The 72,089-nt window shown below is 39.0% G+C and overlaps 3 protein-coding genes across 3 annotated transcripts; 2 read left to right on the top strand and 1 right to left on the bottom strand.

Annotated features, from left to right (window-relative positions):
* Window positions 1-30,312: 30,312 nt before the first annotated feature.
* Window positions 30,313-31,597, bottom strand: LOC132788326 (odorant receptor 67d). The gene is made up of 3 exons (XM_060795659.1): window positions 30,837-31,597; window positions 30,591-30,780; window positions 30,313-30,532 (listed from the first exon to the last, which is right to left on the bottom strand). The coding sequence occupies exons 1-3, from the start codon at window positions 31,595-31,597 to the stop codon at window positions 30,320-30,322; spliced, it is 1,164 nt and encodes a 387-aa protein (XP_060651642.1). The 3' UTR covers window positions 30,313-30,319.
* A 6,032-nt stretch (window positions 31,598-37,629) lies between these two features.
* Window positions 37,630-47,927, top strand: LOC132791101 (uncharacterized). Its single transcript, XM_060799905.1, has 4 exons — window positions 37,630-37,874; window positions 37,932-38,936; window positions 39,162-39,213; window positions 39,283-47,927. Exons 2-4 carry the CDS (start codon window positions 38,465-38,467, stop codon window positions 47,417-47,419), a joined length of 8,661 nt encoding a protein of 2,886 aa, XP_060655888.1. The 5' UTR covers window positions 37,630-37,874; window positions 37,932-38,464; the 3' UTR covers window positions 47,420-47,927.
* Window positions 47,928-69,108: 21,181 nt separating this feature from the next.
* Window positions 69,109-71,858, top strand: LOC132788325 (odorant receptor 67c). The gene is made up of 4 exons (XM_060795658.1): window positions 69,109-69,908; window positions 71,338-71,536; window positions 71,590-71,745; window positions 71,799-71,858. Exons 1-4 carry the CDS (start codon window positions 69,109-69,111, stop codon window positions 71,856-71,858), a joined length of 1,215 nt encoding a protein of 404 aa, XP_060651641.1.
* Window positions 71,859-72,089: the final 231 nt, after the last annotated feature.

The raw sequence follows: 72,089 nt of genomic DNA, 5'->3' as shown, positions 1-72,089 counted from the left end.
ATGCTAAGCATTCTTTGAGTTGATTTCTGAGCATAAATCGAAAGGTCAAAGGCTTTTGGATTGCTCGCCGCAGCAGCCGCCGCTGCTCCCCTCGCCGCTCCCTTGGTCCCCTCGCTCTTTGATAACGCCTCAGTTAACACACATGCAACTCACACACGAAAAATCGGAATTCACAAATCAAATTCCTCACATGCCAAATGCAACAATCTAAATAATTATTTTTGCATACAAAATGTTAAGCAAACAACAAACATGCGAGCAATAGGAGCTCGGGTAAGCGGGTAAAGGATACGCTTGGCGCAAAGACAATTCAACAACAACAACGAGCAAAAAAAGAAGGTAAAGCAACAACTGAACACTGAAATCACATTTGAATAACAATCATGCCGCATGCAAGTTATTTCGATTACAGAGGGGAACGGAAGCATTGAAGAGATATTGAAAATATGAAAAGAAATACAAGAAAAATAATACAAAAAAATATATATATATATGTATGTGTGTACAGTATATGTATAAGCGAAATCACAAAGAATTCATAATAAGCGTCATTGTCATGCGAGAAATGAATAAAAATCAAACGACAACAACGAGCGGAGCTTGTTGAAAGTAAAAAAAAAGGAAAGGAAGAAAGAAAGAAAAGGTAAAAGGGGTAGGGAGAGAGCGAGAAGCTTCGCATAGGGAATGTTGAATTGAATGTGTCGCACAGGATGCGTGTCTGTGTATGTGTGTGTGAGTATTTCCAAGGATCGTCAACAAACATCATCTGCATATGCGAAAGGCGAAAGGAGCAAGGAGCAAGGAGCAAGCGTGGGCTGCATGAATTTTAAATGCCATGCCAACAAGGAGCAGCGAGAGCAGCTGAAGCTGATGCTGTGGCTATTGTGTGGCAGGCAGGAACGCGCCACTTGAGGCAACAGGATGTGAACTGCCATGCCCCATAGTATGTGCCACATGAACCCTAAAATCCAGTCAACCAATCGATGTTGCGCGCTTGACAAATTGTTGAACGTCGCTACGTCGCTTGTGCCATTTAATTTTCATCAGACGTTGTTGCTGTCATAATTGATTTCATTAAATATGCCCCAGAGAGAGAAGCAGCAAGCAAACGCGCGTCCTTGTGGCATCAACAAGTGGCAAGCCCGCAAAAACTTTCAGCTGAAAGTAAAAACAAATTAAGCTGCAAATAAATGAGCCGGCGACGAAGACGACGCGACGTCAACGTCGACAGCAGAAATAATTGAGGGAATTCCCACGAACGCGCCAGACAGCGTAAAAAGGACGAAGAAGGCGCAGAAGGACGAAGAAGGAGGCAAAGCTCCAGACACTTTGACATAATTTCCCAGCCAGCCAGCCAGCCAGACGACGAGGACGAAGACGAAGACGACGCCTTCACAAGGACACACGACCATAACCAGCCCCAACAAAGTTTTAATTAATTGCGCTCAACACACACACACACACAAACACATACACACCAACACTAAGACAGCGACAGCAACAGCAGCGAATGGCAAATGAAAATGAGCCAAAGCACAAAAAGTTAAGGGCAACATTTTCATTTTCATTTTCACGTACACAAAAGCACTGAAAATTCGCCTGTGCACAGCTTGCTTTGTGGGTGGGTGGAAAATGTGGGTGAGCTGAGGGGAGGAGGGGGGTTTTTCTCAGAGACACCCACAGAGTGAAGTTGAGACGAAGGCAGCTTAATTTCATTTGCTTGTTGTTTCTTGTTTTTCTTACTTCATTATACAGATCTGCCAAGGAGGAAGACGATGTGCGATATGCTGAATTCCGATTGCGATAACTGGAGAATTGGGTTAAAGCACTTGTGTTTAATTAAGTGAGCCATCAATGAAGTTAAGTAGATAAGCAATAAATTCATTATTTATTCCATTGTTGTTTGTTAATATTTAACGCTCTAATACCAAAAGGTTTCCTAAATATTATATTTGTCAGGTGGAAATAAATAAAATGAATATATGATAAAAACATTAATGTTTTTGAATTTTTTATAGGAAAGAATTGCAATCGAAAAATCCTAGCAACTTGTTTAAAAAACAAATTAAATTAAACAATTTATATTAAATATATGAAAGTCTCAGTCTTTCACTTATTATCATATCTTCTTGTAGAAAGAAATTGAGCAAATGAATGAATGAATTTGAAAATGAATTGAGTTAATACCAAAAGCTTTCCTAAATATTATATTTGTCAGATGAATATAAGATAAATATATGATAAAAACAAGAAAACATTTAATTAATGTTTTTGAATTTTTTATAGGAAAGAATTGCAATCGAAAAATCCTAACAACCTGTTTAAAATCAAATAAAATAAAACAATTTATTATATACATATAAATGTCTCAATTGTTCACTTAATATCAAAGCTTCTTGTAGAAAGAAATTGAGAAAATGAATGAATGAATTTGAAAATGAATTGATAGACAACTTAGTTATGTATTTTTACGTTAACAATTAAAATTATCATATTGCTTTCCTTTATTTATGCTGCACATTTTGTTAATTTCATATTCTTTTTGTTAACAATATGAAAATAGATTTATATGTTTCCAATATTTTTCAAATTTTAACTTTCATCTTGTAATTCTCATCTCATCATTAATAGTAACTTAAAGAAAGGATTTAACTGCAGTTATCATTACAAAAGACTTTCAATTTTAGTCCCCAAACTTTATTGTTTCAAAGCGCTTTTCGTTGGCAAAGTTATCACAAGTGAATAAAACAAAATAAAAGCAATTTCTTTGAAGCAATTTTGAAAATGTATTTGCCACAGTTCGATGGCAGCTCAAGCGGCATAAAGAAGCTGCATCAAATTATTAAAAATAAACCATGAAATCCTCAATCAAATTCATGATGCGTGAAGACAAAGACAACGCGTTGTTCAGGTAGCAAACAAAACACAAACAACAAAAAATATTAAGAGACGAAATGATATGAGTATGATAAGCATAGAAATAGGGGAATTTACATAGATAACTCAGAGGCAGAGATGAATTTTTCTCTTTCTCTTCTTCTGTGCACACATCAGCAATTTGAGCATGAAATCTACATGGAAACTTTATCGTGTTTTGTGTCTGTTTATGAAACTCTAATTAAGTAGAACCACAGACACTCTCAAATCGAGTTCGAGTTCAATGTTTGTGCGTAGCGAGCGATGGAAAGTCAGGTACTCCACACAATCCGCAATCCGCAATCCACATAATCATAACCCCTTACAATATCTATATCTGTGTACATTGTTGAACCCTCTCTTTCTTGCTTGACAGCAAAACCAACAAACACACAAAAGGATGCTCTCGAAACCCTTTTATTCCATCTATTGTCTGTTGTGCCATCCGAAGGCGATTTATTGCCGATTTGCGCCGAAAATCGAAAGTGGTTTGTGCGCATTTATCGATAGATATATGCTGGCTGAAGGGGGGGAAGGGGTGCGGTTGTGCAAGGCATTATTATAAATTTGCCTTTTAATTTACGTTACGCCGATTTTAAACAATGCCGAATCAAACTATGAATATTCATAAGGCCCCCTTCTGCTAAAAAACGAAACAAAAAATCTGACAATTTTTAATGGGCGAGCATATGTTAAGCTCTCGATGTTGTTGTAGGGGACAGGAACAGGAACAGGACTCGTAGTCCTTGCTATCTGCGATTGCTAAAATAAAAATTGGAAAATTGTTGATTTATGTGCGTTGCTTTGAATTTTATGCTGATTTCGCTTTATGTTCTGTGCGCATTTATCACAACATTTATATGCTGGCTTTTAGCTCGACTCTTTTTTCTTAATACTTTTTAAAGGGTTCAATGCAGATTAGCTGTAAAATATCGAGAGAGTATTGTATAAAGTGTGTTAATAGCTGGGTTTTAAGAGTTAAATGCAAAGCAACATTTTATGTGAACTCAACATAAATTTGAAGCATTTAATGCAACACTTTTGTGCACTTTTTGAAATGATATTAATGGAATGAGTTATTTTTATTATTGTAGAGACAAAGTAGAATATCGAGAGAACTGTATAAATTGTGGTAATATCTTAAACTTTAGAGATTCAAACATTCAACATACAAATTATCTTTTGCTTTTCTGTTCGATTTTATCTCAATTAGATGATAAAGGATTTAATCCAGATTAGCAGAATAATATAGAGAGTTTTCAATAAAGAGTGTTAATGGCGTGGTTTTAAGAGTTAAATGCAAAGAAACATTTTTGTGTGCTGAACTGAAACTTCTACTGCAAACATTTAAGTTAATGGCTTAGACTTAAATGATTTAATGCAAATCACCAAGTATTATAATGGTGTATTTCATAAAGGTGTGAAATCTAATGAAACACTTTTGTGAGCTCAACTTAAACTTAAAATTATTAACACTACATTTTGGTGCAAGTATTTTTTAATCGATTTTATATCTATGGATTTAGTTGTTTTGTAGGATTTAATTTAAAGACAATGTAACATAGAGAGAGTATTGAATAAATTGTTCAAATAAATATTTGCTTCAATACAACTGAAACTTTTGAAGTCTTATTTGCCTGAATAGCTTTAAAAATTTAACACAACATTTATCTGATGATAAAGGTTTTAATTCTGACTGGCAGAGAAATATAAAGTATGCATAAAGCGTGCTCTTAATATGTAAAAGGAATGAAAGCCAGAGAAATTTACTTGCCCATCACGAACTTAAGCTTTTGGAGTCTTAAGTCTTAATAGTTTTAAACACTTAACACAACACTTAATGCAAACTTCTTCTTTGATTTTATCTCGATGGGAAGATACAATTTTAATGCAGATTTAAAGCAGATAAGAAGAGGATATTATAAAGTGTGTTAATAGCGTGAAATATTTATTGCAAGGCATATCATTAACTTGCCCATCACGAAAGTAAACAATTGGAATCTTGAGTTTTAATAGCTTTAAAATAAAAGTGCTGAAGAAACGCCTGGTCATCAATCAAATGTCAGGGACTTAGTCAAACGCGCGGAAATTTGTCAGCTGATAAGCCGAAGGATGTCAGGAGAGCAACAACAACAACAATAACAACAACATCGCTTGTAGGCCTACGAGCAGAACCTCCTGGAAATTCGCTATGCTACGATTGATGTGGGCATTACGTGACCTGCCAGAAGGGTTTACCTTTTTGTATAGTGGCATAATTTATGCGCCTGCGTAAACGCCTCAAAAGGAAGCTGCGAATGAATGGCTTACCTGGTCAACCCCTTTTGCTTTTGCTGGCGATGAGCTCAGTTCGCAGCGGGTTTTAGCTGCATAAATTACAATTTATGACGATTTGCATGAGTGAAGCAGACATCGTTTCTGTTTCTACTCAACTCATTCCCAGCTCAGTTTGTGCGCGGAGTTTGGCGAGTCAAAGTCGTGTGTCGAGGTGCAAATAAATAAAAGCGAATCGCTAAATGCAATCGTAATGAAAATGTTAGCGAGGTCACGCATGCGTTAAGTTTACGGTCAAGTGCCACTGCAATTGGCACTTGGTCCCCTAAGAAGAAGTTCCCGTTGAAGTAACTTCGCCATAACTCTGTGGGCGGGCACTTGAAGAGCTGAATGAATCGTTGAATGGCGTCGTTTGGTTGTTCAGCCATCATATGTGAGGCAACACACTCAACACTCGACTTGAGTCGAGTCAAGTTAATAATATGAAAGAAATCACTTTGCCGCTCTTTGTGCATTGTTAAAAGTTTTTAAGCCGCGCCTCAAACAGACTCTGTGAGGCAGCATATGAGGAATAAAGCGAGGCAACTCGCATGAGGCAAACAAAGTTGTTTGTGCTAGCGCTTTTGTGGTGCCTCATCTTACTCCCTCCCTTTCCGCCTCACTCCCTCTGCTTCCCTCTATCGTCTGGTCACACACAAGGTAGTCAATACGCGGTAGTCGTCGGTCGTCGGTCGTTGGGCGCCAGCAAACTTTGCTGTTTGCAAAGTTTTTTTGCGCCATTTTTTTGTTGAGGAGCACAAGGATGAAGCTTCAAGCAGCAGCCGCTGCGTAAAACTTTTCACTTTGACTCCACTTTATTGTATTTCTAATACTTTTGCCTTTCAGCCAAGTTAGTAGCAGTCGCTGGCAGCATGTGAACAATGTAAGCGGCCAACACGTTGCCTTCTCTCTCTTAAAACTGAAAACTGAAAACTGTGTAAGCAGCTATGAAAATGTGTTGGCCATCCATGAAGTTCAACGCAACGCTGCAAAAACTCTGCACACAAATTGTAGACAATTGAAAATTTTTACATTTTATGACGCTGCGCAATTTGTGGCTGAGGTTGCAGCAGCAGCTTCCCTCTTTTAACCAACTTTTTTATTTTTTGTCCAAGGCATCCACAAATTGTGTGCTGAGCTCAGCTATTGTTGTCAGCCAGAGCGTGGCCAGGTAGTTGGACCATGATGGAGCAACTATGATAAGCAGCGGGGAAGCTGAAGTCCGAGTCTAGAGTAGATCAATTAAACTGATACCAAATCATTTGCCGACAGCTGGAACAATGTGAGTTCGAGATTGAGATGTGAGATATGTTGATTGTTGATGGTGTTAACTTGTCCGGCAAATTGTAAAGTGCTTTTTGCTTTTTAGCTTACGAAATTGAATTGTTGATTTCGTGCAACACACAAAATTAACTTCAATTAGAAAAGGAAAAACCATTAAAAACTGGCAACTCGAATTCGCATTCGCTTTTCTCGTTTGGGGTTTCGCGTCGAGTCAAATGAAATGTGATGAATTGTGTAATTTGGACTGAGAAATGGCATTTGCATGCGAGGCATCCCAAAGTGAGTGAAATTTGTTTGGTCTGCACTAAAAGGCAGAGTACAAAAAATACCAAAAAAAAAAAAAAGAAGAGAAAAAGAAGTGAGCCCAAAACGTGGCAACTGACAGTTTGGCGCTGGCAAAAAGCTGCGGCACTCACATCTCATTAATTTGTGATTGATACGCTTCGCTCTCTCACTCTCTATCTACCTCTCTCTCTCTCTGGTGACTGTCTGTGTGTTTGTGCGTAAAGCGTCACAAATGAAATTGAAGTGTGTTTGTGATCCCATTACAAATAAGCGAACGCACTGAGCCAAGTTCTTAGCCCAGGACTCACGACTCGCATTTGATGGATTTGAACGCGTTGTGACACAAGTCACTAAAATATCTTATTACACACTCACACACTCGCACATGTGGGTGCCTTGGCAGCCATTTTAATTTTAGCATACACGCGCAATAGGCCGGGCCGCATAAACAAACAGGACACGGCAGCCGAACCCCATGCAACATCCTCGCTTGTCTTCCATTTATTTTTCAACTTCGATTTTTGCTCGACATGTATTTCTCTTCTTTCTTCTTTTTTTTGCAAATTGACACCCTCACACACACTCGCACACACACACAGACTGAGCTTGTTAGTGTGTTGTTGTTGTGTCTATCGGGCTGTCAAGCTGCGGCCGGGACAAGCGGCAGCTTCATCAATGTTGCTCGCATGCCGGAAGCGTGAAAATCTACAGCGCAAAGGGAAAAAGTTCACAAATGGAAAATTACGGGTGCACACGTGCAATACACACACACACACACACCCCAACCCTTAGCGAATTTCCCACCCTCCTCCTCGCTGCTCGTTCGTTTGTCATTTCAGGTTGTTTTATTCAATTTCGAGGCAAGCGAAATTCGCAAAAAACTCTTTGAAAATACAACGCGCAAAATGTCATGTGATATGTCACACATGTAGCTGCCACGCCCCTGTCTCCCCTCCCTCTCTATACATGCCATGCCTTATCGGCTGCCATATTAATGTACTGGAAATTTGCCATTTTCTTTCGCAAAAAAAAACAGAAACGAGGAAAACAGCAACGAAAAAAAAGAAGCAGCCGCTTTCGCTCTTTAATCTCATTTGCAATAAAGAGCATGCCAAATAAAAGCCATTAGGCATAAATATCAACGGAAATGTACGCACAATATAAATGCGTATATACCAAATATATACCAAATATATACCATATATATATCTGATACTATATCATGACATATCTGCTGCCTTAAGCCATTCAATTTCAGTGATGCGTGTCGCTTGATTCTAATCACAAGCATTGGCAAAAATCAACCAGGCAGCAAAAGGCGAAATGAAACTGTGACATTTCCTTTGCCTTTCCTCAGCCTTTTCCTATCCCCAACTACAAAAAAAAGGTCAGTTCAGGTCCTGTCAATTGCTCTTTTTTGTTGCCTTTTTTGCATTTTTTTTGGCTGCTTGCTCTGCGAATTGAAGCAGATTTTCTTTTGAATCCAAACTGAAATGACTTTTCTTTTCGGGCTCAACAAAAGAGTTGACCGAGGATGAGCTTGATGCTGAAATCTGATGTTGGATAAGAGGCGTAGAGATGGAAAGTTGCAGAGTTTTGTGGTTGTTGTCCTTGTTGGCAATTGGCTTTTCATTTTTGCAAAGGGGAAACAGCATTGTGTCTAGTTTATTCAGTGTCAATTCTGGGTAAAGGATACTCAAGTATCCTCTGATTGCAATTGAGTTAGTTAAGTAATTAAGTTTGACAACAGTTTGCTCAGTTGAAGTCTGCATAAGATAAATAGTTTACCAAGCATTAAGTGAAGTTTTCAATAGAGTGAATTTATTCCAAGAGATGTTTGATCAGATTATGACAACAGATTGCTTTGTAATTAGTTGAATAAATGTGCTTGACAGCTTTTAAATTAAATTAAAATTTTCAAGTAATAAACATTCTTGGTTTTCATATATTTAAGAATCTTTTGAAAAATATCTTCTGTTGGTTTTCGATAGCGATTGAATTCTTTAAAATTGTTGTAAATTATTCTTTATTTATTTTGTGATCTTAATAAAATGTTTTACTCAACTGAAAGTATGAATTAAGAATTAAAACTGATTCAAAATATGTAGAACTATTATTTTTGATGAAAAATATTATTTTGTATTAAAGCAAACTATCTTTTTTATAATTTAGTTAGTATAAATGTATTTGAGAAAAGTTAAATTGAATAAGAATTAAACTAAATCAATTACTTTTTAATTTGCAGAGTCATAATATCATATATAGTATATCAAATATCAAATTCACTTGAGTTGTTCTGCTTGCATTGATTATTTCTTGAGGAATATACTATTTCAAATAAATCTGTGGGTTATATTCATTATCCAACATAGAGAAATGTTTCCAAAATCCTTTTCCAATGTGAACTTAAATTCGTCAGCCAGTTTTTGACAACTGATTTAAGTCTTTCAAAGCAATTTGTGTTAGCTACAGAAAAATCCCTCAAGTAGAGTTAGTTCTCTATATGCGCGAAGTCGAAATCTATTTCAATTTCCGCCTGTCCCTGGGGCTATTGACGAACGAAATGTGTATTGTAATATTTGTGAATGTGTGAATTGGAATACTTTGCATATGGCCACATTTGCACATTTACAATCAAACTCACATTCATGGATTCACACATGCTCAGCTTTAGTTTCCGGTTGGTGCAAAACACAGTTTCCACACCCTCAGTCCTCAGTCCACAATCCAAAATCCACACACAAGTTTACATTCCACACTCTGCTCCACACGCTTTGGCCATTAATTTATTTTGCCATTTTAATTTCGCTTTCGTTTTCATTTTTCGACTGCAAGGCCAAATGCAGGCAGTTGGTAACGAGATCCGTGTGGTGGAGTGGGAGGGGGGAGGTAGAGTGGGACGGGGTGCCAATGCCAAAATAAAAAAGAAAACTGTTGCATTAAAAACCGGGGCGCAACAGCTCGGCAACGTCATTGCCGCTGTTGTTGTTGCTGTGTGTGAAAATGAGCCAAGTTCGTAGTTAGTCAGTGGGAGCATCGGTCGACGTCGACTGCGACTGCGACTGAGGCGGAGGCGGAGGCCGAGGCAGCGCCTCGCTGCTGTTGATGCTGTGCTCCGCTTGTTTCATTTCATTTATTTCAGACTGTTGGCGCCCTCTCCCTCTCCCTCTCATCACCTGCTCTCTAGCTGCGTTATAATTTTGTTCGCCCATTAAAAATTTACTTTGCTGCCGGTCGCAGTCGGGTTGCGTTCTCTTTTCTGTTTCTCCTTCTCCATCTCCCGCTCCTTCGTCTCCGTCTCTGTCTCCTTCTTGTCCTCGTTAGTTTGTTTTGGCGCAAGCCACAAGAGAGCGCCACAGTTGCCGCCAAATGAATGGGAATGAATGAAACGAAAATGAATAAATGATAATGAGAGCATTCGCAGCTGATGACGGCGACTGCGCTGCCACAGCCACAGCCGAGGACTGAGGGTGGCTGCCTCTGTCTCTGGTTCTGCTTCTGCCTCTGCTTTGGCTTCGCTCATTTTCATTTTCGTTGATGAGATAATGGCTGTGTCTCTGTGTTTTTACTTTGCCGTTGCCTTCGCAGCCTCTGTTCGCTGCTGCTGCTGATGATGATGATGAGGATGGTAATGAAGTTGTTGGCTGCGCTAACGAGTGAATTATTTTAAATGTGGGTTTCAAGGTCAAGGTGATGCCAACGCCGTCGTTATTGTTTTGCATTCTGCTTTCATTAAGCGTGCGCCAGCAGCGACGTCGGCGTCTCATTGTAGACGCTTTTGTTGATTAAGCAGCGCAAAGGATAATGAAACAAGGTGAATAACCTCTGACCTGTTGCTGTTATGTGTGTGTGTGTGTGTGTGTGTGGCATGCGACGATTTCTAATTGATTTAAGCTACTACAAAAAGCGTTGCCTACTTCGGGGCGCATTCAATTGAGAGCTCTATGAAATTCGTAAAATGCGAAAAATTGCACTGAGCAAAGGCAGCCAAACAGATTCAATGTAAAACTGTCAGTCTGTCATTCAGTCATTCAGTCATTCACTCAGACAGTCATTCAGTCAGTCTGTCAGTTGCCTCGTCGAACGACAACGACGCACATCAAAATATGCAAATTGGAATTTCAAAAATACAGCAATATTGTTGAAGCGCTGCCTCCTCCCATCCCCATACCCCCTCAACCCTCCTCCCTCTTGCCTTGCCTTGCCTACTCCACAAGCATATACCCACACATACATACACACACACTCATACACATAGTTAACCCGATTTTGGGCGCATGCAAATTTCGTCTACTCGTCTCTGTCGCTGTCGCTGTCGCTGTCTCTGTCGACGCAGCGCCCGAGGCGGCTACAACGGGACCAACAGGCAACAGACCGAGCCACCATTATTCGCCTTTAGCGCTGCACACGCTGCTTCGTCAGGGGAAACAAGGCGGCGGCAACAGCGACGTCGACATCAACGTCGACGTCGACAGCGTCCAGTGCGCATGCGTTCTGCTGCTGTTGTTATATGCATGCTGCATCCCTCTCACACGCAGAGGGAAGTCAATGCGCTGCTCTCGCTCGCGCTACGCTGGCAAAATGCGAGTGTGAGAACAACCACCACCAAGAACAGCAGCTTCGTTCTGTACGTTCCATTCCGTTTCGTCTCTCGCATAATTGCTGTGGGGAATGCGCTGGCAAATGGCACGTGAAAATTAACACTACGCCCCGAACTCGCAGCCGAAGCGACCTGCAGCTCAGCACGTAATGAATGAAAATGAAAATGAGAAACAAAGACTACCGAAAATTACCCAAAATGAAGTTTTCCAGCAGCCAGCAGCCAACGGCAGAGACGGCAGCAGAGAACGTAGAGGCAGCGCAGGAAACAAAAATTTAATGACGTAACGTGGCGTCGACGTCGCTGTCGCTGTCAGCAATTAAGCAACAGTTAAATTAAACGGGTTTCTAGTTCAAGGACACCAGTCAACAACAACAATAACAACAACAACGACATCGACAACGTGCCGGCGCAGCTGAAGCCACAGCGATAGTCCTCTGCTATTGTGGGTGCTGACTGCTGGCTGCTGAGTTGTGGAATGGGTGGCAATGGATTATGGGACGTGGGACGTGGGACGTGGGGTATTGGTATTTTTGTTGTTGCTTATTTTAATTGCGAGTCTGAGCGAGAAAGCAACACATAGACAGACAGACAGATAGAGAGAACTTCAATGGCATCGAGATGAATGCGAATTGGGAATTTGGGATGGGAGAGAATCGAATTTATTTCAATGGACAAATATTGAAATCACAATTGTACATAAAATGCTTGTCATTCTAAAGCTGAAAATTGTAATATAATTATAATGAAGTACAAAAAACAAACTATTAAAACAAAGTTGTATTGGAATCAAATTAATAGTAAAAACAAAACTTAACATTGTGAAATAATAAATGTAGATAAGTATATTTTATCACCTCACTACTTTATTAGTCAAATATGTAAGAATTAAATAAATTTTAAGCTAGTCATTAATTAATTAATAATTTATTAATTTGAAAAATAAAAAAATAAAATGAATGAATGAATAATTAATTATTATGTACAGCTGTGAACTTTGAAATAGCAGTGCGACACAACAAAAAAATAAAATAAAATAACGGATTTTTAGCATATTCCTTTTTGTTAGTTGATCTTCGGCACATTATTTTTGTAAAATGGAACATATAGATAAGAAACTACCAAAAAACCCCGTTAGATTTGATCAGTTTTTCTGAAATTTTGATATTTTTAACCCATTTATTGTTTGTTACAAATTTCGTTAGAATTATTACATTATCTTAAATCTTCAAAAAAAGTGTAATATAAATCTCTTATTTATTAGATTTCAATAAAACTGAAGAAGAGAACGATTAGAAAAAGAAAGAAAAAGAAAACGAAAATATATTTATTAATATCAAAAAAATAATTCTTAGCACCCCTTTCAATATTGTTTTAATCGTTTCTGTGCCACCTTATTTACGCATTTACGTAATTCAGTTCGCATCCATCGCAATTAGTCGCGTCCAGTTACTCCCATCTCTAAACTCTCGCAATCTCAGTGTCTCTCTGCATATTTCATGTTCTCACTCTCTTCGCAGTGTTTTGCAAGCCGGCAACACGTGCTTTAGCGCTCATTTTCATTTGCGCGCTTTTCATTTTCATTCATTTCGCCCACTCGATGCCGCGCCTCCCTCGTCCTCCTCCTCGTCCTCGTTCCTGTTCTCGCTCTCTCGTCCTTGCGATGCTTACTAATGACGACAGCAAAGGCAAAAGCAAAAGCAACAGCTGATGACGTCGACGTTCATTCATTTTCTCTTTTAATTTTTGTGCGATTTGTTTTGCGCGCTTTCTTTATTTTTATTTTTATCGCCAGCTTCGTTTCGCCGTCGTCGTCAACACCAAACAGCTGTTCATTAAAGCAAACGCAAATTGAAAAAGAGTTGAGCAAGCGCCTTAAAGTAGGCTATAAAAAGCAGTTGATGTTAAGAGTTTGAGGTTAAGTCTGATTTAGGGCAGCTTGAAATCCTTACAATGTACATTGTGCTTAATTGTGCGCATAACAAAAATATCGATTGTGGCCCGAAAAACAAGAAAGCAGCTCCGAGGACACCCAAAGGACAACATAAAAGTATATATACATATATATATAGAGGAAGGAGTGTATGTAAAAGTATTTGCTTGGAAGGCCTAGTCGAGTACTGAGCTCTGAGCTCTAAGGATACTGTACTATACCTACATATATTTTTATGAGATAAAATAGAAAATTTTGTTATCAGGCGAAAGGATATAAAGCAGCACACATACACAGACACACGTGTATGCTTTGTATTCATATGTGTGTGTGTGTGTGCGGCACTTGAAATGGCAATGGCAGCTACCCTCAGCATGCTTGGAAGCTTCTTTCACCGCACTACAAACGACCTCTTCATCAGCCCCTTCTTGGCTGTTGGCTGGCGTTGCCACTGCCAACGGAAGATGTCTTCGGGTTGAGTGCTTTTCCGGAGAAAATGTAATTTTCTCATGGCAGCCCAGCTCGTTCCACGTTCCACGTTCAATGCTCTTGTTCTTGTTATACCCGCTACCCATGGGGTAGAAGGGTATTATAACTTTGTGCCGACAGGAAATGTATGTAACAGGTAGAAGGAGGCATCTCCGACCCTATAAAGTATATATATTCTTGATCAGCGTCAACAGCCGAGACGATCTAGACATGTCCGTCTGTCAGTCTGTCCGTCTGTCCGTATGAACACCTAGATCTCAGAGACTATCAGAGATAGAGCTATAATTTTTTTTCGACAGCATTTGTTATGTTTGCACGCAGATCAAGTATGTTTCAAATTTTTGCCACGCCCACTTCCGCCCCCGCAAATCAAAAAAAAATCGAATAACAAGCGCAATTTTAAAGCTAAAGTTGCGAATTTTGGTATATACTATATATTACTATAGTAGTTATGATTCCTGAAAATTTGGTTGCGATCAGATAAAAATTGTGGAAGTTATTAAAGAAATACTTTTGTATGGACAAAAACGCCAACTTACTAGGGGTCTGAGTTGCTTTGGCTGACAATCTGGTATATTGTGCCGTCTATGGTATATTTTGAATGCGGTACTTTAGAGATATACCAAATATACCATTTGGTATATTTTTAGTATTTTTGCAGTATTACCGCAAAATATATTTCTTTTATTCAAAATGGGTAGCGGGTATCTCACAGTCGAGTACACTCGACTGCAGCTTTCTTACTTGTTCTTGTTGTCGTTGTTGTCGTTGTTCTCGTCGAACGTCGCACGATTGAAGTGTCGGTCGGTTGCTTCAGCTTCAGCTTGGGTACCTAGGCGAAAAGGAAACTTAAAGGATGCTGCTTTGCTCCTTGTGCTTCGCTTCGCCTCACCTCAGCTGCGCATCGTCAGTTTCCTGTTGCCCTTTTTCACCAGCGCCTTGCAAATTGCTCACGCTTGTCTCGTCGAAGGATGTGTGCGAGTGTGTGTGTGTGTGTGTGTGTGTGTGTGTGTGTGCGGCATTGTCGTGGCTGGCGCTGTCTTTGTCATTATCCTTTTGGGGGTATTGCGACGTGTCAAAGCAACAACGCCACGCTTGGCTGCTGTCTCCTGGCTGCTGCTGTTGCCGTTGCCTTCGTCCTGGCTCAGTGTGCAGTAGCATCCATCAATTTGATGGATAAATATATGCAAATTGTGTATTAGCTGTCCTTGTTGTTGTTATCCTTTAGCAAACAGACACATACACACACAGATACATCAATAGTCGCCCACGATGGCTGGGAAATGAATTTGGCACACGTGTAGTTGAGCACTTCTTTTTTTGTTGTTGTGAGAAGGGGGAAGGGAAGCGGACAGCAGGTGAATCGAGTCCTGGATTCGCCTTCCACATTCAATAAATCATGTTAACAGCCAGTCAGAAATGGAATGCATAAACAGAAGGATAATCAAAGGAAGAAGTTCGTTTCCATTTCTTTCTTTTCACTTTTCCCCTAAGTCAAAGAGCATTAATTGAATTACCTTGCGCAGTTCACACGACTCAAGGTTTATTTCCAATTTGCCACCCTTTCACTTTTCACTTTTCACAGCCCTTCGCATGCAAATTCCTTAACATCGCGGGGTTGCAATCCTTCCAATCCTTGCAGCTGGGAGGCAAAGAAAATGCTAAATGATTTATATGCAAAACGCTGCGCAGAAGAAGAAAAAAAAGGTCACAGGACCTTCTGAGCGAGGATCGCAAAAAACGATCAAATGTCGCCGCTGTTCTTGTCATTGTTGCCTCATTTGCATTTGCATTTGAATGCCAGCGCAGGATATACGAGTATATGTAGAGAACAGGACATGTCACACTGTGAAAATTAATATTTTCGCTCGTTTTGGTTTTGCGCAAAATTTATGCAAATTTCTCATACAAAAGAAGTTGTAACAGTTTTTATTTCTATGCAAGGTGTGAAAGGGTTTTCTTTTGTTTAATTAGTGCACAAAAGAAGTAAGGGATGCTACACTGCGCGAAATCACAGCAACGATCTATAATTCGCAACTTCGGAAGGTAAATGCTACAAAACTATGCGAGCTATTAAAAGCTGACTGCTATAAATCATTGGCACATAAATTTCAATAGAACGACGACACGTCGATGGAGCATGCATTCAATTGAAATGAAAACTTGTTTGTCATATTAAACAAGCGCATTTAAATGTCGCCGTTTTAATAGTTCAAGTCTGTTTTCAATTATGCTTAATGCCTATTTGATGTGGGGGCGTCTAAGCTGCTGGCTATAAAATTTGCAACAACTATTAACACTTTAATTAAATGCAATGCATGAACAGTTTGTGCACATGCAACATTAATAAACTGACAGCCAATAATTCATCTACAATTCAATTTGCTACCATTTCAGTCAAGAACAAATTGTGAGCTGGCGCCATCTATGACACAACCTTGGAAACGTGAAGGACACGCACGCTGTGCAAGCAGTTCAAACGATGCTACAGCGAGCAAGCAGTGCACAACTGAGTTGTTTATTCAAAACATGCAAACATTAATATCGAATTTATTTGTCTTCTTTAATTGTTTCATTTATGAATGCAGCTGTTAAGGGAGATGAAATTGCAGCAATAAATAATTAACAAAAGTATGTAAAACTTGATAATGCAAAAATTAATTTCAATAATTTACGAACAAAATGCCAGCGCACAGAATGGTAAATGGAAAATGGTAAATGATAAATGTTAAATGGTACATGATGCATTATTGTAGATTGTAGATGGTAAATTGTTAAGCAGACTGAAATTATTAAAAAGCAATTAATAAACGGACGATGGGCAACAAGTTGCCCAAATGCCTATTCATAATTATGGGGCAGGCAACCAAGAGCAACTCGTTGAATGAATTATGTTGTAAATGCCGCGCATACTAAGCGACTTTTCAGTCTTGAGTCTCGAGTCTGTGGTCTGCAGTCTTCTGACTTGGTTGGTCAGCTGGCTGCTTGGTCGTTGTAATTTCAATGGTTAATGAGAATACCGCAAGTTGCAAGTTGCAAGTTGATGCCGTTGCACTGATGCAGCTGCTACCGCGTTTGAGCTGCGCATTAATTTCAAAATAAACGCTGTCAATGAGAACGGAGAATGAAGAGAGAGCGGAAGGGAATCGAGCGGCTTCGATTTGATGATTGCTCGTTAATTTGCGTTAACGATCGAACCACGAAAGGAAAGCAAAAACAACAACAACAACGAGGAGAAAACAAACAAGATGTGCTTAAGCCGTTAAGCAACGAAGCTCGCAGGATCGGTGTTCAATCGATCAGTTTTGGCCAGCAAATTATCTCCTCTTTTTATGGCTGTTCCGCAGTGCAACAAACACAAACTCATGGGGGGATAATCGCCTGTGTAAACATGCAGCACTTTGCGTGCCGATGCCACAAGACATGAAACCCTTCAATCAGCCAAGAGCCAAGAGAATAGGACTTGGTCAACTCTTCAGACTGTTCAGACTGTTGCCGGCCGGCGTTAGGATTCGCACTGTTAAGCAAACAAAGCGACTGCCTCTTGGCAGAGGTGCTTGCCTCATTTTGTGGCAGAAGGGATACACAGGCAATTCACAAAAATGCTGTTGGACGCATTCTGCAGCGCGCTTCACATTCATTCGCTTCAAATTAAATATAATTATTGCTGAACTTCGTCCAAAATGCAATACATCCATCAAGAGCAGCAAAGCCTTCGACTTCGGTTGCCCTAAAAAACACATGAGAACATCAAAGAGCCCATTACAGTTGTTCCAGGCTTCACCTTTTTGCTGTTGGCGCTTCATCTTCATTTGGGGCACTAAAAAGTAAAAGTTACCAGGTCACCAAACTGGTTATTTGCTCTGAATGTTTGCCCTGTTGAGATTCTAGTAACGGCAACAAATTTGGGAGCTGTATTTAGGTGCCGTTAACAAAGGGTCTCAAAGAAAGAAAGAAAAATAAAAGTATATCAGAGATGTAATAATAATACTTTGCAATATATGAACTAGTCTGATTTACATAATAGTATATCATTTTACATAAGAAAGCATCAAATACCAAGTATATTAACCCATTCATGACTACAGGGACAGTATGATTAATTATTTTGTGAACGACCTTTCAGAATAAGCAAGAACTTTTGGCACAATATTTTGGTATTTAAAATAAAAGTCGAAGCATTTATCTTAGATAAAAGTCTATTTTTTTCAAAAGAGAATTTAATGTATATCATGTATAAAATATACCAATAGGGTAGAAGGGTATAGTTAATTTATGCCTGTAGGAAATGCTTGGGAAATGCAGAAGGAGGAATTTTTGGCTTTGGCTGAGAATCTGGTATATTTAGTATTCCATGGTATATTTTCAATGTAGTACTTTATCAATATACCAAATATAGTCTTCGACTTAGTTTACAATTTTTGCGGTATTAATTTGGTATATTATATTGGGTGCCAATTTGGTATATTTGGTATTTTACGGTATATTTTGAATGTAGTACTTTATCAAAATACCAAATATAGTCTTCGACCTAGCTTAGTAGTTTTGCGGTATTAATTTGGTATATTATATTGGGTGACAATTTGGTATATTTTGTATTCCATGGTATATTTTCAATGTAGTACTTTATCAATATACCAAATTTAGCCTTTTACATAGCTTAGTATTTTTGCGGTATTAATTTGGTATGTTATATTAGTGTCAATTTGGTATATTTTGTATTTAATGGTATATTTTGAATGTAGTATAATATTAATATACCATATAAAGTATTCGGTATATTAATTTGGTATATTATCAGAATAATACCGCACTGCTTTGCCTTTTTTCAAAATGAGTGGCGGGTATCTCGCAGTCGAGCACACTCGACTGTAGCTCACTTACTTGTTCAATCTAATTTCCAGAATTTTAACATATTTATTACTTAAACTAAAAATACGTATTTCTAGCTTCAAAATTGAGAGTCCGGCTAACATACAAACTGGCAGACAGACAGCCAGACGGATAAAATATTCATATTTATATTCATACCAAGTAATTATCCCCTCAGCTTTTGCTAGACGCTTTCTTGTCTCGCTTTCCAGTTTAGCTGCATCGACACCTTCGCATATTGGCCAAGTTCGTTTGGAGTTTGGAGCCAACGAAGTTTCATGTCAAGAACAAATTACAAGAAGCGCCAAAAATTAACATGAAAAGCGCATAATTCAATTTTGCCATATACTTAATAGCCCCGCCATTGGTGTTGCGCATTCAAATTATAATGTTTTGGGGCTCGCTTACACGCAATCATGAAGCTCCAATGATGGAGCTGGGACTGAGACTGTCGAACTGGAGCCATTTGTGGACAAGCTTCATTGGCTGCCTGAGTCGTTATGTCTTCATAAAGATGGCAATCAGGCTAAAAGCTGCAACCGTCGCGTCGCGTTGCGTTGAGTCTTGTAAACTGGGCCAAAAACACAAGTCCCATTAACTACTAATAATAATAGGCTAGACACAGCTTGAAGCTGAAGAGAGTTTGTAATAATGCATGTTATTATAATTATTTTTAAATATATCGCACACTTTGTATGATTTTCTGCGCGAATGCTTGATTAAGTCTGCAGAGAAATGGGGAAATGGGAAAAGGGTCACAGGAGACGCATTTCAATGGCACTCGACACTCGAGAGTGCACAGACGACAACGATCTGTTAATAAACACCTTCCTACCTATGTGCTACTCTCTCTCTATCTCTCTTACTCGCTTGTTATCTGCGCGATGCTGCTGTCTTTGTCTGCTTGTGCAACAACGCATCCTGCAACCCCGACTCTCTGCCCACATACTTCACATGTGTATGAATTATTTTAATGACAGGGCCGCGCACGCTGCTTGTGACGCACGCCTCAGACATTAAGTACGACAACGAGGACAACAACGACACATCTCAGACTCCAACTCTGAGTCTGTCTCTGTCTCTGACTCCATCTCCTGCTTCTTTTCTGAGCATGCGAAGGACAACAAGACGAAAGGCAGTTCTGGGAACTGGGAACTTGGAACTGGGAACGGGAAAAGCGACGTTGTCGACGTCGCTGGGCACTTGTGTTAATTGCAAGGCGACATTCACCGCCAAAGTGGGATGGGTTGGATAACGGCAACCAACAACTTGCAACGTGCAACTGGCTACTTGCAACTCGTAAACAGCAACTGCAAAATTACAAATTGCGCTTACACAACACAACGACGCTGACACTTGCAACAGCAAGTTGCAAGTTGTGTCACTGATCGAAAGCTGCAACCGAAGTCTTAAGTCTTATTATGGGTCACTCGATCGACTGCGACTGAGAATGCCACGAAGAAAAAGTGGCAGGGGCATGCAAATTATAATGCCCAGCTTCTGCCCAGTTGCAGTTGTTTATTTTGCATTAATGAGTTTGTAGTTGAGCGTAATGATGGGGCAGAAACACGCATCAGTCGTTGGCCTATATAAGATATATGTACGTGAAGTCGCTGCTCCCAAATTATCGAAAGGTATTGCGAGTGAGAGGCGTTGCCTACAGTTTGACAGCCACTGACACTGCTGAAGACTGCCGCTCTCCGCCAGGCGGCGCTGCTGTGCCGCTTCAGCTATCGATTTGGGGGTTGCTCTCAGTTGATTGGGAGATGGAAGATCAATACAGTTATTGGAAATACGATGTTGGAGTGAGACAGAGCTGAGAGCGAATAAGAAGAGTGAAGGTAGAAGAAGAAAAAGAAATAGTGAATAATATAAATCAATGAGTGTGATCAGTGAGATTTAGTATATGACTTAAAACTAAGAATTATTAAATTATTACAAGTTCTTTACTGGAAAACAAAAAGTATTAAGTTTTCCATTTATAAGCTTATCAGATACTAAAAACTAAGTAATAAATGTTATTGGCTATATGAGATCAACATGAAATTGCAATTTGAATATTTTATACCTAGTTTATTTGATTGCTCTTTTTGTTGAAGCATAGACCAGTAGAGGTCGGTGGCTGTAGATTAAAACAAAATCAAAATTTAATAATCATAAGAACTTATAAAAGGGTGGCGAGGGAATAAGAGTATGATCAATAAAATATAGTTTCAGATTGTAATTATTAATTTTTGCACTAAATGCATAAAATGCATAAATGCATAAAAACACTTTAATTAAGAAGGCACAAAAACTTGCTATATATAAAAACAAGTAAGAAAGCTACAGTCGAGTGTACTCGACTGTGAGACACCCGATACCCATTTTGAATAAAAGCAATATATTTTGCGGTATTATTCTCAAAATACACCAAATATACAACAAAAATACTAAAAATATACCAAATGGTATATGCGGTATATCAATATAGTACCGCATTCAAAATATACCATAGCGGCACAATATACCAGATTGTCAGCCAAAGCAACTAAGACCCCTTGAAAGTAGGCGATTTTGCCCATACAAAAGTATTTCTATAATAACTTCCACAATTTTTATCTGATCGCAACCAAATTTTCAGGAATCATAACTCCCATAGTAAATATTGTATATTCCAAAATTCGCAACTCTAGCTTTAAAATTACGCTTGTTATTTTTTTGATTTGCGGGGGTGGAAGTGGGCGTGGCAAAAATTTGAAACAAACTTGATTTGCGTGCAAACATAACAAATGCTGTCGAAAAAAAAATTATTGCTCTAACTCTTATAGTCTCTGAGATCCAGTGTTTCATACGGACGGACGGACAGACGGACAGACTGGCTCGATCGTCTCGGCTGTTGACGCTGATCAAGAATATATATACTTTATAGGGTCGGAGATGCGTCGTTCTACCTGTTACATACATTTCCTGACGGCACAAAGTTATAATACCCTTCTACCCTATGGGTAGCGGGTATAAAAATCATTCGAAATTATAAGTGTGTGCTAAGCGAATAAGAGTAGAGATGGTTTCAAATGGAAGCTTATTAATTGTTATTTGTGTAATTATTAATCGTGTTATTTATTGCTGTTGCTGTCCTCGCAATCGATGCCAAATTTTCAATAAAGCAACACTAAATGATTAAAAAAACTTTAATATTCAAAATACAAAATGTTATATATCTTTGAAATAGTTTGTCATATGTATTGTATGTAATATTAATAAATACAAAAATATAAATAAATTTATCAAAAATGAAAATACATATTTAATATTAGATAAGTTGAGCAAACATTTCTGCTCTGTCAATTGACACAATTTGATGCATGTAAAATCAGCTCATAGTTTTTTGCTCTACCAGCCTCAATCTTCTCCAATTTCGTAAGCCATTAGACTGTGATTTCATCTCTATGTTGTGCGCTTCAATCTGCTTCAGGCTACGCGACGCGACGGCTTAAGCAAACAAATAAAACTTATCCCTCCACCTCTCTCTTTTGCCCTCTGTGTTGCCCTCTGACCCCGCTCGCGGCCAACAACCCTTTCTTTGCACAGTGCCCGTATCCGTATCCGTATTCGAATCGAGGCCATGGCAATCAGTTTATACTCCACTGTCAAATCGTCATGATTTAATGAAAAAATCAACAGAAAAAAACTTATTTGCATACGGATATAATTTAGCATTAAACGAGCCAGCGACAGGCGCATGAAAAAAAAGGATTTTATGGCCAGATTTCCTTTTTTTTTACAACACAGTATTGTCTGTCTGCCTGTGTGTGTGTGTGTGATTGTGTGATAGGAAATGGTTCGTTGATATCTGTTTGTTTGAGATTAATATGCCGTGCATCTGTCGGTTTGTGTCTGTCCCTCGGTCTTTTGGTCTGTGAGGATTGTTCCATAGTTTTTGCCTGTCAGTTGCTTTGCTTTGAATGATGGTTTGAAAATTAGCATGGATACGATTTCACTTTTTTTTCCATATAATGAGCGTGGATTTCTGTTCAATTTCGTGTGCGGTAACAGATACCTTAGATACCTTAGACAAAAGTTGTTCAAAGTACAGATAGCCAAAGTCCGCTTTAAGCTCTTCGCTCGAAAAGTTTTTGCATATCAATGCTAAATGCTTGGCAACTTAATCTTTGGCTCAAAGTATGTTCGAACAGAACACGCCCCCCATTGTTATGAAGTGTGCAGCACGCAAGTTAAGCTGCAACTGAAATATTTATTATAACTTAAATTACCTTCTAATTACAGCAAACGCCTTCGAATTAGCATTTGTAGCAGGTAACTCCCTTTTCATGCCCTTTCGAGAACGAAGACGAACACGAAGGAGAAAAAACAAAACATGCAACGTGCGGCATTTACATAAGAAATTAGCTTGTAAAATTAATCCGCAATAAGCTCGCCTCGAAACAGCCAAAATTACCGTATTAAAAAGCAATTAGCATTTAAATATCGAGGAGGCAGCCAAAAGACTGAGAAGAGCAGAGCTGAGCAAAGAAACAAGCAAGGAGCTCAAAGAGGCGTTGCAAAGAAATCAGCCAAGTCAAGAATTCGCAGCGTATGGACCACATTAAGTGGAACTTTCTCTCTCTCTGTCTCTCAGTCTGTCTCTCTCTCTCTCGTTCTCAGCCTGGTCTTAAACTGTACGTCAAAAGTTGCTTGGAAATTAAATTTCCGTTTAGTTGCCAAGGCGTCGAAGACGTCAGGCATTAAAATTAAATTTGCGCTCAGCGTTCGGCCAAATCAAATATGGCCAAATCAGCAAACGTTGCCGATAAACAAATGCGTTCGGAAGCCATTAAAAATTATCATTTGCGCATATTGATTAGAACTGAACTGCGACGCACTCTCAGGATGGAGAAAGGAGGAAGGAAGGGAGCAGAGTAAACATCAGGCAGGCCTGAGGCCCCAGAGAGAGAGAGAGTCGCATTAGATTAGGCCGTCGTCGTCTCTGGCTGGGTGGCAAATCCAGTTGCCTGTTATAGAAAACAAATATCGATTCCATCCCTTAAGTTTACACCCACGAAGCACCGTCAGCGTTACCCTCAATGGCTGCCAAACAAAGGAAATGAAGAGCAGCAACAAAAAAAAAGAACACAGAATAAAAAACGCATCACCCACCCACAGTTGTGCCACCCTGACAACGCCAGACGTCGACGTCGTCATCGAAAGCAAACTGTGAAGCGAGGAAGCGGATAGCGGGGGAAGGGGAGGGAAGGAAAGCGGGCAGTGGGAACTGAGAACTGGCACTCCGACTTTGTGCCTCTTCAGCGCCTGCTCAGCCGAGCAGCGAGCAACCATTAAAATTTCGAAAATCCATCATTGGAAAAATGGACGAGCAAAAAGTCGAAAAAAAAGAAACTTCCGTGGCCATGTTTTTTTTTTTGTGTAGTATTTTTGGCAAGTCTCTGACTTGAGGGTGTCAAGCAGAAGGGAAAGAGAAAGGGGAAAGGGTGTGGACTGGCGACTTTTTGCACAGCAAACATTTCTATTTAATTTTTCAATATTCATAAATTTTGTTGCATAAACGTTTCGTACCTCACTCAGTCAGTTGGGGCAACTGATTTGATTTTCTAATTTGCCGCAGCGACTACAAAATGCAAAACGAATTTGAATTTTTGGGGCTGTCTCGTGTGTGTGTGTGTGTGTGTGTGTGTGTGTGTGTGTGTCTGAGGGGCAGGCAACCATGTAAACACAAATCCAATCAAATAAACGAAATTAAGTGCACGTTGATTGGAGGCAAATCTGTTTTTCAAGCCTGAATGATGACAATCAGCTGCAAGATTTCAACTCCGATGACGACTCAAATCGAATCAGCATCAGACAGCAAAAAGTAAAAATTGCTGAAGAATTGATTTTTATTTTCTTCTCTTTTTTGGCGAACAATTTCGAATTATTTTTATTTAAATTTTTGTTTTTTTTTTCGGTTCCAAGGCAGGGCCACAAAAATCGTAATATGCCACACACACAAATTTGCATTAGGCGGAGGCACCTGTAATTTCAGGACTCGCCATCGCCATCGCCATCGCAATCGCAATTTCCAGGGCAACAGCGGCGCTTATCCTGCGGCCGAAGATTACGAAGGAGACGCTACAGCGAAGCGGCTGCCAAGGCACAGGCAACATTTTGATTGTTATTTGTGGGGACAGTAAAAGCCAAAGCGCTTGGCTTCCCCACAGGACACACGCAGGACAGTAGCCATGGCTGCGACTTCGACTTCGTCTCTGACTCTCTCTGGCAGTGGCTTTTTATTATAATGCGCGGCCATAACTTGCCGCAAAGGTAGCAACCGAGGAGGGAAAGCCGAAGCGAAAGATTGAAATGTGGAATATTTTTAAAAACCAATTTCGTTGAGCTGCCGCCCCCGCACAAAACACAAGGCCTGCCAAGTGGGCGGGGCTGCCATAAGAAGAAAAAATGGAAAGAAAATGCCCATAAAAGAAATTGTTTTGTGGTGAATTTTTATGAATTTCATTGAAGCTGAACGAGCAACAAACAACAAAAGTATCGAAAGACAATGTTATTGCATTTATGTTGCCAACCACAAACATCGTAAAAAGGCGACAAACAAAGTCAACACGAATCAAGTCAACTACAATCTTAGAGGGAGTTTACATTGTTTTCTAATTTAACACCTCAAACAAAGCGAAATCCCGATTCATAAGCTGTCATAATTAGCACAGAAAGAAAGAAAGGAAATTGGCACACTTTTCACTGAGTGCAACCCCAACGATATCCGAGGATAACAAAAGAAAGCGATTATGTGGTGAGAGTGAAAGTGAAATTGCGAAAATAGGCGCAAAGAGGCAACACAAAAGGAATTAGCAAACATGACAATGTAAATGACAACACAACACAACAAACAGAAAGTTAACAGGGGATTTGCGACCCTCGAAAATTGTGATTTCGATTTTGCGACTTAATTGATTTGACATTTGACACTGTCGATTTGGCAAATCGGCAAACAGAGAATCGATAAACGATTCGCCAATCGAGGGTTGTAAAGGGTGACAACAACAAAAAACACAACGATCAATGAGGATTACAGAATTTGCATTTTGCATTTTGCATTTTGGCAAATTGCAAAGGAGTTGTTTGCTTCGACCTGTTGAGCTCCATGGCTAATTAGCTAATACAAAGTTGATGATCTTTTTTTTTGCTTGCAACTCTATACGATATCTATTTAAAGACAGCTGCAAAAGGATCTGTGTCCTGAGAGTTTCTCACGCGTCTTTTCACTTGCATTATGCATGAGCCAATAAACCCCTTGGAAGCTGCTTTTGATCGTCACATCTTCTCACCTCTCGCTGACTTTGACTACGTGCCCTGACTCAGGTCTGCGTGACAGGAAGCGAATGTCCTGTTGTGTCACTCATATGCAAATTGGCAGCCAGGCTGGCTGGCTATAAGGCTGCTTATTAATTAGAATAATAATTAATAAAGCAACTTCTCAAGAACGTTGCACGTGCAACAGAACGCAGCAACCCTTTTTAGCGGCGTTTCGTGACGTCTCCGTATAAATTAGTTGCCTCATTGGCTGACACTGAGAAGGCAGAAGGCAGGACGCAGGATACCTGCTAAAAAGCCAAACCAATTAAATTACAACAAACAGCAAATGATGCGTACTTAAACACGTCGACGTGACGTGAAAGCGAAAGCGAAAGCATAAGCGGAGGCAAAAGATTGAAGTTGAGTGTAACCAAATATGATTTCTCAGCTCGGTTTAGGGTTAATCGAAAACTCAATTTGAATTTGCATATGATTTCTATTTAATTTACGAAAAATAGTAAAAAATGAGGGAAGTTTTTTTTTAGACTGGGCAGCTGTCGACAGACGTCTGACGGATGACTGGCAAAGTTTAGCGGCATTTTTGTAGCCATTTCTTTGACGTTGTTTTCACCGAATTTCTACAACCTTTCAATGTGCACACACTTCCTGCATAGACAACAACAACAACATCACAGCATCCGCATCCTGTTCAGCTGCTGTGTATGCAAATTTCGTCGTTTTGTCTGCAACCTTTTTTTACGCGTTTTTTAGGTTTTTTTTTTTTTGGTTGGTTGGTTGGTTGGTATTCAGCTTGTTTTCCCATTTGATGGAAAGTGAAGCATTTTGTTGTCTCGACAATATGTAACTGACACTTGAAGGGGTGTTAGAGCAACATTTGATGCTGATGTTATGATAACCGAATCCGGCTAAAAAAAAACATCATTCTCTGCGGCTGCTTCGGCTTCTGCTTCTACTTCTGCTTCTGGCTGGGCAATCTCTAATGTAAGGACTCCATTAGCAGCATTAGCAATAAACATCGAAACTCGGTCCCTAAAAGTTGTCGCGTGTTTGATGATTTACTGAAATATAAGCCTGATTTATGATGCCCAAAATTCACAGTCAGCCCGACCAACCGACCAACAACTTGCCCACAAATGTCCTCTACTAGTACATTAAAATCCGGCCGCACTCTTCACAACAAAATAAGCAAAAAAGTACCCAAAAAAACGGATGGAAAAGCAAAGGAAAGGACAGCTAAAGAAAGTAGAAGGAAACCCATCAGTAGCACGCGTCTGAGCCAAATTGATATGAGCCATTAGGGTGGCTGAATTTCTTATTTTGGCTGATTTCACTGCGGCTTAGCATTCGAGATACACGTGTGGCTCCTTGAATGCTGCAAGCAGAAAACTCAAGTGCCACGGCAACTTCGTTTGTGCGGCTTGCAACGACATTGCAATTAACTACAATCTACTAATAATCATTTTAGTATTCATTTCTTGAATATAACTCATTAAACAATTTAATTTTAGTTAGTAAACTCATTTGTAAATCGCGCAATTTGAATAAAAAGCTCTTTCTCTCTCTTTATTATCTTAAAAATTAATTTTTACAATATATAATTGTAAAACAAATTGTTGATAGATATGTCAATATGAATCTTATTATAAAGGTTTAAATATAATATAATAAAATAGATATGCATGTAATTTTTACTTTTGCATTTCAATTTATTATCCTTTTTATATTAATCTGACTTATTTTTCTCAATAAGAGTTAAGGGTTTCGTCTAAAAATTTGGTATTTTGTAGTACAATTTGAATATTTTTAAATAACAAAATAATTATATTTTTATATAACCTTTGGATTACAATCTTTATAAACTTTAGTATCCTTTTATATCTTTATGTCAATCAGATTTTTTTTTATAAATAAGAGTTAAGGGTTTCGTTCCAAGATTTGGTAATTTGTAATATAATTTAAATATTTTTAAATAACAAAATAATTATATTCTCAAGCAATTTTTACTTTTGGATCAAAATCTTTATATTTTTAATCTTCTATATACACAATTATGTTGTTAGTCGAACGTTTCATCACTATTATTGCACCTCACAATTTTGTTTGCACAGATTTTTTATTGAATATTCCATTAAACTTTGTAGAGGAATAATATATTTTCTTTAGCAAAATTTTTGTTTAAAGACAATCATTTTATCAGCCTTACGAAGTGGATATAATTTCAACATTTAGTTATTTTAATATTTCTTGAAGTTCTTTCTCAACATTTGCTTATTCTAAAGAAAGAGAATTCTTAAAGAAGGGGATTTGTGAATGGCAATGAGCAAGTTTCTGGCAAAATCGAAATTCCGAAAACTTTTTCGGCCACAAAATCAGCCACAGAAGGAACAAATATGGCGTCGTGTGGCGTATAGAGAGAGTGTAGAAAGTGTGGAGTGTCTATTGGACTGGGGTCGGGGGTCGGGGTTTCGTCTCATCCAGAGGCAATGATGAATAACGGTGCTTAGGCGCCGGACATTTGATTAATGATGCGTTTACCGCCACATCGCGGGGCATCTTCTGCGCGCGCACAATTTTCAACGCCATTTTTTGTAAATAGCAAAGCCAAAAGAAAAAAAAAAGTGAAAATAAAAAAAATATTCAGAGAGAAGAAAAACACATTGCACACTATTTCTCACAATTTTCAGTAGATTTTTTATGCCTGGGCATAACTTTATTTTATTAGCACTACGTGGCAATCTGCTGGATTTTCGTAGCATTAAAAGACAATTTTTACAACTTACCAGAGATGCTTTTTTTTGCTTGCTTTACTTTATTTTCATTCATTTTTTGCTGCATCTGGTTTTCGTTCATCTTGTCTTGTCATGTTTTTTTTACTATTTCTCATTTACCCCACCGCAAACGATGCGACGGTCATTTTTTTGTGGCCCATAAAGAGGGCAGCGCGATGTTTATTAAATTCTTGCGGGCAAGTTCATTAGACAAAAAGCTTAAATTAATCAGTGAAGCGGCAGGAGGAGCTGAGACTGAGACTGAGAACTTGGCATCGCACCCAACTTTTGGGGTCACTAATCGCGGTTTTTCATTAACAGCATTGGAGTACTGTTTTCTCTCAGCTCGACTGCGCTCGAAAATTGCTTACTCAAATGGTCGAAGATTAAACCGAGAGCAGTCTTGGTAATGTAAATAATTAATTAAGATTATGTTTTATCCCAATATTATTAATTTCTTCTTATACAGTTCAATAAAATATAATTTATATTGGCTTTTTAAACTACTAAACTCGATTAGTTATAATCTTTTTAATACAAATTATACTAAATGAAAAGTAAAATAAAAGAAAAATAAACAAGCTACAGTCGAGTGTACTCGACTGTGAGATACCCGCTACCCATTTTAAAAAAAGAAATATATTTTGCGGTATCATTTTCAAAATATACCGAATATACTACAAAAATACTAAAAATATACCAGATGGTATATTTGGTATATCGATATAGTACACCATTCAAAATGTACCATAGACGGCACAATGTACCAGATTGTCGGCCAAAGCAACTAAGAGCCCTAGTAAGTAGGCGTTTTTGCCCATACGAAAGTATTTCTTTAATAACTTCGACCATTTTTGTCTGATCGCAACCAAATTTTCAGGAATTATAACTACTATAGTAGTTATTATATATACCAAAATTCGCAAGTCTAGCTTTAAAATTACGCTTGTTAATTGCTTGTTTTTTTGATTTGCGTGCAAAGATAACAAATTCTGTCGAAAACAAATTATAGCTCTATCTCTTATAGTCTCTGAGATCCAGTGTTTCATACGGACGGACGGACAGACGGACAGACACACAGACGGACATGGCTATATCGTTTCGGCTGTTGACGTTGATCAAGAATATATATACTTTATAGGGTCGGAGATGCCTCGTTCTACCTGTTACATACATTTCCTGCCGGCACAAAGTTATAATACCCTTCTACTCTATGGGTAGCGGGTATAAAAATAGTGAAAATCTTGTATATTTTTCACTGTATGTTACATTTTGAATGTACTCAATATATCAAAAACATTTTCTTTGACATATTTCAGTATATATTTTGTATATTTTTGGTATATTTTAGGAATAATACCGTACTATTTTTCTTTTATTTAAACAAATGTTCTACAAATTCTAACTTTGATGAATATTTGTAATATTATTTAAAAATATATTTACTACAATAATATAATTTTTAATTGCTACTCAGAGTGCATTGTCTTCTATTAATATATAGTGCAATAATCAAGCTAATAATAAAACGTATTTTTCAATTTTTTGTGACTACTCCAAGTAAGTAATTAACAGCATGCTGAAGCTGTAGATGCCTTTGGTCAACCTGAGAGCTGTGTTCATCGAAAGGGGTAAAACAGAAGCTGCAGTTAAAGCCTTTTCATTTTGCGACTTGGCCAGCATTAAAATCAACAACTTTTGCTCCTTTACAGGCAATTCATACCACAAACAGTTCGTGTAGAGCTCAAAGGTAAAGTCCAGGTTCTAAAGGAAAATTACATTTAAATATAAAGAATAATACAATCTCAAAGCTTTGTCTAACCGAAGTCTCGACAATTGTGCCCAGACCACAAAAGGTGTAGAGTACGATGAAGGAGTAGATCAAGTAGACAGGAGCAGCGGGCCAAACTTTGATAAAAATGCACGAAATGGTGCAAAGAATTCCAACACAAGCCGACAAAAGTTGCACAAACATGACAATGTTGTAGATTTTTTCAGTGCTACGCAGAATACTAAGAAACAAATAATAATTCAGGTAGATTAATATTGGAATTTTCAATTTACTTACGACACGTAACGTTGATGCCATGAAATTAAATCCCAGAGCATGGAACGAATCTGTTTATGATCTGCGTTCTCTTGGACCACATCGTTGAATTCGTGTAGCTTCACCTTAAAAATGTCCTTCAACAGTGGCACATTTGTGATGAAGAGAAAGAGATACATGTCGCCACCAAAGTTGCCAAATGCACCGAAGCTCAAACAAGTAACATGAAGAGTGATCAACATCAAGTGTCCACTGTCGCTGTCTCTATCGATTCCAGGCACCAGAAACTGCATCACAAGCAGCTTTTCGTTGCGAAAAATGCGACTGTAGATGGGATAGCAAGTCAATCCGGCCACGAGAATAATGTAAATCCAAGCGAAGGCAATCATTAGATTCCAGAATAGATTGATGCGTCTATGCAGATACTTGGTGTACTCGCCTCCCTGCACCTCGTACTCCTGGTAGATGGACTCGTAGGTGCCTTGGATGTGACGCATTAATGGAGCTCTGTTCACAGTGCAGAGCAGCTTGGTCAGTCCCTGAACAGCTGAGCCAACCATGGCGAAAGCCTGCAGGATTACAGTGTAATCCTTCTCCAGGATAACACCCACATAAAGTGTGTAGACGGTGGAGGCGAAGAAGAAAAAGATTACAGCGATGACTGCATAGGTGAGAGCCCACATTCGATACTCGGGATCAGCGACATCTGTGCCACAGATTCCCACACAGAATCGAATCAGTTTGATAATCTTGCAGAACCGCGTTGCAGCTGAATCCTGCATGTTGATGAAGAAAACTTGGCGCGTTTGAAGTAGATCGAGTGAAAAAGGTTCCTTTTATAAACATCTATTGATTGCTTACATGTCAAAACATTAACAACTAAATTGCGTAATTACTTTTAATTGCCCAACAATTGCAATGCATCCTTAAAGAATCTCTAAACAACTGTCAATCGAAGGATCCTTGGGGCGTAGGTTAAAAGTCAAGGCAACAAGTATTAACAATTTAATTACAGGTAAGTTATAACAATTTAAAGGGTCAATTGGATTGTTTTTAATATAATTTTGAAGCACATTAAATACTTGGTTTTCCCGTTGCCATAATATGATTTATGCCAGTTGATGTGGCCAGTTTAAGGTGCCCAGCCCAGTCCCCAGTTTATGCATGAGCACATTCAACACCCCAACGAAAAGCTGCACGCAATTGATTTAATATACAATTTTTTAATAAAATCTTCTGTCGAAAATACAAAATAAAAAATGTAAACCAAAAGAAAACGACGGAAAAACAAGTGAGGGAAATGTGTAAAAATGAATGCGACGTGAAAATACACTTTCTGATGAAAATGCAGGGATTTCATTTTGATTTAAAAATATATGTTAAACGATAATTTGAACAATTTGTCGATTGCTACATTAACATATTATACATTTATTTTCCTCTTAAATCTATTATAAGTATTTTTGGAAATCTATATCAGAACTTTTGGTATGAAAGCTATTTCAAAACTAAAAGCTATTTCAATTACTTAAATGTAAGTTCAATATATAATTTAATATCAATATAGACGGAATTTAAGTTAACAATTTTCAATATAAATTTATTTTTATTAAAGTCGGTTTAAGGTAATAAAATACTATTGTGAAAGTGGGCAGTAAGTGTCTTATTTGAATGATCAAAATTGATGCCATAGGCTATATGCCCTGCGGCATTAACGGCTATTTGAACAACGCACGAGGCCACATCCACCGAAATCTCGCTTCCATTTTGTTTCGGGCCAAGTCGAAGCAGGAAGTGCAAAAGAAAATGTAATGCGCCTAAGCTTTGGCCCAACAACTAATAAAGGCTATCAACAACAGTTCAAACAGCACACAGCAACAACAACAACAACAAATCTAACGACGTGCAATGGACAATGAAAAACTGGCGAAGGAAAACAAACAACAACGATGAGCACAGCGATAACAACAACAACAACAACAGGATGATGATGCTGGCTCGATGGCTGCGCAGTTGAAAATGTTTCTTCATACGCACTCAAGTGTATATTTTCTCATTTTCTTGCATTTAACTTAAATTTGCTTTGAAGTTTTGACATTTCATAAAGCAGATTTCGTTTTGCCCACCCGACCTCGGACCAATGTGGATTTTTATTTATATACGAGTATACAACAGAATTTTTCTTCTCTTCACTTCTCTTTTTTTTGTGTTTCTATCGAAAATCCAAGCAAACAAAAGTAAAAGCAACGTCGACGGCGACGGCGGCGCATGCAGAAAATTTCAGTTTCAGTCACCCCTGAGGAAGGTGTGGCCTCGACAACAAAACAACAAAAAAAAACAGAGAGCGAAAAGAAAAAAAACGACCCTGCGAGCAAGTCGAAGTCGAAGTACAAATCCCACCCCTGGATTTGGTGGCTCACATGAGGCAAACGTTGCGTATACTTAATGTGAAAGACACGATGACGACGCAGGCTTAAAGTAGCCAAGGCAACGCACAAGAAGCTGCTGCTAATGCTCAAGCAGTAGCTGAGGCAGAAGCTGAAGCTGAAGTTCAGCGTAGGCCTTTGAGGCAGCATTAGCTGCCGCACAGCATTACTGCCTCGTTAGTTGCCAGGTAGCAAGCAGAGACGTTGACGGCGCAGTCAACGTCAGCTCCAGCTGTCTCGCTCTAACTGTGAATTGCCGACTCTCTCTCACACGCACCGTGCCGAGTGTGTGTGTGGTGTGTGTGCTGTGGGGTGGTTGAGGGGCACAGGGTGGTCTCAGGAGACGCTAATTTCCAGTCGCACAATTCCAGTGGAAAGTGCGTGCTGCCACAGTCGCTGTCGCCGCTGCCACTGGCCGACAGGCGGCGCCACCGTCGTCGTCTGAAGTGAACTGCGAAGCTCTGCTAATTGCCGCCGCTTGTTGCGGACTTGTTTCGACTTGTTACGTCTTGTTTATCTCTAATTATATTTTAATTTGCACAATCTTTGTTTATTTTCTTCGCATTTCTTTTTTCTCTTTTTTGCTCTTGCGTATTGCCCCAAAGTGTTTGCACTTCATGGGCGGCACATTTTAATTGCAATTATGGCAGCTCACTCAAGGTGTGTCCTTGCCGCAGGGCGTTGTGCTTGGCACGTAGCGGCATCAATGGGCCACTAATTATTCCGGCAGGACACAACAACTGCAAACTGTGATGCCCGACATCTTTCAGGGGGTAATTACTTTGTGGACTCTAAGGAAATTGAGCGAGTGCACAAATTTGGAATTTTAAGCAGTGGCTGACAATGGCTTAAAGTTGCCAAACACTTGCGAGGATAACTCGTTGCCATGAGGTCAGGCGCAATTTCTTAAGAAGTGTTTGTTGTAGCCGAAAAACTTTTGCGTAGCCAAACAATAAGACAAGCAAACATTTTCAAAGGCTTTTTGCTGAAACGAGTCACGTACGGGGCAAGCTCATTTCCTGGCCACGACTCACAAAGGTGTCAAACGGATGTAGATACGTGCCGCGTATGCTCAATGTCCTGTTCTGTGGATTGGGTTGGGTTTGGGTTCGAGGTGCCTCACAATCAGAAAGAAACCAAAATCAAGCCGCGCCCTAAATTCAAGCTTAAGCAAACTTTAAACGTTTCTTAATTGTTAAACTGCCGCTGGCTCCAAGAACTACGTTCAGGACGCACAGGACGAAGTGCCAGACAATTAAACAGGCAACAAGAAAACCGCCAAAAGACAAGAAAACACACAACTGAAGAAAACTCCGGCAGGGCTAAGGAAAAAGCTGCAGGCGAACGCGCGCCATGTTAATTAATTTGCCAGGACATCCGTGACGCGGCAAGCGAGAAGGACGAAGGAGAAGGAAGTGGACTGTAGCCGCGTGTTTATTTTATGCCGTCGCGCTTAAGTGGTAAGCCCCATTAACAACTGCCTGTCGTTTGGCAGCGAAATAATGGCGTTAGATCATCGTCGCCTTCTTGGTCAGGACAAAGGACGCAGGACGCAGGACACCCCAGCACAGTGCGTCATTTGAGCGCTGAAAGCTTTCAGCGTAAATTGTTGAAAATTAAGAAATGTTTTTAGCCCAGCCAAGCCACCCAACCACCCACAAAGCCAACAACTACACAACTGAGGTCCAAGCACAGTTTAACTGCCCCCTGTTCAGGTTCCATCATCGTCATATTTCATGGCAATTCCGGGTTCTGCTCTGTTGTTTTATGAGCGTCATTTCGAGTTGTTGTCGTTGTTGTTGTTGCTGTTGTTGTTGTTATGGTTCATGTTGTTGTGGTTGTAGTTGCCATTGTTAATGTCCTGGCAACCACAAATGGCGTCCAATCTGCGTCTGTGGCACCTTCCAACATTTGCTGCTGTCTTTTCCGTTTTCCTTCGATTCTCTCATTCCTCCTCCCTCCCCTCTCCCCCACAGCTCTGCTGCGATGTTGGGCATGTTTTTCTTTAATTTAGTCCCCGGGCAAGTGGCTTCCTTGTGGGCGCGCTTACAATAATTAGATGTAACGGATATTGTAATTGGTGTTAAATTGCGTCAGAGGCCGTGTTATTGTCTTGTTGTTGTTTCTGGTTTCTGCTTCGAATAATTGATATTAAATTATGAGTATGGCTTCATATTAGTGGACAGAATTCATTTCAATTCAATTTCAATCACATTTCACGCACTAGAACTTTACGCATTGGCATTAAGGAAACAACTAAATGCTCACATCCTGACTCGATTCCTACCTACTGATTGTTTGTCTCACATCTTCTCAGAGCTCGGCAATTAGCATGACAATGTCTGGGACACAAGTTGAAGTTGATGCGGAGGAACAAACAATGCCCAAAGGGTTTCTGAAAACAGGAAGGCTCGAGCATTTGATTGAGGATTGAGTGAGAAATTTGAATATGAAAGCCAGAGACGAAGACGAAGAGGCAGACGAAGCGGTGCTAGAAATTAAGGCACAACACAAAAGCGCAATGCGTGTGAAAGCGATTTAGAGAATTTGAGAATTCGAGAATTCTTAAATTCAATTTACAGCCTGCTTCATTGCTGTCTAGTTTCTCCCAAAGGAGCCAAAAACTTTTGCGGACATAAATCACAACGCACAACGAAATTTGCATAAGTTGGCAAAACGCAAAGCGCAAAACGCACAACGAACAAATTTTTATTATGCAGCAAAAGTTTTTGTTTCTAACACAAAGTCTCTAATCAAATTAGCCACAGTGCAAAAACCGGAAGTGCCAAAATCAACTACCACTTTCACCTTTGTGTTTGTCATGTTTATTTTGCACTACACTTTTTATTGTCCGTTATGTGTGTGCGGTGCATTTTATTTTGATTTGATTGTTCACAGATCAGCGGGTAGTCTCCGCCTCTCTCTCTTTGACTCCTGGATATCTCCGCCCAAAATCCACATCGGTTGCAAATTTTTTGTTTTGCAATTTGCATTCCGCATTTGGCATTTGACTTTGCATTTGCATTTGCATCTGAATGTGGCTCGCGTGCGATGCATGAATCATTCATTGTTACTCGCTTGTTGCTGCTGCTGCTGCTGCTGTTGCTGATGATGATGATGATGATTCAAGTATCGATTTGCATTGATTTGCATTTCAATTGCACTTTTTCGACACTTTACAATGGATTATTTTTTTTGCAGTTGCATCAACTCAATGAGATCCCATCCAGACCGATGCCCAACCCAATCTGAACCGATCCAAATCCAATGTGATGTGATTTATTTATGGTTGCATTACACTTTCAAGTGACTTGATTGTTTGTTGCATACTCGTATAATGAGGCTTTTTGTTAGTAATTGTTTGCATCTAATGATAGCCCTCGACATTTTGATATATGTAATGCGCACAGATATAAACAATATGATGTGTGTTTTAATTGAAACAACTTCAAGCTGTCCCATTGACAAATGCCGGTTGCCTCTTTTATTCATCTATCTGTCTCTCTGTCTGTATGCATATTTTTCCACATTTTCACATTTTTCTACTGGTGCAATAAATCATAGCGAAATCATAAAACAATATGCAGGCTCAGTCGCATTCAAAGTGCAGCGGCAATCATTTTTTGTTTGTGGGCTGCCAGCAATTCTCTTACACAAAAATAAATATATCTCCTTGGGCATAAAGTTTATGATGTTAATATATCACTACTTAAATAAAACTTAGTAGTTAACATTAATATATTGTCTATATTTCATAAATTGAATGAGGGTGTTTTTATAGTCGCTTTTTTCTCTATTCTAATGCATTTTTGTTGTGTGTTTTTTGCTGACAAATTCGGTCGCACATATTGCAACACGCTTTTGTCGGATAGATGGAAAAAACCACAGTAAATCCACGACAAGCTACAAAAAAATAATAAAACATAACCAAAGCCATGGGAAAGCAACGCAGCAACTCCGTTGAATATTGGGTATGCAAATTAATTTTTTTTACCTACGAAGCACGCTTCACCCTACACACTTCACCCCTGTTGTGGGGTTTTTTATATGTTTTTTTTTGTTACTCACGATCTGGGAAGAGATGTTACGGCATGGTGCCAGAATATGTAAAAATAATAATAATAAAAAGAAACATGAAAATATTCTTTGTTATAATGATAACTGCAACTGTTAGTCTAGGCATTGCAGCTGCAAAATATTCTGCTAGTTATACATTTTCTTTTTAAATCTAAAACCGAAAGTGAAAACATACCTCCGATAATATTTTTCTTTTCAAATATAAAACGATGACAGTTTAAAAAGAAGAAGAAATCGTTTTCATCAGTCATCAGTCATTAATGTAAAGTAAAACTGTAAATTGACATCGATTAATTCTTCCCATCTCTAACTTCAGTGACAGAAGTGAATTTCTTTGTTTTAATCAACATTCTTAAAATAATTTACTCGCGTTATTAAGTTAGTGATTTATTACGAACATATTTTAATGATGAGCTCGCCGTTTAATTTTGATGACCTCTTTCCACGTGAAGAAAACAAAACGCCGTCATTTGAAAATTTTCTGTGTGATGAACTTAAAACACCGACACATGAAAATTCCCAATGTGATGAACTTAAAACACCGACAAACGATAATGTAATTTTGTGTTTCTTAAATTGTTTTTCAAATAATTCTTAACTGTATTCACAACAGAATTGTCCGGCTTCAAATGTGCACGATGTTGAAACTCCAAAAAACTTCCCGGAAAAGAGCTTCTGAACTCTCCCAGACCGGGAAATATGGTAAACGTTCCAGACTTCCTGAAGATAAAAAATTGTCTAATGGATGGAACTTAAATTTGGAAGAAACAGCACCAGAATTTCCAGAAGAACCTTTGCAAATTAATGATGAACTTGATAAGGCAATAAATGATGCAATTAAAGATGTGACAGAACCAACCGAAGCATCTTCTGGATGGTGGGAGCAGTTCACCGAATATCTTTCGAAGATGGATTCTCCAAAGTCTCCCAAAGAATCTGAAGTGATTGACCAAAACATAGAAGAAACTAAAGGCAACTTTGAAGACAACAAGTTTGGTGAATCTCTGAAAGTAGATTTAAATAATGAATTTGAACAAATTTTAAAATCTACGTCTGAGCAAATGGATAACAAAAAAGGATGAATATTCTACGAAGAAGGATACGCCAAAGCCTTCGAAACACACCGATTCGATTGACCAGGATGTAATGAAAAGAAATGATCCATCATCAAAACAAGTGAAGAGTAGTAAGGATATTAATGAAAGCAACCCTGATGTATCGGTCAACTTAGATTCCATATTTGGATTACCAGATGCAAAACATAAAAGTGCGCAGAAACAGAAAACTATCTTCGAACGAAAGCCTAAAGATAAGGAGGTCCAAAAGCCCGTTATTGAAGATCAGCCATTTGAAGAAGATAACGAGCCAATGAAGGAATTTTTGGCAGCATTTACAAAATTTGCTCCTTTGCAACAAAGGGAAAGCCAAGTGCCAGATAATGCAGAGATTGGAGAGACAAACAGAGACGTAGACGCCGAAAGCAAGCTGGAAACAGGAAATTCGAAAAATTCATCGGACTCAGAAGATTTCTTGAAGAACATTGATAGCTCTGAGTCAGCGAAGGAATCATCGTGTTCTGGCTCGGAATCTGTAACCGATTCAAAATCAAAGAAAAAAGGTAATGCATTTCTTTCTTATTCCAAACTTTATTTTATTTCATTTTCGTAAGGATAAATATTAAATTGGATCAATTGAATTCCTCTTATTAAATTTAACTTCAATATTTCACAACAGTTTTTTATAGTGTTTATTGTATCTATATACATATACTACTACTTGTATATACTCTTTGTATGGAAACTCTTTTTTATATATTGGTGTTAATGTGTTCTTTTTATTATAGCTCGAAAACGGAATGCAACTTCACCATCTAGTTCTAGTCAAGGAGAGTCCAAGTTAGTCACCAATTAAAATTAAGTTTTCTCATATAGCTCTACTAACGAATAACTCTTTTTTTTAAATAGCGAATCCAAAAGTAAAGAGAATGCCCAAGATCCTTTTGCATTAGTCGAAGCATTGCGAGAAATGGAAAATAAAGAAAAAACTGGCGGCAAGCAAAAAAAATCAAAGAAAAAACGCAAAAGCAAAAGAAAGTGGAACAGCTCCTCAGATTCAAGTTCTAAAGGAAACAATAAACGCTCTAGAAAGCACAGCGACTCGGACAGCGATGATTTCCTTACGTCCCGCAAATACAAATCAAAACATAAGGCAAATGTTAGGAATGGCTTGGATTTCTATGAAGATGATAGTGTAAGTGAAGATGATAGATTTAGCTCTGATGGTTTCGGTTATAATGAAAAGCTCAACTCGGATTTTTCAAATGCAAATCAATTAAACGAGTATGAGGAGCTGTTCAATAAGATGTATCAGATTTTTGAACAGGTTCCCAGTCGCTACAAATACGAAATGAATACTGTGCTCTATCCCACTCTAGTTGTGGTTTATCTGCGCATGATTGCCAGCGGCAAGTTTCGACGAGGCAAAACCTTTGTGGAGTCCTCGATGCGTTCCTTAGATCACTCTCTAATGCCACGTATCGATAAACTAATGACGCTGCAATGCTCAGCCGATCTGCCAAAGAAGGCCAGAAGATTGCTCGCTGGCGAGCAACAAGCTCGGGTTAAAGTAGTTCTGTGTGAGCAGAGCTACGAACTGCTTATGTCCTTCAAGAAAAGCTGGGCATCCTCAAAGCAGTCTTTATTCGAACAGCATTTCGAACTGATTATCAAGGAGAACAATGGAGTACCGTATCAGCAAATTGGAATTGGTTGCGCCCCCTTAGATAAGGTTTATTGGGCCACAGGCGAAGCAGTCAAGGAGCCGCCACCGCAAAGTCCTCGAGCAGCGCGACGCAATCGCTTGAAGAAAACCAAACTGTCACCTGTTAAGAACCAGCACATGCCCATTGGCAATCGTCTCTATACTCCAATGCCCAGACGTTGGGACTTGGAGCTGCAAAAGGACGATGAGGAGCATCGAGTGCCTTTGGACAAAGATAACTTGCCATCGATTTATATCCATGATGTGCGCGAGAAGACTGAATCTGTCATCTGTGCCACCCTCTCTAGCAAGGCCACAATGCTGGCCATTGGCACTCAGTCGGGTGCAGTCCACGTCTCCTCGCTGACCTCTACAAAGCTGGTGAAAATCAAGTCGGCCAAGAGCTTGGAGAAACTCGACACCAGCACTCCGGGTATAGATGAGCGCATGATGGACGCGTCGAGTGAAAGAATGATACGTAAACTCTATGGACATCAAGGATCTGTTTACAGCTGCGCCTTTGAGCCACATGATCATTTCCTGCTGACTTCGTCCCAGGATCGCACTGTGCGTTGTTGGTGCCTCTTCACGTGGAGCTGTGTGGTCATCTATCCCGGCCACATGGCGGCCATCTACAGCGTGTGCTATGCGCCCCAAGGCTATTACATTGCCACCGCCTCTGAAGATCGCACGGTTCGCATTTGGACACAGGACAGTCGGAAATCACTTTGTGTGCTCGTCGGACATCTGGCCGAGGTGAGTAACTGCAAGTTTCATCCAAATAGGCATTACTTGGCCACGGGATCGGCCGATTGCACTGTTCGCTTGTGGGACATTATTAAGGGAGTTCAGGTACGACTTTTCACTGGTCACAGAGATGGCATCACTGCTTTGGCCTTTTCAACTTGTGGACGCTACTTGGTCACAGGTTCTAACGATCATTATATAGTTGTATGGGACATCGAAAAGGAACACTTGGTGCGTGCTCTGTCCTATCACACTGCGGGCATTAATAGCATTGTGTTTGCCATGGATAACAAGCTCTTTATGGTTGGCGGACAGGATGGCGAGTTATCGATTTGGAACTTCGAGCACCTGGTTCAGGAATACGATTCGGATGAGATAAGGAAATTGACGAACTCGAAAAGAAAAAGCTCGAAGCTTAAGAGTGACGATTTGCTGGTCATCTCTTACCCCACCAAGGAATCTCCTTTCTATGAGCTGCACATCACGCCCCGCAATTTATTACTTGCGACTTGTATTTTTAAAATGGAGGCCCCTGATAAAGAGTCTGACATGAACAAGTCTACTGATGATGAAGAGCTTGCAATGATTAAGGCTTACTTTACGGCGCAATCGAATCGTGAAAAGGTAGTTATGAAATCGACTCGTGATGAATGTGGTTTGGACATTTTCAAATCGTTGATGGGCTATAAAATTGAATCACCAGAAGATGACAGCCCAGAAGCAGAAACTGTCTTAGATGACGTGGTCGATACATCTCTTAAAAAAGAGTTCCATTTGTCAAACGAAAAGCTTTGTGAATCTTTAGATATCATTTTGGATGACTTCGATGATATAGTTGATGAAGATAAGCGAAGTGTTGTTAAAGTATTTAATAATGAAGGCTGCAATAGTAATGCTGATGCAGTATTTGAAGAAACATTTAAGGAACAACAGCAAGAAGATGTAGTTATTGTTGAATCGACCAGGCTGGACATAATAGCAATACCAAGCGAATCGCAAGTGAATAATGAACAATTTAAAGGGTATTCGACAGATTCAAGCACGGAAAGTGAAGATGTTTCAGACATAAGATCTCTAGAATCATCTGACAGTAACAATCTTCAAACTCCCAATATAATTACGAAGAATTGGGTAAACAAAAATCGGATAGAAGAATTAAGAAAACGCCAAGAAGGTAATAAAAGAAAACGCAAGCTTCCACTTAAGACAGTGAGAAGGGAAATTCTTTCTCGTGGCAAAAATCTCCAATTGCTTCAAGACAATAACAACATAGGTAATCAACAAGTACAAAATATTTCTCAACAAAATAATACTGTATCAAAAGTGTTACCACCTACAAAGGAACTAAAGCAATCAAACCTTTCAGAAGTTGATTCATATGGCACCAAAAATGTTAACAGAAAAGTCCGTAGACCATTTTTAGGATATAACGATAAGCAAGTTGGTTTTAATCATGGAGAGAAAGAGAATCTAATAAACAAGGATGCTAGAAATGAAAACAACGCAGTTCCGAAGTACGAAATGGATGAATGTAAGCCAATTCCTCATATTATTCATGAAACTATTGATTTTAAGCAACCAGGAATTGGAACTGAGAACAAACCTCTTCCCAAACTCAACCAAAAACCGAATGTGGAACATAATTATGCTGGACAAAACCAAACTAGAGAATACTCTGCACCTCAAAGTGTCAATTATCTAAGAAACCAGACAGCGGGAAATCAATATAACACAACTCAGAAATTCCAAATGGTACCATGTAATCCACGTCTTGATCCTAATCGAAAAACAATTGTGGGAAATATAGCGAGTGGTCAAAACCAAACTAGAGAACATCCTGGATATGCTGGTAAGATAATTAGTGTAAATAAGGAAGCTGGAAATCAAGGAAGTATGGTTTTGAAACACCAAATGAAGCCACAAAATCCAGGATGTTCTGTTAATTATCTAAGAAACCAGAGAGTTGGAAATGAAAACACGATGTTCCCGAAATACCAAATGGTACCGAGTACTCTAGCTTTTGATCCTAAAACTATTGCTGGATTTAAGCGACAAGAAATTAAATGTGAAAACAAACCTTCATTAAAATTAAATATGGCAAATAATTGTACTGGACTAAATCAAACTAGAGGATGTCCTGGCAATCCACTAGCTGTAAATCAGAATAGGATAATCCCGAAATACCAAATGGTAACACGTAATCCATTTCTTGATCCTAATCATAAAACAATTGCTGGCTTCAAGCGTCAAGATCATAGATTCGGAAGCAAACCTCCTTCACAAGTAAATATGACAAATAATTGTAGTGGACCAAATACCATTAGACAATGTCCTGGCAGATATCTAAGAAACCAGATGGTTGAAAATCAAAATAGGATGGTCCCGAAATTCCAAATGCTACCACGTAATTTAGCTCCTGATCCTAATCGTAAAACAATTGCTGACTTTAGGTATCAAGAAAATGGAATTGGAAACAAGCCCACTCCAAAACTAAATGTAGAAAATAATTCTGTTAATCGCAATCTATATAATCACAATATTCTTAATGTCATGGAGAGCCATGATAAATCGCACACAATAATTCGCTCAAGTAATGAAAATGGCTATAATAGTAATAATATGGTAACTACTAACAAACACTTCTCGGACAATGAAAACACTTCAGATTCAGATTCCAGATCTACAGAATATGAATCTTCTTCTGATGAAGTTGCCGAAGATATTTCGACGAAAGATTCAAATTCGATAAATGCATTTTTTCCTCAAAAAGCAAATAGTAAACAAAACAGAAAGGTATCAGATGGAAAACCAGGAACAAATGAAGAATCCGATTTAAGCACACAAAGCGAGTATTCGGACTCTAGCGAAGTAGAAGAAGAAGTGCCTAAACACAGTGGGCCCGCTTTTATTCCTCAAAATATGAGCAATGAACGAAACAAAATCGACTCTGCAGGAATAACAGAATCATCCAGGCATTATTCAAAAGATGGCGAATCTTCAAATTCTAGCTCTGAGGAAAAAGACATCACAGATGATCCTAATGAATTATCTATGAAGGACAAGGAGCCCGCCCAAAAAGTAAATAGAACAACTGGAAAGTCCATGCATTATTCCACAGATGACCACTCTTCAGATTCCAACTCAGAAGAAGACAAATCCTCAGATGATACTGAAGAATTATCTATAAAAAATGATGAGCATAATCAAAAAGTATACGGAAGAACTGGAAAGTTAATGTTCGAAGAAGAAGATAAAGCTTCAGATTATTCTGAAAAATTACCTATGAAGGAGAAAGAACAAAATGAAAAAGTATATACAAGAAGAACTGGAAAGTTAATGTTCGAAGACGAAGCCTCAGATGGTCCTAAAGAATCATCTATTAGGGAAAAGGACAACAACACTAAAGTGTATGGACGAGGAAAGATAATGTTCGAAGAAGAAGAAAGAGTCCCAGATGAGTACAAGAAATTACCTACGATACACAATAACGAAAATAAGAAGGTATATGGGAGAGGAACTGGAAAATCTATGCATAATTCAACAGATGACGAATCATCAGATTCTAATTTAGAAGAAGGAGAAGTCTCAGAGGATCCACCTATAAAAGAGAATGAGCCCAATGGAAATGTATCTGGAAGAAGAACTGGAAAGTTAATGTTCGAAGAAGATGACGAAGCTTCAGATCACACTAAAAAATTACCTATGAAGGCGAAGGAACAAAATGAAAAAGTATATAAAAGAAGAACTGGAAAGTTAATGTACGAAGAAGAAGACAAAGCCTCTGATGATTCCAAAGAATTATCTATGAAGGATAAGGAGCACAACAGAATAGTATATGGACGAGGAAAGATTATGTTCGAAGAAGAAGAAAGAGTCCCAGATGAGTACAAGAAATTACCTACGATAAACAATAACGAAAATAAGAAGGTATATGCGAGAGGAACTGGAAAATCTATGCATAATTCAACAGATGACGAATCATCAGATTCTAATTTAGGAGAAGGAGAAGTCTCAGAGAATCCACCTATAAAAGAAATTGAGCCCAATGGAAATGTATCTGGAAGAAGAACTGGAAAGTTAATGTTCGAAGAAGATGACGAAAAATTACCTATGAAGGAGAAAGAACAAAATGAAAAAGTATATAAAAGAAGAACTGGAAAGTTGATGTTCGAAGAAGAAGACAAAGCCTCAGATGATCCCAAAGAGTTATCTATTAAGGACAAGGACAACAACAGAAAAGTATATGGACGTGGAAAGATAATGTTCGAAGAAGAAGAAAGAGTCCCAGATGAGTACAAGAAATTACCTATGATAAACAATACCGAAAATAAGAAGGTATATGGGAAAGGAACTGGAAAATCTATACATAATTCGACAGATGACGAATCATCAGATTCTAACTTAGAAGAAGAAGAAGTCTCAGAGGATCCACCTATAAAAGAGAATGAGCCCAATGGAAATGTATCTGGAAGAAAAACTGGAAAGTTAATGTTCGAAGAAGATGACGAAGCTTCAGATCATACTAAAAAATTACCTATGAAGGAGACGGAACAAAATGAAAAAGTATATAAAAGAAGAACTGGTAAGTTAATGTACGAAGAAGAAGACAAAGCCTCTGATGATTCCAAAGAATTATCTTTGAATGATAAGGAGCACAACAGAATAGTATATGGACGAGGAAAGATTATGTTCGAAGAAGAAGAAAGAGTCCCAGATGAGTACAAGAAATTACCTACGATAAACAATACCGAAAATAAGAAGGTATATGGGAGAGGAACTGGAAAATCTATACATAATTCGACAGATGACGAATCAGATTCTAACTTAGAAGAAGAAGACGAAGACTCAGATGAACCACCAAAATTACCCATGAAAGAGAATGAACACAATGGAAATGTATGTGGAAGAAGAACTGGAAAGTTAATGTTCGAAGAAGAAGAAATAGAAGATAAAGAAAACTCAGATATTCACAAGAAATTAACACCAATAAACAAGAAAGAAAACTCAAAAGTATCTGCAGAAAGAACTGGAAAATTCATGCATTATTCAACCGATGAAGAATCTTCAGATTCTAATTCAGATAAAGATGAAACCTCATATAAGAATACCAATGATCACACCGAAAAAGGAAGAAAAACTGGAAAATCGATGCATTGTTCAACAGACGATGAATCTTCAGAAGATGAAGTATCGTCAGATGATGATCAAGACTTATCTATAGAGAATAATCTTCAAACCGGCAAAGTAACTGCAAGAAGAACTGGAAAATTAATGCTCGAAGACGAAGAGGAAGATTTTTTGGATGCTTGCAAGAAATTACCTATGAAAAAGAAGACAGATGATGAATCCTCACATTCTTACTCAGGAGAAGACGAAGCTTCAGAAGCTTCAGATAGTTCCAAAGGATTTTCTAACAGAAGCAATGAGGAAAACGGAAAGGTATTTGGAAGAAAAACTGGAAAATTCATGCGCTCTAAGAATTTATTAGAAGACGAATCAGATTTAAGTCCGCCAAGTGAGTTTTCAGATTCTAGCCGAGAAGAAAACGAAAAGCCAAATAAAAAATTATCTGGAGGAAAATCTGGGAAATCCCTGCCCCCTAAAAGTTCATCAGATGAAGAATCCGACTTAAGTCCGCCAAGCGAGTTTTCAGATTCTAGCGAAGTAGAAGAAGAAGCACCAGATGTTGCTGGAAAAAAACCTTTGGGGGGAAGCGAAGAAAATAAAACAGTTTCTACCGGAAATACTGAGAAATCCATGTCACCCATGAATGCAACAGATGACGAATCCGATCTAAGTCCGCCAAGCGAGTTTTCAGATTCAAGCGGAGTAGAAGAAGAAGCACCAGAAACTGTGAAATCCATGTCAGATGACGAATCCGAGTTTTCAGATTCTAGCGGAGTAGAAGAAGAAGCACCAGAAACTGTGAAATCCATGTCAGATGACGAATCCGATCTAAGTCCACCAAGTGAATTTTCAGATACTAACTCTGACGACGACGAAGCTCTAGAAGATGCTTCTGAAATGTCCACAAGAGTCGGAAGTTCGTCCGAAGATGACTCGGATGATCGCAATGTTGTGGATAAAAATAGAAGCAATGAAGATAAAGAGGTGGACAAAGATATATCCATGGATAAGAACTTAAGATCAATAGAAGATAAAGAAAATATCACCTCAGGGTTAAAGCAATTTGAAAACTCGTCTAGTAATGAAGTTTCAGGCGAAAACAATATTGAAGATAAGTCCTCTGACGATGGTAACAATATTTTACATATAGAAAAACCGAAAGAAGACTTCACAAAAAATAAGCATTTAGCAAGACAAGAAATTAAAGAGAATATAACTAACGTATTAATGCAACTTGAAAACTCAGCTTATGATGAAGCTTTAGACGGAGGCAGAACAGGAATAGGTGCAAACTCATCCGAAGATGAATCTTCTAAGAATTCCGACGATGGTCTAAATATAATGAAACAACCAAAGCTAATGGAAGGCGTAACCAAAAGTTCAACGATAAGCGAATATACGGAGAACAAAACTGAGGAAGAGTCCCCAGGTATTGGCAACTCAAATGTCGACGACTTCAAGGATTAGCAAGTGAACTCAAATAATGAGTGAATCATTGCAACACAAGAGATAACAAAAGATAGCAGACAAACTTTTGGATGAGGCCAAAATTTTATAGCAAATATAGACGATCGGGAGAGCGATATTAAAGGTATAACTGAAAAGAGGAAGGAAGAATCGAAACAAGATGAAGGCTCACCTAAGAATTAAATTTCAGATGAAATGTAAATCCAGTTAAAAATAATTAAAATTAGCTGCAGCGAAAATTGTGAAATAAAAAAAGGAAGAATATAGAATTGAAGATCATTGAGAGGAAGGATACCAGAAGAACAGATGAGCAGTTGAGAAATTCTTCGATTCATGTTCCGATAGAAGTTAAATACAATGAAATTGAAGCTTTAGATTGCCAAGGAAAGTAATACTCAAAAGGTATTTTAGTAGATTTCTATTGTCAGTGTAATATATGCAGATATTGTAACCAAAAAAGATGAAAATAAAAGACATAAATAATTCGTTAGCCTCGACTACCCCCAAAGGGGCAGCAGCAGTAACAATTTGACAGTTTTTCGAAAAAAAAAACTGGCCATGCCACGTGCAACGCCCACCAACAACCGCCTCTGCCCACAACAACCGACTCCTGCCCCAGCTCAGCTCAGCCACAAAAGGCGTGCAAAATTTATAGAGGCACGCATTAAGAGACTCGGCTCGGGCTGGCACGATGCGGCACGCTCGACTAACTGCGTCGCACTTGCGACTCGCAACTCGCGATGCCCACGGCTAGCTCCTGGATAGTGTCTCCTGTTTATGGTTACCTCCTGAACAACCCCACGCCAAATTTGCGACAGGACAATATATTTACGCAACTTCTTATACTGTGTTTTCTGTGGTGGTTGTTGTCGTTGTTGTTATTGCTGGACTCGGCAAGAAAATACAAAAAAAAACAAAGTACGAATACAAGGTAGAAGACGAAGAAGAAGAAGCTCAAGTGTCCTGGCTCCTGTTGTCATTGTTCATTGCTACAACAGTTGTTGTTGCTGCTGGCAGCATCTTGTGCCTCGTTTGTAGCAGTTATCGTTTTGCTCCTGCTGAGCTGGCCGCGCGAAATGAAATTGTTTACTCCACTGTCATGTGCACGTGAGACGACGGCAGCGACTACGACAGTGCCGTGTCCTGGCTCCCAGCTCCCGGCTCCTGCACTCCTTGCTGGCCACTTCTGTCCCTGCTGCTGCTGCTTCTCTTGCTGTCCGCTGGCGCTATCAAAAAACGAGATTTCGTTTTTCTTGTTTTCGTTTTCTACTCCCAAACAAAAAAAAATGTGAAAAAGCAAAAGAAAATTTCTTCGTAATAATTCTTTTCCGCTCGGATAAGGTGCGATGGGTAGAAATGGTTTGTCGAGAATGTTGCGGGGTGTATTCCGGGGGCCGGGGGTTCGCCTGGGTTTTTGCCCCGTAATTGTGCGCAATTTTTGTGGCGTTTTTGTTGCCCACTTGCCCGCAGTTTGAGCATCTTCTGTTCAGCATTTTCCTTTCAGCTTTCACATTTCTTTAGCTATTTTCTTTCATTCTGTTTTTTTTTGCTGTGTATTTCGACATTTTACTCGTCTTTCTCTCGCCCTCTGTCTCTGTGGCCAATTGTGTCCTGTTTCGTATCGCCATTTTGGTCTGCACACACACTCAGAAAGGCATTGTACACATGTGACTCATACAGCACACACATGAGCGATTGTCCGGAGTTCAGTTCACTTCACGACTCGTCCCTCGTTTCGGTCCTCGGCTTTTGGCCTTAAGCCTTGGCCATTATTCATGGGGCTTATTAAGGGACAGCGCGTAAAACTGTCGCACCATACAAAATAAACACAGCACAGTCCATTTAACCGATTTCAGGGACACACTGCAGAGCACTGTGCAGAGCAGAGCATAAAATAAATATAAATATTTATAAAGAAAACAATGTTCTGTCCTACGCTGGGGGAGGCGTGCGTCCTGCTGCTGATGATGAGCAAACAACTTGAAGCGCAAGCATTTTAATTTACCATTTACAATTTACAATTGTCGCAGCCTGTACTTGTCTTCTGTGTGTCCTTCTGCCAGTCTCCAGTGGCGCGTCGAGTCCTGCACTTGACAGCCAGTCACAGTCCTCTACTCGACTCCCCCAACATTTTTCACCCCACATCTTTCTTTCTCTCTCCCTTTTTGTTGGCCAGGCAATGCACTCATTAAACTTAAACCGCATATTAGCAGGCCATAAATACAGGATGTGTTTTTGGACTCGTCACTTAAATATGATAAATGCGTATATTGTATTACATTTGGATTTAGGGCAACGCCAAAGACAATAAATTTGCCAGGACACACACCGATAATTGCACACATGCTGCGCCTGCGCCTTAACTCTCTCCAACACTATCAAACGAATGCCAAAAACATATTGCCAATTTATAACGGTAGACACCGAAGCAGTAATACACTGCATTTATTATTTGTGGTTATATATGATGTGTTGTCTTTGTACCTATCAAAAAATTGCAATACTATGTTATATAATTTTAAATAGATATAGTTTTGTGTAAATAAATTGTTGTTACTCTTTTTACCTTCACTGAAAAGTCGAAGATATAATTAAAATAAATAACTACAAACATATATTTGAATTTTCTTTACAAAATTGTATACATTTTTTATGTTGTACTTTTTGAAATGATATTAAAATAATAATAATTACAATATTACACAATTTCTCATTACATTTTATCATTCTTGGAAATTCAAACAATTATTCGAAGCAATTAAAATGTTTATTAATATTTAATTATATTTTTAAATTATTATTTTCTTTATTTATATTTCATTTATGATCTCTACATTATTTTTGTAATATTTTGTAATTTTTATAATTTTTTTTTTTTATATATTAATTATATCGAAATTCTTTCAAAAATTAGTAATACATTTTTTGTTGCTTTAACACCAAAATAAAATTAATAGTATACAAATTACCAAAATAAAGTGAGAGTATATTAAATTCATACCTTTGCCGAATTCAGGAATTATTGTGCACATTTACGGGGAGGGCATGGAATGCAACCCGTAATTACGGAAGCGGACAACATGCAATCCGCTCAGTTGTCCAGCAGTCCAGTTGTCCAGCTGTCCAGTTGTCCACTCGTCCAGTTGGCTCTTCGGCTTTGGTGTGTCGTCGATGCAACGTTTGCCAAATTTACACAAATTCCAATTGCCAGGCGTGCTGCTGACTACCGGAGTTGGGAGTTGAGAGTTGGTAGTTGGTTGTTGGTTGCTGGCTGCTTTATGAAGATTGGCCTGAAAACGTGTTTTGGCCTGGCCAATAACAAGAGCTGGCCAAAAACTTCTACCACCGCTCTTCGAGTCGTCGATTATTATGGGCAGCGGTGCGCTGCAATTATGTCGTCCAATTAATATCAACACAGCGGGAGGCGGCGACATGAAGCTGCGGGGGGAATCACAAGACTCGCAGAGTGAGCATGGAGAAGAGGAGAGTGGAGACATTTTGTAGTTTATGCATAAGCTATTCATACAATTTATTGTCTTTGATGGCATTCATTGAGGCAAGAGACCACCCGTTGGCATTCTGGCTGAACTTATGCAAAATGCAGCGATCGAATTTTTCGATTAGGCGTAAAAATGCTAAACATACGTCGGGATCGCGCTGACCGTGCATCAATCAAGCTGTCAATATGCCAATATGCGAGTCCAAGTCGCTGTCGCAGTCGCAAGGTGTCTGCATAATTGCGGTGTCCAAACTTAAAATTTATTATAATTTCCACACTTCACTCATAACTCGAGAGACTTGCTGCATTGTATCGACTGCCTCTTTTTGGTGTGTCGTGTAAGTCTCAGTGTCATTACTTTGATAGACATTGACCAAGTGGCAGGTGCTGCTGCTGCTCTTGCAACGTGACATGCCGCAGGCTGCAGGCAGCAGCAGCAGCAGCAGCAACAGGACACCGTCTGCCCTTTAATTAACAATTAAGTTGCAGTTTTACATATTACAAAGTCGCCTTTTAATCCAGTCTCCAAAGTCTCTGAACCTGCTCTTCGCCAGCTTATTGAATTACGCATTCAGCTCATTTCTCACACGTTGCGCATAAATATTCAAGTGAATGCCCCAAAACACCCATTGTGCAGCTGCAGCTGTTGATGTTGTTGTTGCTGTTGCTGTTACTGCCACTAGCCGCAGATCAGACGACAATGATATGGGTCGCCAGCTTATCTAGGACTTGCGGCTTTTGGGTTCATCCACTTGCCACTTATCGCACAAGCTGCTTTTAATTGAATTGGCGCTGCGCTGCATTAAGTCCACCTCAGACTATCGCACTATCATATATATATATAAGCATTTTTGCATGTGCCATTGTAATTTTATTAACATGTTAAGAGCCACACAGTAATTTATGCTTTAAAGCCAAGTTCGTCTCCAATTTCCAGTTGAGAAAAGTACACAAAACAGCCTGAGGGTTGGCCAAGTGATTCGCTGATGGATTACAAGCAAATTGGCCACAGCTCTCCTCTGCTCTGCTCTGTCGTAAATTTTGATGCAATTTTAATGAAATTAATGACCTGACACAGTGGCAAAATGCAACGCAATGCGAAGGTTACGTTCAACCAGTTAATGTTGCAAGATTATGGGGCAGATACTTAAGTGTATCCCCGAAAAGAAAACAAATTCGATGAAAGCACATAACATTTTGTGCAGTTCATAAAAGGTGATGAAAGTGTCTCGAACCTCTGATAACCCTTACCCAAGAAAAGACCCTCAAATAGTGCTCATAATAATCGGGTATTTTCCAGTGTTTGCCCCTCAACTTTGCGCGTTTAATATGCAGTTGAGAAACGCCTTAAGGTGTGCTCTTATCGTTATCGGTATCGTTATCGTTATCCCGACTGTGGCTTTCACATTGTAAATGATATACGAGTCGGAATACGGATATGGCGAGTTCTATTTCCATTTTGGCCAATTTTCTGAATTAAAATTCTAAGCATGGCTCGCTATGATAATTAGGCTTTGGCTGTACAATTTGAAAATGCATTTTACATTAACTTAATTATTTTCCATGGCGAACGCGACATGAGAATGTGAATGCGAATGCGAATGCGACTGCGAATGGCAACTGCAATTGGCCAACATTGTTTATGAGCCTGCCACACGCAGCACTCTATAGAGAGAAGGGCTCCTCCCTCTCTCCCCCTCTTGAGATAGTCACCACTGATAAGAGGCAAGTTGTATCTAGTTTCGTATAAGCATTATTTTCATTTTTATGTTCGACTCGGGGGCAGTGCCACAACAATGTAGCTTGCATGCAACGTCTGCTGTTGCGAGTAGAAGTAGAAGTAGAAGTAACGCCTAATTATGGGGCGGCAGTTATCGCCCGCAAATCGGCCATCAAATATGCAACATAGCGAGTGCATAGATAAGGCCACAATAACTGAAACGAAAACATAAATTCGCCAAGATGGACGAGCTGCAATCATGAAATGCAACCACAAAGCCACTTGCTATAAATCCCTCGACAATTAACACATTTTTCTACTCGATAAATTAAATATGATTCAGATGGGTTTAGAACTCAACATGTGGTGAATACGTATAAAACTCAGTGCTCTCACCTGCAACTCCCACACTCTATTCTCTCTCTCTCTCTCTAACTCTGTCTCTGTCTTGCTGCTCTCTCAGCATTAAAATCGATATGCGTTGCATGCAAAGTTGAGGCAGCTGAGTTTACTCCGTCGAGTTGATACAACCCAAGGCACGGTCCTCTGATAGCATGACGACATGGCAGGGCGCACAGGAAGCTGTAGCTGAAGCTCAAACTGAAGCTGAAGCTGTAGCTGATGTTGATGTTGATGTTGATGTTGAGCGTGGGGCAAAGCGACAAGCGACGCAACATGCGCCCGGCATTATAATGCCAGACGCGACACAGACCGACAGAATCCCCCATATATAGTAGACGCGTATGTATAACAGTAGATACACACATACTCCCATACAGAGAAAGAGAAAGAGAGAGAGTGAGAGAGACACATAGACAGGGGGCAAACTGCTGAAACGAACTGCTGACTGGCAACGTTAAAACCGGTAAATCTTCATAGAGTTTGCTGCGTACGTTGCTCTGTCCTGTTTAAATACCCTAACTGCGATTCATGGTCGCAGGACTAGCTGCCGAGGTTTGCTGTTCCTTAACCAAATAGTTGATTGAGGATGCGGAACTTTCAGTTTAACTTTATATTATTCCAATAAATAAGTCTGATTTATCAAACAAAGCGTATTCATCTACAATTCAGACAATGTTACCTAAACATAATGCTTAATTAACAGTGTCGAGAAAAATAAGTCTCATACTTAGATAGCCAACATAGAATCAAAAACTTGACCTGAAATTAGCACAATATTATACTTTAAATAAACTATTGTTTATTAAGTCAATTAAGTAATAAATTACTGTCATAAATAAGATTATTTGTGCAAATATAGTTTATAAAATGTATTCATATTTGACGACTAAGTTTTGGCCATCTAAAAACGTTATCGTAAAAATTATACAATCAAGTTTGCATAATTTCTGAAACAGTAAAAAATTAAATAATTATTTGTAATAATCTTTATTTAATGACTTACTTACACATAAAATTATAAATTTCGTTTGTAATATTAAATTAAGATAATTTTAATAACAAAATTTCACAGTAAACGGAAACATGCTAGAGACATTTTGCTTACCTATTTTATCGTGTCATAACATGTTAAACAATATCACACCATACACAATATTAAGAGCAGCTTTTATTGAGCTTATTTTTTGCAATCCTAGTGTCAATATCTGCACAAATTTGTGATTAAGTATCTATGTTAATTAACTGTGATGTTTGTTACAATAAGTATCTATGTAGATATTATCTACACAAATTTGTGATTAAGTATATCTGTTAAGTATTTATGTTGCTTGTTATAATAAGTATCTATGAAGTTGTCATATAAGTTGACTATTAAGTCATGTACAACTTTAGCTTTGAAAGGGCATCGCAAGTGCCTTATGTCTGAGCAGATGTTCTGTTCTGTTCTGTTCTTGGATTGCACTGCAGACAACGATGACGATGAGGGTTTATTTCATGCTTACTTTGGCTTTCTTGCCAAGTGCCGTAAGCAGCCCCCAAACGTGAATCGCTGTAGATCTAGCAGCCAACTCGCATCCCCCAACCCAACCACCCAGTTGGTAACCACCTAGACACTCAATTCTCTTTCTCTCTATGGCAATGGCTTGCTACTTTTGCACATTCTTTTCAATTTCAACGTCGGCGTTGTTGTTTTGCTGGTGCTGGGTTCGTTTCGGGTTGGCTGAGGCATTTTCTTTTGCAAAACTTTTGCAATTTTCTATTAAAGCAATACACATGCACACATGGGTGGTTGATCCAGCTAGCTGCGGTGGTGGATGGGAGGGAGGGGGGAAGGATGTTCGAATGGCGCCGTGTGTGTTTGTATTTGTTTTTCATATAAAATGGGAAATTTTCTTTATGTGTTGGCGCATGGCTTTTGTTAGTTTTTGGCCCGTTTGCGTTGCGTTAGCCATGCCAACTGCCTGTTTCCTTTTAAGCCCCAACTCCAACTCTGTCTCCATCTCAATTTGCCTCCTCAAAAATGCAGAGTTATTCAGCAAATGTATTTACAAGAAGCACCGCCATGTTTGTTCGTCATAGAACCTCAAAACTTTATACGCATTTTGCCAAATTGCGTGCGCTTTCTTCTTCAAATTCAACTAAAGAAACCAAAAACAGCGCACCACCAGCCACGTGAACCACTGAACCACCACATACTACGTATACACAAGACTAAAGACTATAGACTATAGACTACAGTTTAGAGTATAGTGGAAACTTTTTGCCTTTGACTTTCGCCAGTGAAGCGTTGCATAGTTCTTGGCGTTTTGTGCGGTTTTTGCTTTTAGCCAAATTTGCAGATGCCGCTTCCCAATCAACTCGATCTTAAAGCCTTAAAGTGCAGCCAAACCATTCGCTGTGTGTGCTTAATCAGGCGATTTTGTGTGTCCGAAGCTCATTCATGCCTCAATGATGAAATGAGTTAACACTTGAGCGACACACGCAGCTCACAAGCTGCCAAGCATCGCATGTTGCCAACCAGCCAACAACAGTTGGCCAACCTTCAAGAGCTCAGGGCATCATCAAAGGGTCAGCAAGGGTAATGGCCTTGCTCAAAATACCCTGGAAAGCAAAATGTGTGGAGTACAACTAACTGCCGTTAATAAATGCCAAATAAATTATTAACATAATATATAAATATAATAAGCAAACTTTGTATTTACAAGAAATTCCAAGTTTTCATATTTTAATAAATGGAAAATATATCAAGAAGCTATGTATCATATATATCAAGAAGAATAAATAGAAAATATATCAAGAAATTGGTTGTTTATCATTACGACTTAAAGTTTTTTAATAAATAAGAAATAATTTCCTTTCCTATACCTTAACTTATATATAAAATAAATAAAACTACTCATTTATTTATTCACAAAATTATGTTTTTAACGAAGTGTGTAAACATAATACTAATAAACAATTTCTAAACAACACGTGCGAGTACCAAAAAGAATACATAAATTAATCAAATTTTAAATTGGTTTAAAATGTTTGCAAATTTATTTAATTTTTTTATGAAAAAATAGGTTCACAATTGAATCTTTCTCTATTGAAAAGTATTAAAAAGAATCAATAAATTTATATAATATTTTTAGTTTAAACTGTTTGCAAATTCATTTAATTTTTATTTACAAAAAAAACTTTAAAATTAAATCTTCGAATACGTACAAAAAGAACTTAGTGGAGTAAATGAAATAGATTTTTTTTGTATTGAGAAAATTTAACTTTGTTTGTAGACCAAATTTGTATATAACTTTATAAGCTTTAATGGTTATCTATCAGCATAAAAAGTTGTATACTATATTTAAAGTGCAGTTGAGGTCCAGGCTCGTATTAGGTTTTAGTGTCGTCAGCTCACCTGCGTCCCCATCGATATACATATCTATTTTTTTTTTTTTTTTATCAGCTGCGTGTGTAAAAAGTGCCATCAGCATTTGGGCCAAAACGAGCAGTCATCGACATGGTTAGTGGTCCTAGCTGACTGGACTAGACTGGACTGGACTGGAGTGAACCTTCTGCCTGTAGTCTAATGTGCTTGTGTTCCAGGCGAAAGGCGTTCAAAGCCATTTTCTATTTTTATGTGCGCACAAACTGTAAAAAAAAATTGCCAACAGGAGTGAAGCGAAGCAGGAGCAGGACAGCAGCTGAGTAGACGTTATAAAAAGGCAGTTTCGCAACGTTGGCCATAACAACACGGCCAGAACGTAGAAGTCGGAGTCGAACCCAAGCCAACGACCAAGTTAACTGCATTTTAACGCGCATTTCAATTTGGAACGGATATAATTTATAGACGACTGACTGGCGCTCTCTCTCTCTCTTTCTGGTTTGCTTATGTGTCCAAAGTCCACCTCTGCCTCCTCTCTTGGTTTGTTTGTTGCCTCAAAATTGAACCGTGCGCTTCACTGCTTCCCTCTGTCCCTCTGTTCCTCTGTTCCTCTGGTGTGCCATATCTGCTTGCCATATTTATCTAGATTTTGTTTTGCCAGCTCCGACATTTTCCACGCTAATGTGCAAAATTTAATAATAAACTATTACGACCCGCAACGTCGGTTAAAGAGTTTAATGTTGTTTGTTCTTGTTGCCTGCTGCGTTGCTGTTGAAGCGGTAAATGTAATTTTATGTAATTTGCCAACGCCAACTTGTGATGCTGTAGTCAGCCTTAAAGTATGCTTCAAAAGTCTTCACTGGCCAAATTTGTCCCCGACTGCAACTGACATTTTGCTTTTGCTTGGCTCGTCTCGTCTCGTTCTTGTCCATCTTACTTTAGTTTGCTTCTTTCGTTTTGAATATCCTGCAAACATTCTGAAATGAAGAAAGGTTTCTCTGACCTCGCATCGAGTAAAGAGTTTAAGTTGCAGAGCATCTGCTAGTTGTGCATTTGCATTTACCCATTTTTTTCGTTGACGTCGCACATTTTTCCACTTTTTCAAATGGCTGCGTGTTTAAATTGAACAATAACCCTAAGTTGTTGTCGTCGAAATAATATTTTCTGTGCCCTCCAATGTTGATTTCTCATACAAATAAATGTGCGTCGTTGTCTGCAGCCCTCTCTCTCCCTCTTTCTTTCTCTTTTCTCTATCTCTATCTCTATCTCTGTCGCTGACGACGACGAAAATCGCAAAGCAATCAAATAAAATTTGAATAAAAGATTTTTTGTCTGTCGTTGATTTGACAAAAGCACATTACAACAACAACAATTGTAAAATGGCAAAATGTTGGGCGGAAACTTGTGCGCAAGAGTTCTCTGAATGTATTCACATATATAGCAGCATTATATAAGGCCAGACTGTACAAAAGTTTTGGCAACAGACAACAATAACAGCCCGCAGGTGGCAAAAGGCGCAAGATTAAATGAAAACACACAATGCAAGTAAAATTCAATTCCTTAACCTTTTCTTTCTCAATTTAATATAAATTTAAATACCTCTGCAAAGGATATTCTCTGCTTTAAGACAAACTGACCCTGACCCTGAACACGACGAATTTATGTTGTCGCTGGCCTTGACCGAAATGCAAATTGGTTAAGCGGCAGACACATAAAAAGATATAAACAAAAACTCATTACAAAGCGAGTGCTGCCCCCCAAATGCGACACTTCACTCCAGTCTAATTTAATTTCATAGCAAATTACACAGCCAACACAAAGACGCGACCCACATTTGTGACGTCACAAACGCGGAAGCGGCCAAAACCTAATTAGCCAAGCAGCAGCAGCAGCGTCTCAGGCGTCGCATCATTTTCACTGTCACGGGCAGCGACCCAAAGCGTCGTTTGTTCCGCCCCAAGGATGACCCCAGCGAACATTAAATTACCGACGTGTCCAGGGTCGAGGCTAAAAAAAAGTTATTAACGTGCCAAAAGAGAAAGGAAAAAAACGTCGCGCGAAACTTGGCAAGGATATTTTTTAATGCCAGTGGGAGGGAAAGAGGGAACAAATGGAAATGGAAATGGGGGACTGTGTCGTGTTGTTGCTTTTGTTAAGATGACCTTATTGCAAAAGTGTTGACCGCAAAACGTGCTGCAAGGCGAAAGGCAAGGGGGGCGTGGTCGTTACATTTGGGTCAAAGTTGGCAGACGACGCTAATGTAATTAACACCAAATGCTTTTGTCGCTCTCCCGTTTTTCTCTGTCTGTGGCGCCATCTCGCTCTCTGCCTTGTGCTTTGCCCACTGCTGTCTCGCTCTTCAGTTCTCAGTTTGGGTCTCTCTCTTGCTCTCTTTCTCTCTCGCCGGCAAGCAGCGCAATTGGCTGTCACTTGTAACAGGCGCACAGCATCGCAGAGCACAAGTTTTTAATTAACTTTTGGCGCCTTTGCAGTTCGTCTTCCTCTCTCTCTCTCTCTCTTTTGCTCTGCTTTCGCCTCCCCTCCGCTTGCCCCTGCAGCAATTGCTGTTTTCCCGTTCTTTGCATAGATTTTCCCGGCCGGCATTTTGCACTAGCTTGAATAATTGTGGCTTTTGGCTGCTGCGCGTGCCACAAACTTTTGTGTCGCATGCCACACTCTTCACTTCTATTGCTGTGTGTGTGAATGTGAATGTGAACGGGAATTATGTCCTTGTCCCAGTGCGAACAAAGTTGTAGGTGTGAATTGGCATCGAGTCTGGAGCCAAAAAGTTGCTGGGCGAACAGCAAATGCAGAACGCCACTCTAAGTGTATAATTGTGAATGGAATGAATTGAGAGAGTCAACTCTGAGAGTGAGAGAGTGGGAGAGAGGCAACTGAGTAGACAAAGAGCACGCATAAAGTGGTTTAACATTCAGAAGGGGGAAAGGGGAAGAGAGGGAATTAACCGCACTGCAGTTGACAGCTTTTGAGTGGTAATGATGATTAAGCTCTGTGTCCATTCGTTACAGGCCATCGGCAATTTATAATAATCTATTAAATTAATCACATAATTTAATATGCGAGCGATGCCACGCCTCTTTCACACGCCTACTAAATGACATTAAAATAGAAATTTTGGATTAAATTAAATTTTTGTTTTTGTTTTCATTGAAAGTTGTGTTCAATTAAAACAGTATTAACATCATTCATTATTTACACATATTAATATTAAATGAAATAATAATTGGTCATAATTTTCGTTTAATAACATAATTTTTACAATAGAAATATATTTATTAAATGTGTTAAGCAATTCAAAAATGTAGGTATAACATTTTTAATACTTCTATTACTTATAGTATTACTCGTATAATTAACAAAAAGAGTTGTAAATACAAAATGTCTTAAGGTATAATACAAGAAACGTCTACAGAAAAAGGTTCTCATTTGTTTTGCCTGATAATTTGGTATGCTTAGCATAGTATTATATCAATATTCCAAATATAGCCTTCGGTATATTTTAATATTTTTGCGTAATATGAATTTCGTATATATTTGGTCTTATTCAAAATAGGAAGCTGTTATCTCACAGTCGATTGCACTCGACTGTCGCATTCTTACTTGTTTCAATATTAAAACAAGTAAGAAAGCTTTAAAAGTATTTCTTTAATAACTTCGACAATTTTATCTGATCGCAACCAAAGCTTTAAAGCTTTACAATTACACTTGTTATTCGATTTTTTTGATTTGCGGGGGCGTAAGGGGCCGTGGCAAAAATTTGAAACAAACTTGATCTGCGTGCAAATATAACAAATGCTGTCGAAAAAAAATTATAGCTCTATCTCTTATAGTCTCTGAGATCTAGGTGTTCATACGGACAGACGGACAGACACACAGACGAACAGACGGACATGGCTAGATCGTCTCGGCTGTTGACGCTGATCAAGAATATATATACTTTATAGGGTCGGAGATGCCTCCTTCTACCTGTTACAATTCAATATAATATTTGCAATGATCAAAACACATTTAATTATATTCATTTGAATTAATTGCAGCATACTTCATTTAAAGTGTCAATTAAAGCATCAAAAGCAGGCCACAATTAACAACCCCTAGCATTGTATAAACAATTGTTAAACTGATAAACAGACAATACAAATTATCGCTTATGCTATTGATTATTGGCAATTGCCAATTTTTTGTGTAGCCACCACACACACACATACAATCGAAAAAGGGGCTGCAAAAATATCAATTGCCAATGCCAATGCCAAATGCCACAACGTCATGTTGCGAGTGAGGCAGGGGTGGGGCAGCAGGGAGAGGAGAGTAGAGAGGGGAATGGCAACCTTTTGTTGCTGGCAGGCATATAAAAGGCACTCAATAAAACAAACAGAGGCAACCAACCAAACAGTCAGACAGACAGACAGACAGACATCCAGACAGCTGACTGAATGCAATGAGGACATTGTATTTTGTGTGCTAGGCATGCCAACTCTCTGCACTTGACTTGCAGCGGCAACAAAGGACACAAAAGGATACAAAAGGATGATGCATGCAACGGCCTCTGCATGTTGCAATTAAGCTGCAGATCTTGCTGCTTGCTGCTTGCTGCTGACATTGAGTCTGAAATGTGAACCCCTATTGAATGTCTATCGGTATCCTGGAAGCCCTCTCAACATCCTTTTTTTCTTTTGCTTTCGGTTTTTTTTTGGCATCCCCTGCTCGCATTGCATTTGCATAATTTCCATATAATTCTCTGTCAAACGGTTAAAGATACAAAAATATAGAAACCACCGCTCCCCATTGTGTTGCTCTCTATGCAAATTTCGGTCGGCGTGTGAAACATTCTTGCCACACTGTCAGCTCAAGACAGCTGCAGGCTGTGGCAAGAGAAGTAGAGAGAAGGAGAGAACCAATCTGCAGCTTCTTTCTTTGCAGTCTATAAATATTCAAGCACTGCATTGACAGCCAAGGCACAAAGTTTTAGTTTTGGCTCAAAGTTTGAACGCTGCGACAGCTTAAAACAATAAAAACTATGGTCAAGCATGCGACGGCAATACGCTTACAACATCTGTAACCAAACTCAGTTATAAGTTAGCTAGAGAGAAAGAGGAGAGAGAGGAGAAATATGTGGTGTCCAAGTTTACGCGTTTTGCTGCGCTGCTTTGCAAGGAATCAACTCAGCTGCAACGTCAAACTTTGTGCCACAAAATGAACTGACTGACAGCATGAACGTGTTGCAACAGCATGCAGCAAAAGAGCTGCTGAAAGTGAACTAGAGCTATCAATAAAAATAGTAAGAAATTATTTCAATTTACCATTTATGATAATTGGAAAATTCTTTAGCAATGTGGCAGCTATTTTCAAATAAATCTAAAAGTGGAAATAAATGTTAATTACTTTAAAGAAATGCAGTAGCTAATATATAAATTCTTTAACCTTAAGTATTCTTAAATTAGTCCAAGTTTTCTTATACGAATTAATGTGCCAGCTAATTAAAGATTTAGTTCAAATTCGAAATAAATTCTAAGACTTCAAAGGCAGCAATAAAATACACTGAGGCAACTTGTTTGACTGCAACCATCAAATATTAGTGGAATTAGTTGCTAATCTAGTTTATGCCCCCAAAAGAATCGTTAAAAAGTTCACATTAGCAAAAAGAGTTAATAACAAAAGAATAAAGAAAAAAGTTATTGAGTTGTGCAATTATCACCCCATTAAAAGAATGCAACGCGTATTTGGTGGCAGCAACTGGTAACTGCTAACTGGTAACTGGTAGCAAACAGTAGCGCCTCGCAATTAGCCAAAGTTAATTAAGTCGCGGGCATCTCTCGTAAAAAAAACAAAAAGAACACAGAGTCTCGAGTGAATAATGAGGCGAATTTGCATAATAAAAAAGGCAAATTAAATGTGTTTAACTAGCTCTTAAAGGTGCGGCCAAGCGAGCCGAGTTGTGTAAAGCAGCGATGAGAATTGCATTCCACATTCTGATGTTGCAACAGTGGCACTCTCTCTATCTCTTTCTCTCATTGCTGGGAGTGTTGCATTGTGATGGGCAGTTGTGCTGTGAATTGCAGTCATGCTAAGTTCAATTTATATGCAGCCATTGTTGGGTAAGCAATTCAGCAATAAGCAATTTGCCCCTCCTCCTTCTCTCTGTCTCAACTACAATGTGTGGATCATAAATTTCAGCATGTTGGCCATGTCCAAGCAACAAACTTAATTTCGTATTTGTTGCCAAAAACAAAGCCAAAAGAAAAGAGAACAGCTCTCACATTGTCCTCAGCTTTTTTGGGCCAGCCCATCGGCCATTTGGCGAAAACATTTGTCTGCCACAGACAACAGGGCGTGCATTTTGTTTACATTTGCCAAAAAACAAAAACAGAGCAGGAAAAAAACTTGCTTGGCTGTTAGCAAGTTTATTAGGGCGTATGATTAATGCATTTTTCTCCTGGCACATGAAGCCAAAGAACCCCAAAGAACAAGAAAAAAAAAATACCTCAAAAATATAAACGCTAATTATTACAGTTACAGTTGAAGAGGGGAACAGAAGGAGGGCGTGTCTTTGGCATGGTAATTAAAATTGATAGACTGCTATCAAATTGATCAATGACCAGCAGCATTTTTGCAATTAGAAGTTTGCCAAACGACTTCAAGTTAAGCCATCAAATTCGCATTCGCATTCGCATTGAACATTTGAAGAGAGTGGCTCTTACTAATTTTTTGCCATTGTATCTTCGCTCGCTTTGATCCGACTATCCATGAAATCCATCCATCTCATCATCAACATCATCATCAGCTACTTGCAGCTGTAGCTTTAGATGTGTAACTGTATCTGTGCATTGTGCATTGGCAACCTGGCGTTTCAAATCAAAACCGCACTAATGAAGCCCATTCAAAATGCAATGCTTAAGCAGCAGCTTCCGATTGAAAACCTCTCTCAGGTCCCTTCTCCCCCCTACTCCTCCTTGGTCTTCATCAAGGCAGCTTAACCGCATTTCAAAGCGCAGCGCAGCTCCAATTCCCGAGGCGCTTGCAGCTTTCCGCTTGGCGTCAATTTTAATGGGCTCGCAATATTAATGACATTTTCATTTCCATTGCATTGGCGACGAACAGCAGCCATAGCATAAAAAAGATACAAAAGTATCTATATCTTTGGCTTTTGTGTGTTTACTCTCTTGTCAGCATAATTATGACTCAGTCTCTCTCTCTCTCTCTCTGGATTTTTGGATTCCATATGCTTACAAGTGCAAAAGTGTAGCTGAAAAATGTTGATTTTATTTCATTTTTTTGTTTCGAACAAAAACTGCGGCTCTGCAGTTCGCTTTCGCATGCTTCAACGCATTTTCAACCACTGGCAAAATAGACTTATTCTCAATGTTGTGGTTGTTGCCAGGTAGCTTCAAGTATTATTTTTCCACATTTCTTTATTTTCATGTTGCCATAATTGCGTCGTCGTCGACGTTGTTGTCGTTGCAATTCTTTCATCCAACTGCGCCTCATCAGCATCGAGCCACAAACGTGAAGAGCCGCTTCAGAATATGCTGCCTCCCTCTCACTTGCCACGCCCCTCACTCCTGCTCCCCTTTTCGGAGGCTGACTCAGGCCTGCGGTAATTAAAGCGAACTGCAAAAACAATTTTTTTCGGCGCTTTTCAGCGCTGTAATTAAAAATCGCAAAAGTATTTTCTTGTTTTTTTCCCTTTCCCTCTCTACATCTCTTTCTCTCTTTTCAGAGAACAAAAAAATATGCGAATGGTGAAAAGCTGTGTGGGAAAACCGCGTCAAAAGCAACAGAAATGCATTGGACAGCCCTTTTTTTTTTTTTTTTTTGCGCTGTTTTTCCTCTTAGCCTTCAGCGGGTTTGCTTCATTTGGTTGAATTTCTTGCTTTTTCTTTTTTTGATTTTGGTTCTGGTTTTGTTTGTTTGTTTGTTGCTTGTTTTGTGTGGTGGCATTGATAACTGCAAATGGTTTGGGCAAAACCGCAAGTTAAAGTATTTCTATGGCAAACTTAAAGAAGTCGATAATTGAATCAGAGAGAGAAGTGGTTAAACATTTTGCCGGCAATCAGCAAAAAACTGTCAACTAGCCATAAATCCATCGAGGGAGGCCAAAAACAAAACGACACCAAACAAAAAAAAAAAGTGTACAAATTAAATTAAGCTGAGGCAGACGAAGACAAAAGGCGGCGTGCAATTTACAGAGAACTGGCAACAAATCAAATTGCCTTATAACCAGATGCCAGTTGCAAGTTGCCAGTTGCAAGTTGCGAGTTGAAGTCGAAATCAAGTCAAGTCAGCAGATCGCCAATGGCCAATTCCCGTGTGGACAATTGCGACGTTGCAACAACGCGTTGCAGCGGTTGCAGTTGCAGGCAGCAGCAGCCTCTCAGCTGAGTAAATAATTTCGCATTGCCATAAAAGTGCAGCGAGTGACGAGTGAGCGAGGGTGGGCAACGTCAGTCTGTGCCACACGATACACGATGTGAGGGAGGAGGAGCGGGGAGAAGGCGGACTGTCTGTCTGTCTGTGGCAGCATCTGTCAATTGCTTGGAGATTGATGCCCCTGGATAATAGCGACGCGAACAATTTGCAGACGACAACACGCCACAAAGCGAATGTCGCGTCGGTGGTCGCGAGACAAACTGAATGACAACTCTTTAGGCTCTGCATCGACGGTGCTGTTAACGGGATTTTTAAAGCAAGTTATTTGCCCAAAAATGGTGGCAACACGAAGACAACGCAGACAACGGAGACAGCGACGGCAAAGTGTCGCGGCCAGCGACTGTGACAAGTGACAACGGCGCATGCGTGACTTGCCACAGCCAAAGGCAGCGAGGCAGCGATCGGCAAACAGAAACAGAGATCGCGAGATTGGCCAACTGCCGATGGATATGGTAAACGCAATGCTGACTGACACTTTGTCAGCATACGCAGCTTGGACAAATTTGCCTTGTTGCCAGCAGCTGGCTGGCAAAGCTAACTTATCTGTGGCAGCAGCTGCATCGCCTAGACATGCATCGCCTACTCTCTATGCATCGCATCTAGACAAAAGGCCACATTGTGAGTGTGTGCCAGGCAGGATGCAATAAAACGCAGTCACAGGTGCATCAAATGTTGTTCCAAGTTGCAGTCAACATGTTGCCAAGTCATTAACTTGAGCCTGTTTTGGCTTTTGTTACATGTTTGTGATTACATGCAGCCTGTTCCCCACTCTCTTCTCCCCGTTCGGCTGCTCCTTCGGGGGGTGTAGAACAAAAGGCGGCCAGGACATGCACATGGACATGGACTGCTGTTGTTGTCGTCGGTTTGGTTTCGTTTGGTTGTTCGTCTTGTCGCTGGATAATTGCAGCAACATCAGCAGCAACGACAACAGCAACTTGAGGGGCGATGGCGAGTTGGCTTTGGCAGCGCCTTGAGCGTTTAGGCCATTTGAAAATTGCAGCGAGGGGTGCAACAACAACCACTTTGGGCCAACTCCTCCTCCAGCTGCCTGTTTCGCCATTGTCTTCTCTCTGGTGTGTGTGTCTCGCTCATGTGCGAATTTTTATGGCCAAGCGAAAACAACCCTCAAGTGGCAAACACACACATGTGAGTTACTCAAGCATGCATGTGTGTGTGTTTGTGGCAATGTCAACTGGGGCGGCTACAAGCTGCTAAGTGCACTTGCCCAGCATTTCTTTGCCTTTCAATGCGTCTCCTTTGCCTCCTCCTCTCACCTCTAGTCTTTGCCTTCCTTTTTATTACATTCTTTTTTTACAGCACACACTGCCATGAATACATAATGCACTGCACTTGAGGCGCTTCCTCACTCCGCTCCGGGCACAAGTGACAAAAGCGGGCGGCTAATTCAAATGACGACAGGCTCAGTCGCAGTCACAGTCTCAGTCTCAGTCTCAGGATCGGCTCCTGTCGTCAGATAACTGCATTCTCCAAATGTTGCCAAAGGATGCAAAAAATATTTATGTATGTGTGTGTGTATGTGCATGCCTTCCCGCCCCGTGGTGAGCCTGGGCAACATCTTTGTTCGCCGCCCGTTGACGCTGCCAGTCGGCCGGAAAGTAATTAAAATCTGCGCTTAAGTGCAGTTCCTTAAAAAAAACGAGAGAAAATGTGCACAAAAAGAATGAGAGTCCGGAGCAGGAGCAGGAGCAGGAGCAGGAGATGCGGGTGTTGAAAAAGTGTTGAAAGAGCCACTGAAATATGCAAAATGAAATATTTAATAGGCCTTTGAAAGCGGCCAAATTGGGAGGTTGTCAAAACCGAAGTGGCGCCATCTATGCCATGTGCTTAGCAATTAAATCACAGCAAGAATGTCCTTAGTGGCACTCTGGCGCCATCTAGCGCAACTCACAAGCTGTTCTCAGCAACTCAAGCAGACGCAAAACATCGCGGTGGGAACAGTTTCCCCTTGAAGAACGCGACTCGTTTAAGGGGTTTGAGCATGTCGATGTTAACATCGCACAACATCGCAACGCAATGAGTTTCACTCGAAGCAGGACGCACTCACACTCACATTCACACTCACACTCAATTACCCCTTTCGAGTGTATTCACTCCACTCAAAGCGCTGCCCGCAGGAGTAATGTTGAGTGAGAAAGAAACTCTCTGCGAGCATTTAAAAAGTGGTTAAGGTTTAGGGGTTTGAGTGCTGCACACGCTGTGCTAATTAATCGAGACTTGCATTCAACATATCGACAGCAAAGTTGCTTTAATAATTTGTTGCCGTGAAACTTGGACAACTTTTGTCTGTCTTCTCTCGCAGGACGTCGATGGTGTATTAAATAATTCAAATAGCAAAACTTTTTAGACACCCAACCGAAACCCCACCGAAAAAATGTTATCCAAAGAATGCCAACCATTTTTCAATATGTTTTAAGCATAAAGTTTCTTTCCTTTCCACACGCAGCTGCAAGCAAAAGTTTTGCCAAATGTAAAAATAAAGCAAAAAAAAAAAATTAGATCTCAATGCTGCTGCAAATGAGCAAAAAAATAAAAGTAAGTGGACTGAGCTGGCAAGCTGGTCACAAAACTGCGAAAATTGAAATGAAAATTACCCATTGTGGCAGCAGCATTTCAATTTGAGCTGCCATTTTGCACGTGCCCCATGCCCCACGGTCTTTGCTCTGCTAATGGTGCATAACCATTGAGAGCTGCTTCAACTCCAACTCCAACTCCAAGTCGAAGGCAAGGCAAGAGAAGGCATCCATAGAAAGCCGCCTTCGCCATTTTATTCATGTCGCCGTCAACGTTCGACTTTATTAGTTATTTTCTGCTCAATTTGTGCTCAGGAGGCAGGATAACAAGAAAAATTATTTTCATTTCATTCAACTTGAACACATTTAGCATAATGCAAATGGAGCAAAAGAAAAAAATAATCAAATCATTCCACTGTTTTCAGTTTGCAAATCCATTCATTGCCACTCGACCGAGACAAGCTCCAATTTGAAGGTGGAGAATGCTTTTGGGCTATTCATAAATTCGTTTTGGCCTTGCATTCGAGGCACGTTCGAGACCTGATTCCAATAAGCATGAGTTAAGCTATTATCACATGACCATAACCAATCACAATGCTTAGGTGACTTGACTAATATATCATGGGAAGAGCATAGTTTAAAGTGTTCCTATTTTTATAGACTTTAAACAAATTTACAACTTGTTATTTGAATTAACATAAATACGATTCAATTACTTCTTGAACACTAGCATGCTAAGCTTCCCAAAACGTACGGTTTTTAGATTTAACATTATTGTATACAAAACAAAATAAATAAATCTTTGATATAGATATATTAACATATTTTTATCTTAAAAGTTGAAGAGCTCTGAATTTGTATTAAGCTTTAAAAATAACTATTATTTATTATGTATTCCAAGCAAAATTTATATATAATTTTATTTACACTTTATACTAAAAAGTTCTAGATTACTTTATACGAAATTTGTTTTTAAAATATAAAGTAGTCGTATTTTTGACATTTCACCTTTATCATTAACTAAGAAACGTGACTTGAGATAATAAACAAACGTAGTTAAACAACAAATGTAACTCATTATTTAATTCTAGAAAAATTATTATCTTAATTAATTAATTAATTTAATTTTAAACTATATTTTAAAGGATCATTGATTTCTCAATAAAAAATATTTATGTTTTAAGAACTTAAAGCAGTTCTCATTTAGTTATTGCATAATTTACATTGACCATGAAATGTAACTTGTGGCAATATGGTAAATAAACGAAGATAAACCCAAATAATTACTAATTGTGTTTTACATTTAATTTAAAATATTCCAAAGTTAGACCTTCGATTGAGAATAATTTGATGAAATTTCAAAATTAACTAAATTTTCTGCAAGTAATGAAAGCAATCAGAAGGTCACTTCTTGGCCAATTAACTAAAGTGATGTTCTAAGAATGTTGGGAACTTCACAGCTTGGCAGCTGATAAACTTCACAGCTCTAAGCACTAATTATACATTATTTTGGTTACAGTTTTCGAAGGGGGCGACATGAAAAGTTTACGCACAATTATCAACACTTGGCCCAGGCGGCATGATGGGGCATTAAAAAAGTTGAGTGCCACGCCCAATCTATGGGCAGTCCAACGCACTATAAAAACCACAAGTAGTGGACACAAGTCAAACAGTTTTCGAAATCGGATTAAGCAACTTCAACAGGACTCAAGGAAACTCAGAATGAGCAGCGCTTTGGTGGAATCTCCGCGCTCCTTTGGCGACATGATGCGAGCTCCTGTGCTACTCTACAGGACGATTGGCGAGGACATCTATGCACATCGCTCAACGAATGCTTTAAACTCGCTTCTGCTCAAGATTTACTTGTATGCGGGATTCATCAACTTCAATCTGCTCGTCTGTGGTGAACTGGTTTTCTTCTACAAATCGATGCAGGACTTTGAGACTGTCCGACTCGCAATTGCGGTTGCTCCCTGTATTGGATTCTCACTCGTGGCGGACTTTAAACAGTTCACCATGGTGTTGTACAAGGGAACACTGACTCGTCTGCTTGACGAACTGGAAGAGATGCATCCCAAGACTCTGGCCCAGCAACGTGCCTTCAAAATGGAGGATTTCGAACGCACCATGAGACGAGTCATCGGCATCTTCACCTTTTTATGTCTGGCTTATACAACCACATTCTCTTTTTATCCGGCTGTTAAGGCAACGATTAAATACAATTTTCTGGGCTATGAAACCTTCGATCGCAACTTTGGCTTTCTCATTTGGTTTCCCTACGATGCCACGAGTCGCAATTGGGTTTATTGGATCACCTATTGGGATATTGCTCATGGCGCCTACTTGGCTGGCATTGCTTTCCTCTGTGCGGATCTTTTGCTCGTCGTGGTCATCACACAGCTTTGTATGCACTTTAGCTTTATCGCCAATCGCCTAGAGGATTATCCTTGTTATGAGGATCGCAATGCGGAAAATATACAGTTCTTGGCATCGATGATAAAGTATCACGACAAGTGCTTGACGTAAGTTTGAAAGTGAGCCAAGGAATCTAAATAATACGAATTGGCTTTGCACCTTAAAACGACACTATATATATTTATTAGTAAAATACTCTTTAAATTAACCCATTTTAAGTTTATTTTATTATCTGTCAGATGCTTTAAAGAAATACTTATAAGAAAAAGATTAGAAGCTAACAAATTATTTGCTTTCATGTTTACTCACTCATTGCGTTTTTAGAATTGAAATTTAGAGTAAAGACATACATTGACTCTTTAAACAAACATGTTCTTTTATGTAAATTACAATTCGTACTTATTCTTTATTAGAACTGTTAGTTAGATGCCAGCAAATTATTTACTTAGCCTTTGCGTATTTAAAATTGAAGTTTAGAGTAAAGAAATACATTGAATTTTAATTAGAAGGAAAATTACTATATTGATTTTGGGGTGGAGGAACTTAGACTTTTAAGTTTCTTAAATTTTCTTAGTTTAACTGCTTATTTTCTCTTGTATTGAAGGCAACATAAAAGTACAACATTTCATGAATAATAAGGATTTAATAATTTAGATTCTTGTTAATTTTACATTCTTCTTTATTTTCAATAATCATTACATTCATTTTTCAGACCCTAATTTAATTTTCCCTTCGTTAAATTAGGTTAAGATCTAATATTTTTATACCCGCTACCCATAGGGTAGAAGGGTATTATAACTTTGTGCCGGCAGGAAATGTATGTAACAGGTAGAAGGAGGCATCTCCGACCCTATAAAGTATATATATTCTTGATCAGCGTCAACAGCCGAGATGATATAGCCATGTCCGTCTGTCCGTCTGTGTGTCTGTCTGTCTGTGTGTCTGTGTGTCTGTCCGTCCGTCCGTATGAAACACTGGATCTCAGAGACTATAAGAGATAGAGCTATAATTTTTTTTTTCGACAGCATTTGTTATGTTTGCACGCAGATCAAGTTTGTTTCAAATTTTTGCCACGCTTACTTCCGCCCCCGCAAATCAAAAAAAATCGAATAACAAGCCTAATTTTAAAGCTACGAATTTTGGTATATATAACAATTACTATAGTAGTTATGATTCCTGAAAATTTTGTTGCGATCAGATAAAAATTGTGGAAGTTATTAAAGAAATACTTTTGTATGGGCAAAAACGCCTACCTACTAGGGCTCTTAGTTGCTTTAGCCGACAATCTGGTACATTGTGCCGTCTATGGTATATTTTGAATGTGCCGTCTATGGTACTATATCGATATACCAAACAAATCATTTGGTATATTTTTAGTATTTTTTAGTATTTTCGGTATATTTTGAAAATGATACCGCAATATTTTGCCTTTATTAAAAATGGGTAGCGGGTATCTGACAGTCGAGCACACTCGACTGTAACTTTCTTACTTGTTATTAATAAATTACTGTGAACTCTACTCTTCTCTGCTAATAGTCTCTGCGAGCACATCAATCAAATGTATAGTTTCTCATTGTTGCTCAACTTTTTGATGGCTTCAATGCAGATTTGTTTCATAGCCTTTCAAGTGACTGAGTCGACGATAGAAGTTATTCTCATCTACTGCATTTTTCTGATGACATCCATGGTGCAAGTATTTCTAGTATGCTACTACGGAGATGCTTTAATAGCTGCAGTAAGTTTATCTTTTTAATCAAAAATTGAATCTACTATAAATACTTATTGTAGAGTCTTCGAGTTGGAGATGCTGCCTACAATCAAAATTGGTTTCAGTGCAGCAAAACTTATTGCGTATTGCTGAAGATGATGATAATGCGCAGTCAGAAGCCAGCTATGATAAGACCCCCAACATTTCCACCTATTTCACTGGTTACCTATATGAAGGTAAGCTGTTGTTTTGGTTGGGTAATTTACTATTTTATCGTATATTCTTTTAGGTAATTAGCATGTCGTATCAGTTCTTTGCTTTACTGCGAACAACCTACTACAGGAATTAATCTAATCCTGAAACGCTCTACTGCGATTTGCCCTGAGCTCGCCAAATTTACAAACCTAATGACAAGCTGCGACATACTTTGATAATATTTAATTAAAAATCGCATTTAAAATTAATAAGCTTAAATTGAAATCAATAGCGCCTGAACGAGCAAGAACAAAATGTGTGTAAAAAAATCGAGGGAGTCAACAGAAAAACAGCAAAAACAAAAAAAAACCAACAAAATAAAATA

This window comes from Drosophila nasuta, chromosome 3, assembly GCF_023558535.2.
Source record: "Drosophila nasuta strain 15112-1781.00 chromosome 3, ASM2355853v1, whole genome shotgun sequence".
Lineage (NCBI taxonomy): Eukaryota > Metazoa > Arthropoda > Insecta > Diptera > Drosophilidae > Drosophila > Drosophila nasuta.
Note: the sequence above shows the minus strand (reverse complement) of the source record. Positions and strands in the feature narration are given on the sequence as shown.

Coding starts and splice junctions, on each gene's coding strand:
- LOC132788325 (XM_060795658.1), top strand. CDS start 69,109: ATGAGCAGCGCTTTGGTGGAATCTCCGCGCTCCTTTGGCGACATGATG. Junction 71,537..71,589: donor GAGATGCTTTAATAGCTGCA/GTAAGTTTATCT, acceptor TACTTATTGTAG/AGTCTTCGAGTTGGAGATGC. Junction 71,746..71,798: donor CACTGGTTACCTATATGAAG/GTAAGCTGTTGT, acceptor ATATTCTTTTAG/GTAATTAGCATGTCGTATCA.
- LOC132788326 (XM_060795659.1), bottom strand. CDS start 31,597: ATGCAGGATTCAGCTGCAACGCGGTTCTGCAAGATTATCAAACTGATT. Junction 30,781..30,836: donor TGGCATCAACGTTACGTGTC/GTAAGTAAATTG, acceptor TTTGTTTCTTAG/TATTCTGCGTAGCACTGAAA. Junction 30,533..30,590: donor GCACAATTGTCGAGACTTCG/GTTAGACAAAGC, acceptor ATTTTCCTTTAG/AACCTGGACTTTACCTTTGA.
- LOC132791101 (XM_060799905.1), top strand. CDS start 38,465: ATGAAAAGAAATGATCCATCATCAAAACAAGTGAAGAGTAGTAAGGAT. Junction 38,937..39,161: donor TTCAAAATCAAAGAAAAAAG/GTAATGCATTTC, acceptor TTTTTATTATAG/CTCGAAAACGGAATGCAACT. Junction 39,214..39,282: donor TCTAGTCAAGGAGAGTCCAA/GTTAGTCACCAA, acceptor TTTTTTAAATAG/CGAATCCAAAAGTAAAGAGA.